At 46.5% G+C, this 53052-nt stretch overlaps 2 protein-coding genes across 2 annotated transcripts; both read left to right on the plus strand.

Moving 5' to 3' along the window:
• The first annotated feature begins 3045 nt into the window (after positions 1-3045).
• Positions 3046-31235, plus strand: grin2db (glutamate receptor, ionotropic, N-methyl D-aspartate 2D, b). The gene is made up of 15 exons (XM_085918679.1): positions 3046-3348; positions 3615-3821; positions 5420-5686; positions 8552-8880; positions 9524-9638; positions 14266-14471; positions 14858-15026; positions 15734-15887; positions 16135-16260; positions 17599-17828; positions 18174-18334; positions 19901-19970; positions 20070-20187; positions 25297-25532; positions 26036-31235. The coding sequence occupies exons 1-15, from the start codon at positions 3061-3063 to the stop codon at positions 29237-29239; spliced, it is 5880 nt and encodes a 1959-aa protein (XP_085774805.1). The 5' UTR covers positions 3046-3060; the 3' UTR covers positions 29240-31235.
• Positions 31236-40476: 9241 nt separating this feature from the next.
• Positions 40477-50641, plus strand: prkcg (protein kinase C, gamma). Its single transcript, XM_085917674.1, has 16 exons — positions 40477-40694; positions 41832-41863; positions 41980-42062; positions 42714-42825; positions 42971-43099; positions 43184-43340; positions 43622-43823; positions 44692-44883; positions 46604-46777; positions 47007-47098; positions 47462-47524; positions 47700-47838; positions 48885-48965; positions 49228-49335; positions 49416-49556; positions 50480-50641. Exons 1-16 carry the CDS (start codon positions 40477-40479, stop codon positions 50639-50641), a joined length of 2085 nt encoding a protein of 694 aa, XP_085773800.1.
• The last annotated feature ends 2411 nt before the right edge of the window (positions 50642-53052 follow it).

The following is a 53052-nucleotide window of genomic DNA, read 5'->3' on the forward strand; positions in this document are numbered from 1 at the left end:
TTGTATGCATGCTGCTGCTCAGATCACTCCCTGGCAGATCTTTGACATGACGTGGATCAAAGAGGGAAGAAAAGCAGCGGGTGGTTGGAAGGGGGGGTCAGTAAGTGTAAGTGAAGACATGGAGAGCAAAGAACACGGCTAGTGAAGCTCAACATGCTGCAGAGGGATGGAAGGGGAAGCGTGAAGCGGGGAGTTGGACACCAGTGTGTGTGGATCCCCTTGTGTCAATGCGAGCGAGCGTGTGTGCAGGACATAGAGCGAGTGGATCTATTGCGACACAGAACACACTCCAGTGGCTGCGATTGAAGTATGGGCCAATTAACACGAGGAGCATTGAGCTCCAGCTGCACTCTTCTCTTCTTTCCTAAGCTCACCAACAATTCCATCTCTCCCTCGCATATCTCGTGTCGTCGTCGTCGTCGTTTTGAGCGCCAAAGCTGTGGAGGAAGAAATTACTGTCGAGTTGAAGAAAAGACCAAAGGGAGAACATTGTGAGGCTTTACCTCAAACAAGAAAACGAGAAGCAATTTGTCACGGTCGTGCGACTCGTTCCGACAGGTTTGTGCGATACCACAAACTTGTTTTGAACGACATCTCTCGCCCGTTGAGACCACTTTGAAACATCTAATTAAAATAATGCTAAACCGGAAGGTCACGTTAACCGTCATTTGCCGAGAGGATGTTCGTTATCCTGTTTATGTTTCATAATAGGGAGGTGGAGGTGAAATGTGAACATTTGCATTGCAATAAAAGATTCATCAAGGCATCAAGTCTTTGATTTGACGTCGAAGTGAATGAAGTTCGGAGACCGGTAACAGAACCTGTTAAACCTGTAAGTCTTAATAACAGTCAATGTATGTATACATTATATGGAAAAAAATGTTCTGGGTAAAAAAAAAACCTTCAGTTGTTTTTTTTTTGTGGTGGAACTTGGGCCCCTTCTCCTAAATGTACTGCTGGTGATACATATTTTATTATTTTTTTGTTGGATTCCCGATTAAACATCCCACGAGAACCCGTTGCCAGAAGACATGGACTGCGCTGTCTTCACACTTCCAACAAGGCCGACGTGGGCGCACATCGGCGTCCCCCGAGAATGAAATACCGCGACGAGCCCCAACACTTAACGACCCGCGGCTTGCTACAGTCGCCAATATATCTCCTTCAAATTATACGACGTACCATATTTCTGCTGCTGTTCTTCCCGCCGTTGCTGCTACATCCTCCAGCGTACAAAAAAAAAAAACCCTACAAATGTCTGTTTTTTTTTTCTCTTTCCTTCGTTATCACATTTCCCCTATTCTCGTGTCTCCACACACCTCTATTTTTTTCTTACTCGCCTCACTCGCTTCTTTTTTCTGGGACTCCAGACACACACACACAGTCCCGTCACTCAAAATATGAGTTGTGTATTTATTTAGGCAGAACACGTAGACGCCGCTCTCGATAATCAATCGCCTTTTTTTCCATGCGTCTCACCTCACATTTGGTCCCATCGCCATGCCTCTTTTTTTTTTTTTGTTCTCTCCTCTCCTCAAGCGCATCCTTGCTCCAATACGGGGTCAGATGAGCCATATTTTACCCATTTTCTCATTTTGCGCTTCCCACCCGAAAGACCGACGAGGGTCAAGGAACCATCAGAGCACAGCGAGGAGAAAGGGTCGGAGTCAGATGAAGATGGAGGGAGAATCGTAGAGAGGATGAAGGCCCTGAAAATGGAGGCAGGATGAGGGAGGGAGACTGGCTTTTCGGGGGACGGCGGGAATCGGGAAAGTGGGAAGAAAATAGAGGCAGGGCAGTTGGCGTGGCGAGAAAATTGAAAAGGATGCGATGCGTTTTTGAACCCCGTTATCTCCCGGGTGGTGATTAGCACGCCGCTACCGTTTAGCGGCTCTGCGGGCAGTCGGTGGTCGCGCATTCGTCTTGTGTGCACATCCCAACGTGCGTGCTTGCAGCTGTGAGGGTGCCTCTGCTGATCTTAATTGTTGTTATCATTCATGCAGCACAATAACCACCTCCGCCTCCATCCTTGCCTCCGCCTGCCATTAGCGCGCTCGCCCTGCTTCCCTCGAAAGGCCCGATACTATTTTCCCTCCTCATATTGTTCCTTCGCAGCCTGCTACCGAAATAGCAACAATTTCAGCGTTTTGCCTTTCTTCACTTTTCCTTCCCCGATATGCGGTCGGTATTCCTCGTCACGTTTGCTACGGTGGCGCGTTGTGAATTTGGTAGCTTGACTTTCAATAGAAATAAATCCGATTTATTCTGCCCTTTAATAGGGCAGCTATCAAATTACAATTGTGGACATCCTATGAAAAGGTAGCACACAACTATGCCGTGTGCATAATCTGGAGCAGTTCAGAATGTACAGTGACTCAACCGAATCGAATCGTAATCCCACCGAATCGAATCAAACCACTCAACAATTGAATCGTCCTTGAATCGTATCGAGATAAACGTTTGGAATCGTCTTATTGGAGTGACGCTGCAGCCGTTTTGTTGGTTTGAAATGTTTTCAAAGTCTTCTGTTAGTGTTTGAATGTTGTTGTGAGTAATTGTTGTAGTAATATGAGTAAGCTACTTTAATTTTTCCTCATTTCTCCTGAATGTCGTTAGCTGTTGTTTGTAAATGCTTTTAGGTGTCGTGTCTTTGCTTGAGTTGCCTTTCTTTATTAATTCAAGAATATAAATGAGTACGATTTCATAGAACAAATACTAGAATGCAGAGTGTGAATGTAGGTCGCTGCTGCTACGAATGTTTTGGAAAACTGGTCCTGACCGCTCACCGCTGCCTTGCTGGCATTTTGGTCAATCTCACCTCTGTGCAATCTCTGATCACTTCCCCTCTCCTCCTGTCTGTTTTTCTCCCGCCAACCTTCTTCTCGTCTAATTATTTTACTCTATTGATCTCGTTTAATGTCCTCTCTGGTGGATATTGGAGGAAAAAGCATTTGGGACTAACTTAATCTCTCTTGTTTCTTCTTCTCCGCCGCCGACTCTCTCTTTCAGGCACCCTCTCTTTGTGCCGTACGTGTTTGCCTCCCCCCTCGGCGGGTTGCCATGGTGGCCATACCGACTCTCTCTCTCCTCCTGGTGCTGGCGGAGTGGAGAGGCCCGGCGGACGCCTCCCCGCATCTGCTGCTGCGGCCCAGCCCGCGGGAGCGCGAGGCGGGGGCAATGATGAACTTCAACATCGCCGTCATCCACGCCGGCGCCACCGTGCAAGCCGAGGCGGCCCTGGCCGGGCTGGCGGGACGGGCGCTGTACCCCGGCTTCGGCCGGGTGTACGGCTCCCTGGGGGAGAGCGTGGTCACCCAGTGGGGCTCCGCCAACGTCATCTGGCTACAGGTTGGAGAACGTCGCTCCGCTCATTCGGGATGACAATGAGCGGCCATTGTTGGCGACCATTCATTAACCCAGATGAATGGGAGCGCGGCACCGCGGCGCTTTTCAGAACGAGCCGCTCGGCTCTTTGACAAAAACCCCGTATTGTTCACCTCATGCATATTACACGCGCCCTCCATATCTGTAACACAAAGTCAAGGCGCACCGATGTCATCCGCTAACACTTTCTGTCTGTGTTCGCCCATCACTTCCTCCCCTTCTTCCTCAAGGTGAACGACAGCAGCCCTAAGACGGTGCTGTCCCAGCTGTGTGAGCTGCTGGCTGCGCGGCCCCTACAGGGTCTGGTCTATGAAGAGGAGAGACCCCCGCGCACGGCCTGGGGTCCGCTGGCCCCTATGCTGGAGTTTGTGTCGGCGCAAACGGGACTGCCCATAGTGGCTGTAGGAGGGGGAGCGGGGCTGGGGAGGATGCCACAGGTAGGAGAAGGGGGGGCGGGGATTGGGTTTGGGGTATGTGTGGGGGAAGGAGGAGAGTTGGGGGGGGTTCACTCGCAGTGCAGGCAAGTATAAACTGTGTCTGTTGTCAATTGAGGCGCCGTGGTTTGACAATCCAAATAACAACAGAAGGGGACAGCGGCTTACGTAACCACGGCTACCGGGAATGTCACAATATTGCGTATGCGCTCGCTCGCTGAAGACGACAGTGTTTTGGGGCGAACGCTCGAAGCTGAAGGTCAGCCTCGCTGCAACTCGCCAGCGTTTGGTCTGTAAATGGCACCAACTGGGCCGTCTGCGATGTTCCGGGTGGGAGGAAGGCATCGAGCGGACGTGACTGGATGTGTGCGCAGAAAATCTTCGCGCTGATGGGTCACTTGCTTCTCACCAATCACAAGTACCAAAGAGTGAGAGAAAGGCCCATGGCAAGTCGTTTGAGCACGTCTTCGATATTCTGGTCTTTGTCTTCACCGGATTGGACAGAGTGACATCGTAAAGTTCCTCTTGGTGCCGTCACTCTGAAGTGGACGACGTACGCCCGCTCCAGATTGGCAGCCAGCTGGTTGTTTTTCGCTTGTCTTTTTTTTTCTGGTTTAAAGTCGCATGTGATCGGTCAAGATGTATGGTGGCATCTGTGTTTGGGTGCCAAGCAGAAGGGAGAAGGAAGTAGGAGGTTTAAGACGAGCAGCACACAAACTGGAACGAGGGAGTAACAAATACATCGAGAGCTGTGCTACATAACACTGAGTGTCAAATAATAATAATCGAAGATAATCGGCATTTAGACATGTACTTCAGGGAGAGGGGGCAAGATAGAAAAAAATAAATAAACGTGCTATTGTGTCCAATGTAATAGAGTTGTGAGAAAAACAATTTCATTTTAGGCGTTTCATAGTTTTTTTTAAATAACTTGACGATTAATCAGTAATGTGTCATTTTTTTCTGCCAAAAATTGTCACCTGCCTCAAAAACTCCATATCAGCCAAGCGCTAGTGGTTTGTTTATATTTTACAGTGTATTTTTAGTAGGAGTGTATATAAACGTTAAAACCAATATAATTTGGTCCTTAATTAAATGACGCTACCCAAAAATCGAGAGCCAAAATTCCCATTGATGTCGTTCATGAGCCTTAAGCCGGATATCAAGGAGATCTCGTAAATGCTCAAACGACTTTCCTTTGTGGCCTGCATGTGCGCTTTGCCAGTGAATTAAATTGCAGCACTTTTGATGAACTTCCTTGAAAGCTGCACTGTAGACTAAAACCCCCACCCCCCTTGCCGCCGACATACTTTTTTTAGAAACACTCCCATCTGGACTTCACGGGCATGTGCGCGACAATCCAAGATGTTTTAGCCCTGCAGCTGCACCGGCTCCATTAAAACTTCAAGCCTTGCGACGCCTCGGCGTTGTGCATAAATAAACCCCTTCAGTCTCGAGACGAAACGCTTTCAAGTGATATCCCGGCGCATCGCGGTCGTGTTTTAGCCACAGTTTTACACCAGGCGAGAACTTTTTGCTTACTTTTGAAAGTTTTTTTTTTTTTTTTTAACCAAGTCTGCTGCTGTCTTCCTTCAAATCAGGAATCGGGTTCCATCTTTCTCCAGTTCAGCTCCTCCACGGCCCTCCAACTGGAGGTCATATTTGAGGTTTTGGAGGAATACGACTGGACCGCCTTCTCCGTGGTGTCCACGCGTCACCACGGTTACCAGGAGTTCCTGTCGGTGGTGGAGGGCCTGACGGACGGCTCGTTCATCGGCTGGGAGAAGAAGAGCGTGGTCGTCCTGAACGTGACCGACGACCCCGGCGGGGCGCGCACGCGCAGGCTGCTGAAGGAGAACGAGGCGCAGGTGAGACAGGGGGGAGCGAGGGGGGGGGAAATGGGGGAGGAAAGGGGAGGAAGTGCAGCGACTGTCACTGAAAGGGGGGGGGCCCCCTCAGTGGCAGGCGGCCTCCGGCTTTTTCCTTCCTTCTTGGTCTCTCCCTCGGTCCCTTGGCGTGGCGCTCTCTCTCTCTCTCTCCCCCCTCTCTCCTCTATCCCTCTGTTCTGCTCTCCCCTCATCATCCGACACATTCACAGTTCAACGGCGCAACAAAAGCCATAAGTCGTTCTGACGGATTTCTGGACGCTTTGCGGCACGAGGCGCTCGATCAAAAATTATAGTGTACACGCTGCTCAAGATTTAACACGCTGGCTGTTGCCTTGTCCCCGGTTAGAACGTGATTGGTGAGAAGGGGAGGAGTTGAAATTCAAACAATAATAGAGCTAGAATGGGATGTTTGAAAAGTAATGCAAAATTCAGTCGGAAAAACTTCAAGACAGTAATTGTAATCCTTGCCCTAAGAGATACAAGATTGTGATTTGCGATTGGGATGCCCGTACATAAAACTACAGAGGGATTTTCTTTTTCATCTGCATATCGCACAAGTTACTTAATTCCCTGATCTTTATCAGTTTTTTTTTTCTTATTATGCAGAAAGTTGGAGGTGTACTGTTTGACATTTGCAACACTTTTGATAATACCGGGATCTTCAAACTTTCTCTTTCTCCGAAAAGTAGAATGTGTGATAAAATGAGGGCCTGATTGATAAAGATGCCGAAAATATATCTTTAATCTATTTGAATCTATTCAATCTATTTTAATGTAATCTATTTGAATCTTATTTAATCTATAATAATTTCTATCTATTTGGAAAAAAATCGAATCGAATCGAATCTATTTAAATCTATTTTAATATAATCTATTTTTATTTTATTTACTGTATAATAATTTTAGTCTATTTTATCATAATCTAATCTATTTTAATCTAATCTAATCCATGGTAATGCCTGGCCAAGTACTAGAAATAGCGCATGTGCCATGCTACTCTTCTGGAATGCATACGTTGATGAAATTGAGCATCATGCATGTGAATGAAGGACCTTCTTTTATTTATTTATTTATCTCAGTGTCGCCTGCCCACCGCAAAGCGCATGTTCGTGGAAAACAGCCCAGTTCTAAACGTAATTCCGTGTTTAATGCTTCGTTTGATTTCCTAATCAATTCTCCGGAGATCATGTGCAGCTTAAACAGATGCGACATCATTCGACTTTTCAAAAGTATTTATACGGTCGAGATGATGGGCTCTTTGCTGAAAAGAAAAGTGCGGTGAAAAGTAATATCGGCAACACCATCTGGCTCAACTCTAACCTTGACCGGACAGACTCGCGCTTTTTGTCTCGGATCTCGTACGGCCGCCCAGACCGCCTTGTTCTTCTCTGAGCTACCATTTCTCAACTTGGGCCTCCATTCATCCTCCTTAAACTCCCTCTTTGACCTCACGCTACTCCTGCTTGAAATTACACCTGCACCTCTTCTACCTCCCCGTGTGCAGGAAACAAGATTGCATGCCTCCCTCCCACAGCCATTCTTTATTACTCCAGCCTGGTCCGCCGTCCCTCTGTGTCAGGGTCTCAATGTCATGGCTAATGTCCCGGCATGTGTGTGTTTGTGAAGGGCACGTGTTGGGTATTTCCAAGGCCGCACTTTGCTCGTGTCGGCGTTAATACAACACGCCGCCTGCCGACTTGCATCTTTGCGATGTCCTCCAGCTAATAACCGCTTGTGATCGTTTAGTGATGCCGTGTGAGTTTGCGTTACACGCTGGCCCCTCTCCGTTGCCGCCTCTTCCCGCCGCTTGCTTTTTATGCTAATGTCCATACCCCGGTCTCGGGATCAATTCTTACTTGAATGGCTCATGATTTATCTTTTGTTCCATTCCTCCCGCAGCTTCTGCCTCGTCGCTTTTTCCCTGGCTCCTCCGTTTTCCGTGTGTTTAGAACACAGCTTGTGCCCCTTCCCCTCCTCGTTCGGTCCCCCCTTCTGTATTTGAGCGTCGATTCCGCCGTCACTCTCATCCCCTGTTTAATTCGCCGGCGGTTAATTGGCATGCAGGCATGATTGTTTTGCCAAGCAAGCCATTACAGTTGATAATTCAATGAAGGCGCCGTTCTCAAAATGTGCTTTCAGTCTCTCTCTCTCTCTCTCTCTCTCTCTCTCTCTCTCTCTCTCTCTCTCTCTCTCTCTCTCCCCTTCGAACCCTTTACAGATCCCCTTTGGTCAATTTCCACCCTCCTACTGTCCAGCCCTCGAGCTCCTGTGCTCTTGCTGATTTTTTTTTTCCACCACTCTTGTCTTCTCATTAATGGCATTCTCAGCATCATCTCACTGTTTCTCTCTCCAGGCTGCAATTTGACCAAAGCGTGTCATTTTTTGTTCTTTTCTTTCCCCACAATCCTTCTCCCCGTTTTCATTGTCACAGGAATGAATCTCAGATGAGTTGATTCCATTCATTCGTTCGCTTTCTGAGTCGTTTATTTTTTTCAGACTACGAGGCTCACCTGGCGCAGGGTGGATTTTTGAGAAGTGCGTCCTATAGTCGGAAAAATATGACAATGCACCTGCTTGAGTCTTATCGCATCACTTTACCGCTGTCTCTCTTCCTGTTCTCACCTTTGTTATCTCTCAATACGGCCTTGCCTATCTAAGCTCCTCCCCCCCTCCCGTTCAGGTGCACCTCTGCTCTAGCTCTGTCTTTCTCCCTTACCTCTCCAACCCTGTCTCTCTCCATGTCTCCCCTGTCCCCTCCTTATCTCACTAGCTGGTATGTGTGTGTATGTGTGTGTGTCCGCCCTCCTCCCCGCTCCCTCCCCCCGCTTTCCGGCCATCCCGCAGGTCCGCCTGCTGTACTGTTCCCAGGAGGAGGCCGAGCTGGTCTTCCGAGCGGCCTGGGCGGCGGGTCAGGCCGGGGCCTCGCACATGTGGTTCGCCGTGGGCCCGGCGCTCTCAGGTTTAGGCATGGAGAGCCTGCCCAGGGCTCTGTTTGCCGTGCGGCCGCAGGGATGGAAGGACGAACCCCGCCGGAGGATCGCCCGAGGCGTGTCGGTGCTGACGCACGGCGCCGTGGCCATGCGCAAGGATTACGGGACCACGGGCGGACCCAATTTTGTCACCAACTGCGCAACGGATGCCAATCAGACCCAGAGAATGCGGGGCAGGATGAGGTGAGAGAATTTCAGAGCCGCCTCGCATCAGTTCATAACAGCCAAAATTAACCGGGCATCTGTAGCAAGCAGACCACGTCTCATGTTTATTAATGACCCTCGTTAATATATTCCTCATCGCCTCTGCAAAGAGACAGCGGCGCACTCTAACAGGTAGTCCAAGTGGCCACGCTTCTCATCTTCGTTCATTTTTAATGCCAATCATGGCAGCTCCTTATAGAAAGCACAAACATCGCATTGTATGGCTGGATGAGGCGGCAAAATGAGCCAAGATGTCATTTAGTATCTTATTTGCCGAGACATTTGAAATTAATTGCAAAGCAAGTATGGCTTTTAAATGGGAACGATTCATAGATTGCTCTCATTTGCTTATGAACTACGTCCAGTCACAGATGATGCTAGGGTTGTCGTTTTTTTATTTGCACCGCTGCCGTCCGGAACTACGGGCCGTCGCTCCACCGTGCCGCTCTTAACGCTAACAGACAATTAAAACGTCCGTCTGGCGGGATTATCTGACAAAAGAACTTATTAGTCGCTTCACGGTTCAAATCCTGCGTGTTATTATTTGAGCGTAGATGTCATGTCGTGTTTGCTTTTAGAATCTTACCATTTCTTCCTGTGTCCCGCTTCTTCGTCCGCACAGGTACTTCAGCAACATCACGCTGGGTGGCCGCGATTACTCCTTCGACGCTGACGGATACCTGGCCAACCCCTTCCTGGATGTCATTTCCTGGACACCTGGGACTGGATGGGAAGATGTAAGGACATGACATCAGTTTTATTAGATTGGTTTGTTTTATATTGCACTGGCACGAGAGGAACTCGCTAACTTGAGAGCTGACATTCCCCCGAGGCTCCTCTTGGCCGGTAGATGGGCGGCGAGCTTATCAGTGGCGTCATCTCCTCGCTTAGGAATTTGAATTAGACAGAACTGATTTGTAAACTGTGGCTAATAACGGGAAGATTTTTTTTCTTGGGTGTGTGAGGTAGCTATCTAGCTAGCTTGCTAGCTAACTGCAGTCTTTAGTAGCAATCGCAAACTTTTCCGTCTGTCCTCACTGTTTGGATATCAGTCTTTTCCGTACTTCATCGACTATTTACAAACATGTATGATGGCTTTCAAAACCAATATCTGGATTCACTTGATGGGGTCTTTAAGTCAGAAAGAAAGAGAGAGAGCAGCAGCAGCAGCTTTAATTGCAGTGAATTTGGCATCAGTGCGTTGTTGCTGCGAGGGCATGAAAGCAGGCTGAGGAGAATTTGTGCTGATGTTCTTGTGTGTTTATTTCCTCTCATGCGGGATGAACAAATCTGTGCACGCAGCGTTGGCATGTGGAGACATAAACCTGACAGTGAAAATCGTAAAGGTCGCAGGGGTTTACGTTCACGTAAAGTTCAATAGTCCTCTGAGTGCTCGAGGCGCTGGAGAGACGTCGGCTGCATCTTTGGACTTTGGTTTCTCCGAAGGTGCGCTCAGGCTGTCAGAAAAGTTGACTTTTTGATCATTTGGTACAACGAAACCTGAAACGGTAAGGCCCAATTTGTGGCAGGTCGACCTCATTTTGTTCGACTTTAATTTGGAAATTGATTTAGTCCATTCCAAGGTTAAACTGACACCATAAAACCTTGATTAAGTGAGCAGGCAATTTGAGAGAAACATTTTAATCTTCTTAACAGCCATACAGGCATAAAAAATAACCGCTGTAATATTAGTATGGTAAAGCCCTCTTTAAATTGTTAATTTGTTATCCTTGATGATCACATGAGAACGGAGGAATCATAAAAGTTGCACACGTGACTAAAAAAAACGTACTGTAGAAAATATTTCAGCTGCCCGCGATAACATGAATATCAGCTTGCTGCAGCCATCACTCTTTGATTTTTCTCTGAGTGACATGCGTGCACTCGCAGCCGACGACGAGGCGCTCTAAAACTGCCACGGCGGCGAACCATCTGAAAGGGAAGATGCAAGTTCAGTATCGCAGATAACCACTGAAGGCACTGTTTCAAAGTGGAGGAGAGGTTTTAGCCACGCCAGAAAAAAATCAGGACCTTTTTTTTGCACGACTGACCTTTGGACTATTGTCGTTTGAAGGCTTCACACATTTGACACACTCCGCTTGAATTGAAAAAAAAAATTTGCTCAGTAGCATTAGCTCCGGCCCAAAATAATTAAATGGCTGTCCTTAGGTGCTGACAAATCATTTATGCTCCAAATGTTGTCGTGTTCATCCTGTTGGTGGCGTGAGAATGATGACGGTCATCAGTAAGCCTCACATTGCGGCGCTTCACTTATGCGAGAGTCGTATTCCGGTGCGCAATGCACCTTTCTTTAAATCGATAAGAAAACAAATTGCGGCGCTGTAGTCATAAATATGACCAAGACGTATCTTTCCTCAAGGTTCATTTTGAAAGAAATAAAAGAATCAGTAGGGCAGTTGATTGTTCTCATCTGTTGGCTGTCTTCCATTTCAAATGAAATTTAAATGGCTGTGCGTCTTCGCCGACCTTCTACATGGCTGCCGTTTCTTTTACAAAAGCCGCGTCATGTTTCCGCTTCCAGTGTGAAGGCCGTTTTTTTTTTTTTTTTTTTTTGTCAGCTCCTGTGTACAAAATCAAAAATGTCGTCACTATCACGAGATGAGCCAAAGACTATCCAGTACAGTTTCCACGCACAAATAAACACATTGGAGGCTGCTCCCAACAGCCCCCAGAGTCCGGTCACCGCGTGCGGTCACCTGCTGACATCCCTGAAATCCCTTTCAATTAGATGCTCCTACGCAGGTCCTTCGACTCAAACCAAGGGTACCATACCCGCCCACGCATGCACAAATCCTCGACACACACACACACGCGTGTGCACGCAATCTGTATGCGCGCTCCCTCCCACTGCGCACAAACACACGGAAAAAAAAAAAAAAGCGGATAAGACCCCCGTATCTGCCGACTATGCACATCCACACTGCTGAATATTTAATGGCGGCTTTACAATGACTGCACCATTACCTACAAGCCCAGGAGCGTCTTGGCTCGGCCGACGAAGGGTTATCGTGCGTTGGCGAGGTTTCGTCAAGCTACGGAAAAAAAGCGCACAGATGCTCCGTGACTTTTACGCAACGTTAATGAACATTTACGCTCAGCACATCAAAAAGACAGAAGGTCTAGTACTTCACAGTAACAAAATAGCAAACTTGTGCTGGTTTTTAAGAAACCGCTAACAGCTGTTAGTGAAGGGTATTTAGACTTTAAGCCATTTTACAATGATACACACGGGTTGTTTCATTATTTATTCTTTTCCCGATCATATTTCCCCAAATAACAAGTCTCGAGCGCATAGATTTCCGTGCAGGCTGGGACTTGATTCAACGCCTGTTGCGCGACTGTGGATGAGGCGCGCGAGCTGTCAGTGTAGCGGGCTCCTCTTCCTCTCGCTGTCAATGTTTGACTTCGACAGTCTGCGCAAATCTGCCAGGCTCTGCTCAACCCACTCAAGCAACCACTGCAAACTCCGTCCCTGCGATATTCATGTATTCTTCTGTATGCGTCCCTCAGCCTACTGTACATAAGCAAATTTTGGGAGGAGGAGTGGATGTCGCCTTAGTCATGCTTGTCGCAACGCGTAAAGGTGACTTTTATCATCAGGTGAATGCGCCCCGATTGTCAAGACTGGATGCGCTTGTGCAACGCGTTATACGAGACAATAAAAAAAAGGCAAAGAAAAATGCAGATTTCACACGTTTTCAAACCAACTGAGCAAAAGGAAAACAAGGGCATCGATGAATCTTAACGCCAGCTCTGTGGCGGATATGCATTGAGAGCAGACCGCCGCCCGCAGGCATAAAAAGGCATCCATCAAACCGAGGCAAATTGACAAGGATGGAGATTTTTTTTTTTTTCCTGCCGCTGAGCCACGCTCATTTCTTTTGCGCAGCGGTCGAGCGGAACCGAATACATTTACACTGGCTGTAAAAGTACAGATTCTCTAGCTGATTATGGCTGGCAATCAGCCCGAGCCAACACTCAAATACAGTCCGACTTAAGGCCAAAGTTATTCAAGAGCCGTTTAGCAAACGCAATAGGCTGTTTAAAAAAAAAAAGAAAGATTCAAATTCTTTGAGCAAAACTGAACATTTTACATCACACGCAGTTATTCCCGCTGGAAGCACAAACCCATATTAGAGCCCGAGTGGAACTGGACTGATTTGACGGGATGATTTTATTTTGCTAGTTCTTCACATTTATTGGGTTTTACACTGCTCAAAAGTATCGGGCTTGGTGTTTAGTTAGTGAATTAATGTAATTTAGTGTGATATGTAAAATGTAGTAATTCTCTAAGAGACCGCTAGTGTTGCAACGGCTCCCTCTAGTGGTACGTGAAGGAATTGCTGCTGAAGTACAGTTCGGTTGTATTTAACTTAACTTTAAGATTACAGTTGTATTTAATCTTAAAAAAACTGTTTATGTTTAATTCATCTTTGTTGTGCAATAATTGGAGTATATTTGTATTTCACTCCCAATATTTAAACATTGTGAAGCTGTATGAAATTACTATTACATTTTCTTCACATCGATATCGCTAAAAAACACAAACTTCTCGAATCTTCATTTAAATGTTTCAAATGCGTAGCTGAGGCCAACATGCCATTGTGCCCAAGAACAAAGCAAGACATGAGTCAGAGCACGGCACGGCGGGTGCTTGCTAATGGCTCATACAGGCTTAACGCATGTTGTCCCCTGTAGCTCCTTTGCTCCAACTATGATTGAAGTGTTAGATTTTAATTGCGGCAGATCCATTTTTAATGATGCATGGGCTCGGGGCTTACACACTTTATCCAATTCTCACATATTGCAAAGCAATATGTTGCTGGTATGCCAGTCAACAACAACAACAAAAAAATCGAAGAGTCCAAAACGAAAGTTGTTTACTTGAGCATACATCAGCGAGTGTGTCCACCAGAAGGAATTTCTCGCGCCGTCATATATGCCACATTTTACTCTCATGTATCAATGGATGACATGCTGGACAAATGCGGATCACGAGCTCGCTGCTATCAATCCGCGTAGCCTTTGCTCGTGCATGAATTTGCCAGGTAATTGCTCCCGTCCGGCGTAACACAGCATAACAATTATAATTTAGAGCCTCGCGTTTGTACGTACGGCGAATGAGCCACAGTATAATGGAAACCACCGGCACTGCCATGCCTGCAGTAAATAGTACCTTTATGGGGATAATAACGTTCTTTTTTTTTATTGAGTCTGTCACAGAGATGGTCATTAATCTCGGTGGCCATTTTGTGGCTGTGCTAGTTCATTTTAGCGGCATGAAATGAACCACGACGGTTGACGTTGTGTCTCCGTTTCATTGCGCTTCTCTGTCTTCCCCAGGTAGGCTCGTGGGAGAACGGCGTCCTGAGATTGCGCTACCCGGCCTGGTCTCGCTACGGGCCTTTCCTCAAACCTCCGGATGACGCACAGCACCTGCACGTGGTCACGCTGGAGGAACGTCCGTTCGTCATTGTGGAGCTGGCCGACGCGGCGTCCGGAACTTGCATCCGAGACTCTGTGCCCTGCCGGCGGCCCCTCAATGTCAGGTTTGATGGCTTTTTTACGAAGCGATCCTTCGACAAACAAAAGCAGCCGATTGAGGAATTATACAATTGATTGTGTTCTGGGAACAATTTAATGTAGCTGTATTTGCAATCCCCTACGTGGCTGGAAAGCAAATTGCACTGTCTGGTTCCTGAGCCATCAAGATGCCCTCCAACATCAGTCACCTCCCCAAATGGTGGCCTTTTTTCCGCTTGACCGTAATCAATATCGAGCGTCTCTCCCGAAGAATGACTCGGAGGATTTTGGAACAGTTGCACGTGGCCACGATGACACGCTATAGTTCATCACGTCCCGAAGGCGTGACGTGCCTATCCGTCAATTCGCTCTCACTTTTAACTTCAAAATCTTTCCTTTGACTGGTTTACAGCGCTAATCACGAGGGAGCGGCTCCCGTCAAGCAATGCTGCAAGGGCTTCTGCATCGACATCCTCAAGAGACTGGCCAAGATCGTCGGGTTCACCTACGACCTTTACCTCGTGACCAACGGGAAGCACGGCAAGAAAATTGACGGCGTTTGGAACGGCATGATCGGAGAGGCGAGTATTTGCGCCTGCCGGCTTGTTTACTCGCACTTCCTGACGTCAGCTTTGGTAGGAGACTCAAGATGATTAGCCTAATGAGGCTACATTTAAATCTTGCTAGTGGTTTTAAAAACGTACAATTTCCCCTGAGTTTGATGTTTCTCCTCAAAGCCCACAGCATTTTTTTCTCCGGCTGACCTCTCGTCGTCGCAGCTTTAAGAACGTTCCTACCGTGCTCTTTCTGACTTGAACCCCGGCCACGGCTGTCCATCAAATTTATTTTCACACACAAAAGGGCAGAGCAAATGTTGTCTCAGACTGACGTGTGCCTTTTGATCAGATGTTCCAAAGCCTGCCATTCTTTGATCAGGTAATCCAGACTTGGCAAAGTTGAGGGGGAGGGCGCCCGACGTTCCGCTTGCCTTCATTTTTCAACTGATTTGCTCTGAAGATTGGATGTGCCATGTCTAATGTAGATTAGCACTTCACTTGTACAATCAGCTGACTTTCAGGGTTTCTTTTTTCCTAAACGGCGGCTGAGAGGAGACAGACTCATTCAGTATGCTAAAGAGATGCGGGGGAGACACATGTTCTGTATTTGTACCATATTGTGCACTGAATACATGAACATTTTACAGGTCTGCAAATGGTCAGTGTGGAATCCTAATTAAAGAAGATCAGATGAAGAATTTCTTTGTGGTTGGTTCCCATCCCACTTTTAGGTGGTGTACAAGCGAGCGGACATGGCCATTGGCTCTCTGACTATCAACGAGGAGAGGTCCGAGGTTGTGGATTTCTCCGTCCCTTTTGTGGAAACGGGAATCAGTGTCATGGTCTCCCGTAGTAACGGAACTGTATCACCATCTGCTTTCCTAGGTAAGAGCCCTATTTTATCTGAGCTATAGAAACGTGTTTATATTGTTGAGCTAGCGAAAAATGCTGACTCTAAATGCTCAAGTTCACACTGTCAAAGTATTTATGACCTTCTGGAGATTTTTTTTTAATCTCTTTTATTATTTTTTATTATTATTTTTCATTATTATTTTTATTATTATTTTTCTATTTATTTATTTATTTATTTATTTATTTATTTATTTACTGGAGTGTGTGTTTGCCCCCAAAGAGCCGTACAGCCCAGCAGTGTGGGTGATGATGTTCGTCATGTGCCTGACCGTTGTGGCTGTGACTGTCTTCATCTTTGAGTTCTTCAGTCCCGTGGGCTACAACCGCAGTCTCCAAAATGGCAAGAGTGAGTGATGAGTCCGTTTGCTCTGTTTTTCCCTGCCTGATAGATGGATGAGTGTGAAGGCACTCCGTCACTGTCGCCACACAGATCAAACGGACAAATAGTGAGCACACGACTGGGTTGGGGTTTGGAGCTACTACTGAAGCTAACCTCGGGAAAATTCTCATTAATAATGGAACCATTTTTTGTTTTGTTTTCCCACAATGAAATGGATGAGAAGGCTCAACTCCTTAACTGGTACTCCTAAAGGTGCTACAATACCTTTGAGGTTCCATGACTGTGACGTCAAAGTTGTGATATTCACTGGCGGCGCTAGGATTTTCTTTTCTTGGGGGGGCAAGGATATCTCAGGGGCCCATAAAACATTTTTTTATAGACTTTTCCAAACCCAGGGATGAGTTGAAATGTAGGGAAAAATTAATATATAAAAAAAAAACTTCAGAAAATACAAAAAATGTAATTATCAAGCGTCTCCTAGCGCACGCGTGTATTCTGAGCTAACTTTCTCTCATTGCCAAAAAGATGCCAGAAGCGAATAAATACAGCTGTTATATTTCCGCGCCACAGGAGCTGATGTAAGTTGACAACTTTTAAGAAGGATACGAAAAAAAAAAGGCACCTGCTTAGTATTTAAAAATTTATTTCCCTCAGTGGCTCCATGTGCCATTGTTGCTGATTTCCTTTTCCACCTTCACTTTTTGAGTGAGCTGTCACAGAGAGTTACGTTTTATAGTCGGTGGCGGCGGCGGCGGCGTGCTTCCTTGATGCTCCTGCACAGCGGGCGCTCAGCATCTTGGCGCACGAGGAAATATGAGCGGTGTCATTTCGGAGCATGGGTAGCGTGTCGAGGGTGATTGTTGCAAAGCACGCTTGACTTAAATGTAATATGCTGCCCCCTATTGAGCCGGAGTGCCAAACATAAATCACCCGATTGTACAAATCAACCACGAGCGGCGGGCAAAGAGGCGCTCGTCAAATTGCATCTGAGTTTGTCTAACATGGAAGAGGGCCATCTATTATTCAACGCTGCACTTTGTACTCCCGTGTGCTTTTTTAAAATGTCTCCGATGCGAGTCTTCTCACCGCACGATTGCTTGACTTTGGGTAGATTTAACGGAGTCATCCCGCTTCTTCCTCACAACAGCTTGAATACGACGCGCCGTGAGATTACGTTTATTGGTAACATCATGTCGCAGCTGTCCCCGCAAGTCACGCTCGGTGACTTACAGGATGAGCTTTGCTGTCAATATGCTCGCTCAATATTTTTTAAAAATACGGCCCAGACATTTTACACATCATTCGCTGAGATATTTTACAAGCATTTCTCTTTCTTTCCCTCAGAGGCCGGAGGCTCGACTTTCACCATCGGAAAATCTGTGTGGCTTTTATGGGCTATTGTCTTCAATAACTCGGTGCCGGTGGAGAACCCCAGAGGAACGACCAGCAAGATCATGGTGCTGATCTGGGCCTTTTTTGCTGTCATCTTCTTGGCCTCGTACACCGCCAACCTGGCGGCCTTCATGATCCAGGAGGAGTACATCGACACCGTGTCGGGGCTCTCGGACAAGAAGGTACTGACTTCGTTGCTTGAATGCCAATGATGCTAATGCTAACGTACTGGGGGAAAAAAAAAAAAAAAGCAAATTGAAGTCGTAAGGGAGTCCAATCCCATGAATCTAAACGTTGAAATTGATTACAACGGAGAGTGTGAAGAAAAGGATCAAATTGAACATCACGCTATTACCACACTTCTGGAATACTTAAAAAGCACTTGTGAGTCCGATAAAAATCCACAGCTTGACCTTTTTTTCCCCCCCTGCGCTCAACAACTTAGTCTGCGAAAGGGGGGGACAGAAATGGGTCAGACAGATTGGTGCACAGCCTGAGGTGTCTGATGGCCCTTTCGTCGCCTTCAGTTTCAGCATCCCGAGGAGCAGTACCCACCGCTGAAGTTTGGCACCGTGCCCAACGGCAGCACGGAAAAAAACATCCGCTCCAACTACCCAGACATGCACCAGTATATGGGCAAATACAACCAGAGAGGAGTGGAAGACGCCATTCTCAACCTCAAGACCGGGTTGGTTTCCTCCAACATTCCGCATCAGTTTGCTCCATCAAATTTTTTCGCCTCATAATCACATTTTTCCTCCAGAAAGATTAGCGCTCTTTATTTGTTACTTTGGGGACGCGTTGAAACACTTCTGGCTAGTAATTGTGTTCCTCGCACATATTAAAGATGGGGAATATATTTCAGTTGCCGTGGCGACCGACTTGACTCGCTCGCTTCCCCCCTACCGGATCCACAAAATTGCCTCGATTCTTAACCTAAAAGTCTTCACGTGTCCTTAATTACACGATGATGGTTTCCTCACATCAAAACATGGCAAAAGACACAAATGGGAATCCGTGTTATTATTGCTGCTAAGTTGAGTTTCTTTGATTAGTAGTAGATTTATGTCAGCAAATTTTAGTGTAGAGTATTACGGGCTAGTAAAGAATCCGAGCCCACCGACAATGAGCGGCAAAGACACCATGGGGATGCTCGTCTCTATTATGCCAGCGTGTTAAAACACACAAACAAGTTCAAACAGAAATAAAATCAAAGCAGATACTCAACTGGCTTGCTTAGATTTACAAAGAAATCCAAAGAGAAGGAAAATTAAATTGCCGGTGAATAATTAAGGAAGGTCCCTGATTAAAAACAAGAAAGAAACAAATGGGAGTAGACAAGAATGACAGGAAAATCAATCAAATCAATCATTCAAATCGTTTTGAAGTCAAATGTGAGCACACCCACAACGGTGCAGCCCCCCCTCACCAAATGACTACAACTCAAAAACTTGTCAGCCTGCCAGCGCAACGTTACGTTTTGACCACCATGACCAACATTAGCACAGCACCTACTCCCCCCCCCCCCCCCCCCCCCCCCGGGGCAGCCATATTTGTTTTGCGTAATCCCTGTTTATTTGATCCCAAAGCTGTCATGGTTCTTGGCGCCCGGAAGCCGCGTCAGCTCAGACATAACTCAACGTTGTGTGTGGCGCTTTAAATAATTGAAACTATTGCCGCTGCTGTTTTGTCTCTTGCTTCCATTCCAGCTTCTTCGCAACCGAATCTCGATCGTTCATCTCCCATCTTCACCTCCATTTTGGTCTTTTCTCTTTCTCACTGTGTGTATTTAAACTTCCTAATCCTCGGTGCTCTCGCCCGTGTCTTTCCCCCCCTGAAGTGTGTAAATCTTTTTCCTCCACTCTCTCTATTTCGCCTTCTTGTCAGCGGGCTCTTCACTTCGTATAAATCCTCTCTCCCCCCCTCTCTGCCTCCCACACATCCATTTCCCTCATTTCTGCGTCATTTTTATTCTTCTTGTTTTTGCTCTCAAACTGGTTTTTGCTTTTTCACCCATTTGACATGCGTGGACTGAACTTTTTAATCCGCTACTATCATTCTATTCCCTCACACTGCAAACTCCCTTCCCAATTAGTTAATTACTACCAATTTGTTGCCAAGATGTATGAAATAAATCGGAATATTTGACTGTGATTCCGCTCGGTAACCGTTTCATCCCTACTCGCCTCTGCCAATCCCCTCGTTCCTCGATTAAATGATGAATGCATTTTTTTTTTCTTTGATCCCTTCACAGAAAACTCGATGCTTTTATTTACGATGCTGCGGTATTGAACTACATGGCCAGGAAGGACGAAGGTTGTAAGGTACGAAGCCAGCACAGCGGACATAAATAGAGAGATGTTGACATATATACTCAGCTTGTCCTTTCTTTTTTTTTTTTGGGTCTCTCCCTCCAATCCAAGGTGATGACCATAGGCTCGGGGAAGGTTTTTGCCACCACAGGCTACGGTATCGCCCTGCACAAAAATTCACGCTGGAAACGTCCTCTTGACCTGGCTCTTCTGCAGCTGGTGGGAGATGGTGAGAATGACGGCGAGGAAATCATTTCCGTATTGTTCAGACTATAAGGCACACTTCAAATGCTTTCCATTTCCTTTCCACAGAGCGCCTTAGAATTATGTCGATTTGAAGTTTAGCTCATTTGATGGACTGATTTGTTTTCCCATTCATTGAGATTGTGCCTTATATTCCCAAAAGGTTGCTAGAGATAAAGGTAGGTCATAGGTGTCAAACTCAAGGCCCGGGGGTCAGATACGGCTCGCCACATCAATTTACGTGGCTCGCAAAGACATATTGTGCATCGATTTCGTGTGTCAATTCTAAAATTACAAATTGTCTTCACTTTTAAAAACATAGATAGATTGCTATGACCATTCAATTTTTTTTAAATCTTTGACTACGACGACAAAAATGAGTTTGACACGCGTGAGGTAGATGTGAGCACGCAGGAGGTTCGATGATGGACAGCATGTGGATGTTAGACGATGCTTGTAAGGTGTTTTGCTCAGGACAAGGGGAATAATGGTGTGTAGGAGAGTGGATGGTGGGAAGAGAGATGCCTAAAAGGTCTCTTGACTGTCAGGCAGTGAGTGGGAAACAAAACTGGGATTGGCACCAAGAGGAATATTGAAATGATTGCTTGAGTAACACTGTTCTTTGCTTTTGTGCTCTGAATCACAAAACGCTCTTTCCCCGCTCGGGAAGGTGCAAAAAAAAAAAAAGATCTGTCCGTGTCGAAAAGGCTCATCACGACTCAAGTGGTGATTTTACTCTTGTTGCAGATTAGCTGACGCTGTCATAGACGGACGGGGTGGGTGGGTGGGGGGCTGCAAGTGGGAAAGAAAATGATGAAAGTCTACGGACGTGGGTGACTCAAGATGGCAATAAGGATCAGATATTATAAGTCGGTTGATTGTCAAAACAGAAGCTCAGGAGATTTATAGAAAAATTGTGCCCAATTCGGAAACTATAAATATAGGTGACATTGGAGTGAAACGGGGAAGGGGCAAAAATTTGGAAACATTATTACAGTCCTCTTTGTCTGCTGCAAACTGTATTTGGGATTATGGAAGGCATCTTGTGCCCGCGATAGAGAAAATCAATTTTGCAATCAGCGCACAAATGCTGGATTGTCATTTTACATTGTCCGCCACACGCATTTCTTGTCACAATGCTCAGCTTTCCCAAATCAGCTTTGCTTATGGCGCCAAGGCAGACGAAGGCCTTTAGTTGTTTCTGGCATGCGGACACTTTAGCTGCTTATAGTGCCGCTTTGGTGCCAAGATCTATTAAATAAGGTTGGCCACTGCTGCCAAATAACTGGACCGGGAGAGGAGGAAAATAGAGAGCACAGAGTAGCTTGACATGCAGGAGATGCTCCTTCTCTCCGTTTTTTTTTTTTTGTTTTGTTTTAGTCGATTTTTTTTTTTTGTGTGTGTGTTTTGAGGCACAGAAAACTTAGCTTTAGAAAAGTTGAGCTTAGGCTGCTTGTAAAAAAAGGTCCAAAACTTGAAATTACAATACAAATGTGCTGGAGTGTCTCTTTATTTTAAATGTCTGATATTGTTTGAAGTATTTATATGTACTCGTAGATACAGTTTAGAAATGAGAAATAACCAAGCAACTGACTGGCTAAACCAAAATTTAAAAAGTCTGCACACCACCGCTTTTGCAATATGAAAAAAATAAGGCTACAATCTCAACATAAGTTAAAGGTCACGTTAATCGGGAAAATTTAGGAATAACTTGTCTTTGGACAGGGATGTGAAGACTTTTTATACCACCATATGTGTGGTCATATCGCAAAATTTTCATTGACTATGGAAAATAATCGTTTTTGACAATACGGCCACTTACTCGAGTAATCGACGAATATGCCGATTCCTCGTGTGGAATTTTCTTGCTATGTTTCAGTATGCACCTGCGCTTATCGACTCTCGGGGTGCTGTTGAATTAGACGAAGGCTTTATTGGAGTGGATTACTAAAGAAGCGGATTACCTTGGAGGAAAGGGACCCGACACCCTCAGCCGGGCTAAGACGTGTCACCGGGTTACATCATCACCGAAGTGTGCCGTATCATTTTCCACGCTGAGCTTTGTTTTGTCAAGCCAAAGAATGCTTTTGATCTTCCTATCGCTGCCTCCGGTGCGCGCCGTCTATTGATCTTGCTACATCTCGTTTCCCGATAGAAATGCCGACTCTGCACTCTTGTCAGCCCCCATTTCCATTTTTCAAAATATTCTATTTTATTTTTTTATTTTTTTCACTAAGTACTAAAACGCTGTGGAAAGTGAGTTTGGAGCTTTTTTTTGCTGGCTGGCTGTTTTTTCAGCGGGTTCCTATCAAGATATTTGACGTGTGATTATAGCACACAATGGTTTAGGTCACGCTTCGGAAGAGCTCGGCCTCTCCGGACATGTTTGGCAACATGCCGCATCTGGCTCGTACGCGGCAGCCGAGTGTGCGAGCGCACAAAAACAATTCTTTCTAAATAATTGGGTCCGTTCCCCAGCAGTTGGGCTTAAAATTGAGGCACTCTGCAATGTTTTCTTTATGAACTCTCGGCAGCTTACTTAGCCCAACCGTGCAGTAAACTGTACTCTCGGATATATCACGCTGTGGATTAAAATGACAATTCTTTATTGTTCCTTATAAAAATAAGAACAAAAAAAGTACTTTGATTGTGCAAAGCAGAACTCGAGCCTTGCCTCTCCCAAGGAGATCAGACAAGACCTGACACTTTGACCTTTTTGTCCTTTTGGTGGTGAGCAGGAAGGTGTTTACTTATGATAATGACTTTTCAGCTGGCACGCACTCGCACGTTACAAGAAAATTGATTTCGGGACACGGGTGCGAACAAGGGCGGCACCATGTTGTCAAAGAGCAAGCGGGTCTCAGGTCACGTGCAACCTTGTCTGTTTACCTTTGCTCCGGGTTTTTCGCATAAGCTAACGTCACCACTGAAAAGTTTTGCCATTTGTTTTACCATAAAATATAGGTGTCAAACTCAAGGCCCTGGGGCCAGATACGGCCCGCCGCATCAATTTATGTGGCCCGCAAAGACAAAACTTCACGTGTCAATACAAAATAAAAAATTGAGTTCACTTTTAAAAAATAGAGATATTGATAGCAACTTCTATTATCATTATTTTTTTCAATATTTGAACAGTCTCATATTCCAAAACTAGTTATCAGTTTGTTGTGTAGCCTGTGCTGTATACAATAAAAGGATTTGACAGTCATAATGGCTCTCTGAATGAAAACTAGTATGACTATGATTTGTTTGACACCCCCGCCTTAAAACAAAACACAAGTGACGCTTAAGGGAGTTTTATGTTTACATCTCAGATCGGATTAGACTGTGGTTTTGTCTATTTATGAGCTTGTTTACGGCTTATCAGCAAAATATGCTAAATCCAAATGATGATGCTAATCATTTGAATCAGGTGCATTAGAAGAGGGAAACATCTAAAAGGATAGCGGCCCTCATGGACTGTTGATTGACCCAAACCCAAATACTGTTATCATCCAGGTAGTGCACCCTCTCCTGAAGCAATGTGCCAGAGCCCATCTATGGAGAATGTCACGACAAGGTGATGCTTGTCAAAAAGCAATTTGACAGAGCATTCTTTCTTTTGGGACCCTTTGCACATCCCAGAAAGGGACACCAGATGTGTGAAAACTCTTCCATTTTTCGTAAGTCCATTTGTGGTTAGAGCCGGTTTTGTGCCTGACTTGACCTGCCGGCGACGACAGAGGTGAAGTGCGAATTTGACTCACCTGTCAGATTTGGCAGACCTGACATGGCTGCGACCAAAAGGCAGAGACAACTGCCATCGGAAAGGTCCAAAAGTGGCAACGAGGAAAGAGCCACGACGAAGATGCACAGCGATGCATCGCAGATGCGTTTTCTCCATTAGCGTTTAAGACGAGAAGTTCTGTTTTGGACCGTAAAGAACGTGTTTATGAGGCGAATCGGGCTGGCTGACTCGTTACCTGCCGTCGAGCCGCAGTGTGTCCATCTGTCGGTGCACTAATGATGTTCTACGGGAGCCGCCTTTCCCACGTCGCTCAGATGACCGAGCCCCGCGAACGAAGATAATGATGGCTCCATCGGAAAGCTTTTCACAGGCCGTCATGTTCAAAGCAGCAGCATGACTTGGCCGCTTGACTTGTGCAACAAACTGCAACCTTCAGCCATGTTGGTTTTTTTTTCCCGTCGCGACACCGCCATTAGCGCTACAGAAAGCTCTCATTACGAGCTATGTTGGTCAGAACGCCTCTTTGTTTCCGTCATGAATCATAGGCTTCGTTTTCTGGCGAGCCATCGCTATGGTTACGCCGCCAACCCCTGCCAGCCAATCATAGGTTGACGGGGCACTTTGCATTTGTTAGGTCGCTGAGCTCATTAATGAAAATTCTGTGTTTGAGGTAAAGCGGTCCCGCCTGATTGCTGGCAGGTTAACTGATGGGAATCTCACATTCCTCTGAGCTTCATACCTTGATGGCAAATGCTGACCGTCCCGGCGCCACAATTAAATGATTATGATCTTCTCCTTCTGCCAGTCGCTGTCGGTCCCTATCAGCTCTTTCTTTGCGATCGCCCTCCTCCTTTTTTGCAGTCATCGCCTTCGGGATTGTGGAGTGTTGCTGTTGTTTGTCATTATGACACAATCTCAGCCTCTCGTCCTCCGTCTGTTTGTCTCGTTTCTCCCGACGTGCGAGTGGACCTTAATAAACATTCCCTCGGACTCTCTCATTCTATACTTGTTTTGCCGAGCCCCCCGCCCCCCCCCCCCCCTCCCCGGCCTCCCTTTCTCAGCCTATCCATTTATTCTTGCTTACTATGTTGAGATTAGGTTGTCGGTGTCATTTAACTTCCTGAGCCACTTTATTGTTTTGGAGTCTCTCTGAGTGACCTTCCTCTTTGTGTGTGTTTTTGTATTATTGACCCCTGACCTCTTGAAACCCACAGCGAATAAGGAAGTAAAAAAAACACAACACTACGGAAACAGCGCCTCAGTGTGAACCCTTTAGATCCGTCTCTGTCTATCTGAATTGATCTCAACCTCAACTATTTCTCCTTCTCATCTTTATCTTTCCCGTCCCCCACTTGTGCCCTTTTGCAGATGAAATTGAAATGCTGGAGCGCCTTTGGCTGTCAGGTATCTGCCATAATGACAAAATTGAGGTGATGAGCAGTAAGCTAGATATTGACAACATGGCTGGGGTCTTCTACATGCTTCTGGTGGCTATGGGCCTCAGCTTACTGGTGTTTGCCTGGGAGCACTTGGTCTACTGGAAGTTGCGCCATTGCATGGCCACCAGCTCAGGCAAACTGGATTTCCTTCTAGCCATCAGCAGGGTAAGTCTTTCAAACGTACGTTTTTCTTGTGACAGAGTTCGGCCTGTGAATCAAACTGATGAATTAGTTTCTGTATAATGATTGCTCAATGTCAGGACGTCAAATATAGAACAAAAATATTTCGGAATTATTCCGTGCGAGTGTGAGCCTTTGGAAGTGTGAGGTCTGGGGTCAATTCAATTCCCCTCCGTCACATGAAGGGATTAATTGAAATTCAATTCTGCTCACAGCCCGGATACCCCAGTCCTTTGACAGTGACCTTGCAGTCACACACCGTGTGCTCGCCATTATATCCTCAGAGATAATCTTTCCTCGCCAAAGTTGTGATTAAAACAGTTGATGTATTTACATGATCGATCATTAATCAACAACCAAACAGTTGCTTGCCTAATATCGATCTAGCGATCTATCTTCTGAAATATTCTTGGGAGTGTCTCTCACTCTGTTTTTTTTCCCCACTAAAATCTTGTGACAATCTCCTATTTTTGTTCTCTTCTCCTCAGGGCATGTATAGCTGCTGTAGCTTTGAAGATGAAACCGCACCAGGGGGTGCTAAATCATTGACTTCTCATCACCATACAGCGATGGTTCCTGTCCCATCTCAAGCGCACGTTATTTCGACTTCAATGACCAGCCCGGCTATTGTCATAGCCCAGCAGCAGCAGCAGCAGCAGCAAACGCCGCAGCAGCAAGCGCAGTCGGTGTACAAGACACCTCTACCCGGCTCTCCTCCCACCGTGGTGCGTTCAGGAACAGCAGTGGGTCCTTCCAGCACCCCCATTGCCGGCGCACCCCTCCCTTGCTCCACCTTCCTGCCCCGGCCGGATCGCAGACTGGCTGTGGTGGATCGCTGGAGACTGCCCAAATCTGTGACAGCCGCCAACCCTCGGGCTGTAAGGGGGGGCATTCCTGACATGGGACCCTTTGCTCAAAAAGTCCCGACAAACTGGGGCTCGTCTGCTGGAGGAGCTGGGGGACTTGATGCTTACAAGAGATACTATGGTCCCATTGACCCTGAGGGACTGGGGCCCTGCATGGAGCAGCAGGCAGGGTCCCAGACCCCCAAGACTCTGCCAAGGGGCCACCCCCAGCCCCCTCCAGCCAGTGTGGCCTTCTACTCAGAGAAGGGCATGGACCACGGGGTAGGGAAGAGGGCGGTAGGTGGTGGCAGCGGAGGTCAGGGGAAAGTGGCTGTTAAACCTCTCGGAACCCCGAGACTGCCTCCCAAGAGTCAAGCCCCTCTGCCTCCTACACCCCCACTGCCACAGCCCTCCCCCCCTCTCCCCTCATCCTTTTGGAGAAGGCGAAGGCCCAAGAAGCCCAAAGAACCCGGAGGGCCGCTGTATGAGAACATTCTGCCGCTGGGGCGGAGGGTAGAGGCACGAGATGGAGTGAGGGAGGGAGGAGGAAGGAGGGCACGCCCCCTTTCTCCCCCACTCTCACTTCCTGTGCCAGTACCCCTCAGCCCCTCCTACACCCCTCCCTCGCCTTCAGCGTCCTTGCACTATACGTCCACGTCATCTTCGTCCACGACGTCGTCCACGTCCACATCCTCGTCTGCCTCCTCGTCTCGTTCCAGCTCCCCCACATACTCTTACAGCTCCTCCAGGAGCACCCGGGACAGAGCCCGAGGCCTCGACGAAGAGGAGGGCGACGACGACGAGGAGCTGACGGAAGAGTCGAGCCTTCTCCTCGGAAGGGGGCGAGAGAGGGAACGCTCGGTCGTTCGGCCCCGCTCGTCCAGCCACGGGCGCCCGCCTCCGCCCGTACCCCCCAGGAAACCACGCGCATCCTGGGGCGACAGAGAACGCGAACGAGAGAGAGGGGGCAGCCAACTGTCTCAACTTCAAGAGTGGTGGGCGAGCTGGAGTGAGAGAGAAAAGAGCGGAGCCGGGGCAGATGCTGAGAGGCAAAAACGGGAGAAGAAGAGAAGAAAAGAGAAAGAGAAGAAGAAAAAGAAAAAGAGCAAAAAGAGAAAGAAGAGGGAAGAAAGGGAAAGGGAACGTGAGCGAGAAAGGAAAAGGCGGAAAGTGAAAAAGAAGAAGAAAAAGGCACTCAAGACCAAGAAAAGGAAGAAATCTACTGGCGGGAAAAGATCAGAGCCAGAAGACGGCGATGTAGAGCCAGAGAGGGAAGCAGAGGCGGAAGGAGAGAGGGAAGCGGGAATACAGGACTACTCTTCCTTCTCTGCCCAGTATCGGAATACCTTCGGGGAGAAGCGGCGGGATTCGTGGGAAGTAGAGCGGGAGAGAGCGGGAAGGGATGCAGGAGAGGAGGCCAATGACAGGGAAGGGGAGGACAGTGGGAGAAGTAGAGAAAGGCCATCCAAATCATCCCATCCTCATTCCAGACGTCGCACCCCCAGTAAGCGCTACCCTAACTTGAACAAACTCCCAGCCTCGGTCAAATTTTGGGTGAACGGAAGGGGGGATGACTCAAATACTCCCCCCACGTCCCTGCACCCCTTCTTCCCGTCCGGGAAGCGACGAAGAAGTGGAGGTATCGATAGGGATGAGGGCGCTAGGGGAGGCGAGAGGCGTCCCTTATTGATGCCTTATGAAAAAGAGAAGTCGCAGACCAGAGAGGGGCTTTCCCTGCAAGAGTGGGACTCTGACGATGATGACGATGATGATGACGATGAGGAAGAGGAGGATAGGGAAAGAGTTAGGGAAAGGGCAGGCGAGAGGGGGCGGAGGGCCGGTAGGGGAGCGTTGTCTGAAACGGAGAGGGATAGGTTGGACAGAAGGGCGGAGGACAGTTACTCGGATGAAGGCTCATCGGGCGAGTTTGGACGTTTTGAAAGGTACTGGGAGGGAGGCGGGGGCAACAGCTCCGGGGTAGGGGGCATAGGCGGCGGAGGGTGGTTCTTTGGCACGTACCCCTCCAGAGAGAGGGGAGGCAGCATCAATAGTCGGGATGATTCGTTGCTTGGAACGCGAGCAGAGGGATGGATTGGCACTGATTTTTGGAGCTCGGGCGCAGGTGTAGGTTGGGAATCGGGGGGAGGGAGCGGGGGACTGGGCTCGCAGTGGCCACCGCCACCTTCGGCGTTCCCTCCGCCGAGGAGATACTGGTCTATGGACAAGATCCCGATTAAGGGTGAGAAAAAGTGGAAGTCTGGAGGTAGGAAAAGTAAGAGGCAAGCGAGGAACAGAGGTGAGGAAACTCGAAGGGCCACCATGTGTTCCTGTAGCCTTTACCCGCATCCGCATCCATACCCTCATCCGCACAGTCGCTCACACGCCTCTCATTCCAAAAGGTCACCCGCCTCACTGTCGCATAGCCAGGAAGAGCTTCTCCCCCATTGTCACAGTTTCAGCGGGGGCTCGCGACCCAAACCCCTTCCCTCAAAATCAGATCCCGGTCAGGCTAAATCAGGCAGCCAATCGAACCTCAGCACACAGCCTAGCGAGCTGGCACCTCAACCTCCGCCGTCACCACCTCAGCAGCCATCTCTGTCTCCCACTAGCCTCCCGATGCCTATCCCGCCTCCGCCCTCCTCATCTTCGGTCCCGCCTCCGGCCGGGGTGGGGATGGCCGGCCCGAGCCAGATTCAGGCTTCGGCCAGTGCCAAACTCCAGTACCAGAGACTCCGTTCTGTGCCACAGCCACGAAGGTTCTACTCACCTCACCTGCCACTTAAAGCCAAGAGTCTGTGCTCGCGTCGAGGGTCAGCTCACTTCTCCAGCCTGGAGAGCGAGGTATGACAGGGGGAGACGAGAGAGGGAGACGAAGCAGCGAGAGCCTCTATCCTAGAGCGCCGTGGTGCCGCAGTAGCCGGATCCGGAGACGTGGCCTCCTTGGTAACCATCGCTAATGGGCTGGCGGCCTTCACAGCGGGAACAAACGTGGACGGCGGTCCCGCCGCCGCCACCGCCATTGCTCTGCATGAGAGCGACGCCGCCGCCACCCGCTCCCTTGTACGCGTTTTCGTAAGGGCAACGGTGAGACGCCACACCAGGTTAAGCTACACCCTCTCGGATGGACCCCACGACCACCGGAGTGAAGTCGAGGCCGCGTCGGCGGGGAGAACAGCTCCAGAACTACTCCTTCGCTCCGAGTTGAGCTTTGTGATGTCATCCGTTCTCCTGCCCTCACCGGGTCACCGCTACGGATAAGTCCAAGTCTCCAACCCGTGAGTAATGATGTCATATTTGTACACACGCGCAAAACGTCTCCCTCCCTCTGGCTGAGCTCAATTTGGTGGGTTCGAGGGGTCACTCGCCCTCCCTTGTGGCGTTTTTCAACACAAATGCCGGACTGCTTCTCAAAGGTGAAGAGATGGGCCCCTCTCGTTTGTAAATCAGTTGAAAAGCAATCCTCTCCCCTCTCTCGTGAGCCCGACCGTCACCTTTCACGGGGCAGTGAGGACAATGCGACTTATGCACTCTTTGACCTTGCAACACCATCAGACCCATCTAGCTCTACCCCTCCCCTCCCCCCTCCTCTCTGTGATGTCACATTTGATTAGAAACCAGTGGGGTCGACCGTACAGGATCCATTCCTCCTTGTCGGAATTGTGGCTCCAACCAGAACTGAGAGTATTTGAACAAAAAAAAAAAATATTTAAAAGGGAAAGAAGAACAAAAAAAAAAAAGACATGTAGCATCGTCTTTATTTTCTTGACACTGTCTTTGATCTCCAACCTTGTTTTATGTTCTGAATATATTCCTCTCACTTGGTTCATATTTTGAGAAAGATGAGGCTGGATGTGGCTCGTGTTGGACGTGGGAAAGATTCAATTGTGCCAAATATCCCCACAATTGCTTTTAGGTGCTTTTTACATGACATGATTTATTGTCACGGTGAACGTGCTCTGTTATTGTCCCACAGCACACACCATCCTATAATCGGATCAAGGGGATGATTGGTGCAGTATTTGTAATTGGCACTAGATGGCTGCATAATATTCAAGTAAGCTTTGGAGACAATTGTGGAATTATTTGAATTTACATAATAGACGGCGCGCCGCTTATTCTTTTTACCAAAGTGGCCATTGGCAAGATGAAGAACGGAAAAGTGCTTTAAAACATAATTAAAAAAAAAAAAAAGCAGCAACTCTGTTATCCAGCCAGCTTTTGGAGATTGTTTACATGAAGCACAAGTATTTTTCAGGCATATGCGCAACAGGTCGTTATTTGCCGGCACGTTTAGAAGAATCACCTGTTTTTAAGGAGTGCAATTTATTATGACAAAGGATCTAATTAGAACGCTGTTTTTTAATTTAGTTATTTATTTAGTTATTTATTTAGTCTTTTGGGGTTCAGCAGCACTTCTTGGGAAATTAGGCTGAAAGATGTTCTGCGAACGGTTTGTGGCACGCATTCAGTGGGTAAATAACTCGAATGATGTAAAACGGTCTGATTGAGCAATATTCCAACCTTCGATGTGACTGACGGGGGGATGCCACAGCTGAAGCTTTTTCATCGTATTTCAAACGAAGCATTTTTTATCAGGCGGGCTCAGACATTGCAAATGCGTGATTTACTTTGGATGGGTCCGCTCCAATTCAGTTGGGTGTGATTTTGAACGAAGCCGGCTTCGATCGAGCGGAAATGTTTCTGTGTAAGCGGTGCCAGTTGTTGCCGGGGCATTGCAGTTGACAGATTCCATTTGCCCCCTACCGAATCTCTCACACTAAGACCAGCCACAGCCCAGCTCTTCTTCTACTGTAGTTGAATGTAGCGTTGTCACGATGTAGCAAAAAGGACATTTACTTTTAGACTTTGTAGCTTTTTGGATGCTGTCGATAATGACTGGGGAAAGGGGGGGGGGGCGGGGGGTGACTTGCGGTATGAAGGACTGTGTGTGTTATATTTGTGCATGTTGTCACAGATCAAAGGCTTAGTCGACCTTCTCAATCCTCCCTTGCAAAAAAAATATCTTTTTTGCTTTTTTTTTCTACAACTGCGTGGGGGAATTTCAAGACAAAAAAATGTCAATCTGTCACCATAACAGAAAAGCTCCTTTTGCTATTCTCACTCAAGCCCCGCCCCCCCCCCCCCTCGAATCAATGCATGTTGAACTGAGAATTAAATCTCCAAGATTTGTGTCGTTGGATTCGGAGCAAAAAGGAAGGCGCCTTTTCCATGTGCTACTGAGTCTGCTTTCCACTTTCTCCAAAGCGACGTGTAATCGCGGCAACACTTTGGCTGTGTTCAAACAACCGACAGGGCTTCAGCCTGCAATGAATGACATCGAGCGGTATTGATTTCAAATGAGGCGCTAATTCTAAAGTCTGTGACTGCATGAACAGAAGTGTCTCTTCAAATATTTTGCTCCTTTTTGAAAAGATTTTTTTTCTTTCAAGTCGAGGAGAAGGGAAAAAAATATATATATGAAAATATACTGTTTTTGAGAATGTACCATGTTATACTGTGATTTAACTGAGATATTTTATTGTATTCAGATCATTTGAATTCTATTATTTAACAAGAAATATATATGTACAAATAAATATATACATATATATATATACAGACACAGGTATGTATATTAGTTAAGTTTGGTATATTTGGAGGAAGTGTTAGATGAACTAGTTTTAAATGTTTTAGCTTTGTAGCAAAACTAGAACCTGAAATCATTTTTGAATTTTGATTCCTCCTATATGACTGTGAAGACTTTAGTGCCTGTGACAAAAAAGACAAGTAAAAGTCTCAACTCGCTTTTCATCTGTATCTACCACAGCTAATTGCTCTGTCACTCCTCTCGTACTACCTAGAATTACTTTCCGATGCCCCCCCTGCCTCCCTCCCTCCCACATCACTATGTTCCTTGGCACAGTCTGCGGTCTCTTTTGCTAGCTCGCCTCCTGTTTTATTTGCAAGCCATGGACATTCTTCGCTCGTTTGAGTTCCGGCAGAAAGCAATTTCTTTAATTCCACGAGCGACTTGCCTTTGTTTTCTGAGCGTCACTCCATCTCTCACTTAGCAAAAACAGAGACCAGTAGATACTGTGTTCTTGCTCCTTTTGACTGATCGTTGACCGATGATCAATTCGTCGCTCTTACGGGAAAAACCTTTGAACATTGTTCCCACGAATGATGTGACTCGAGTGTGTGTATCCGACGACCACGCCACTGTAGCAAGTCTGGGCTGTTAACCACACCACCAGCGAGCGAAGGAGGCCGCAGTTGCTATGGCGTTGCCATGGCATTTTCATGGCGTTGCCATGGTGTCCTCTGCACCGCCACCACCTGGTGCCTGCTGGGTAATATAGCATCAAGTCCTTTAACGCCGCCCCCCCCCAAGCGCTGATCAAAGATCCCGCTCGACTCAGTCCCGGAAAAAAAAAATAGTAAAAGCTAGCTAGCTGGCGCGAATTTGTCTGCCGCGGCGGGTCTGATCTGGACTGGACCGGTGGCGATGATAAATGTTTCTATTACCCTTATCTTGTAATCCTTCCATCTTTAGTGTGTTGCATATCATGGATAGCACGCGAGTGTGTGTCTAACCCGATGTTGCATGTGCTCCAATGTGTTGCGAAGGCCTTCGGCAGCTTGCTTCTGCTTTCGTTTGCTGTGTGAAAGCGTTTGCTTTGCCCCGGCATGCATATTTAACGGCCGATGCAGCTCGCGCTCAGCCAATACCGTCCAAAGCCTCGCCTCCGGTGCTCTGATCAGGCCTTTCATAATTTAGGAGGCGATAAACCTGCACCCCGGTCGGCTGAGACAATGTCTTTGACGACTTGCCCGGGAGATTTTTTTTTTTTGTCTCCGGAGGATGAACGACATCTGTTCTGCTTGTTTGTTGTGCTGTCTGTCGCTCTTGTTTGCGCTCGGCCCGGCTCGGCGCCATCAGTCACTTTCCGTTTCGGCACGTCCTCTTTAATTTGGATTCCTTGACTTGACTCGCTCCTCTTTTGATTTAGCCTGTCGTTCTAATTTATCAGATTCACCGTCCAGTCCGGCCTCGGCTATCTTTCGGCCCGCGACCTGGGAAGCGATACGAGTGGTGCTCCGGAATTCAAACAGGGTCCTCATTGGCTGAATCGGCCGTGAATTATATCAAGGAAATCATCGGAGTGCCACTGGTACTACTCGGCAGGTCCAGGGTGTTGGGCCATCTCCCCCAGTTTCTCTTTACCCACAGAAACCAGCGTGTGTGAGTGTGTGTATGCGTTTTCAGCAATGTACAAAGTTCTGCTCTGGTAACCTCTCGAACACCGAAGGCCTACTTACGGGTTGCTAAGGCAGGTTTCTAGTCGAGTGATGATGTTGCTCGGAGCCCAGACTGCTCTGGTCTGTGCCCTAATTCAAATGTGTTGGTTTATTTGACATTGTCTTTCCGGGGTGGGGCTGGAGGGTCAGTGCTGCACTTACTTCTTGAGAATTGCTTCATAAAATATGATTCTCTTTCATTCTTCCCTGTGGTGCTGTGTTTCCTTTCACTGGTGCGTCAAGAATGCAATTGGAAGTGGTCGAGTTCTCGTGTGGGTGTGTGTGTGTGTGTGTGTGTGTGTGTGTGTGTGTGTGTGTGTGTGTGTGTGTGTGTGTGTGTGTGTGTGTGTGTGTGTGTGTGTGTGTGTGTGTGTGTGTGTTGTCTTCCACTTGGTGAGGACCAGTTTTTCCACCAACACCAAGAGCCCCTTCCCCCAAGTCTATTTTTGTGTGAATTTGGTAGACGAGGTAGACCCCGGCGCATCTTATAATTTAATGAAAAATGTTTAGACTGGCTAAAACAAGGTCTATTTTGCGGCGCCAGTGGTCCAACACAGTTTTAGTGGATTTGATCGAAGCTTTGATTTGATACGATTTGACCCCCAAAAACTTCCACTCTCAAACATTCTGCCTGAAATTCTTCATCCAACTTTGGCCCTTTGATCATCTCCCTCAACATAACTACACACACCATCTTCTGCTTTTTCAACTTCATAAACCGAGACAACCAACTGTGAAACAACACCTCAAAAAGCACCCGACACCTGAACCCTAACAGATTTGACGGGCCAGGCAATTGTGCGATGCTCTGCCCACCGCCCCCAATCTGGCGCTTCTGTGATCTGCTAATTACACATGTTTTGTCACGATGATGGCCTAATGGCTAATTGCATTGTGATGCCTCTGACGGTACACCCACTAATGACTTCACGCTCTAATAAGATTGAGTTACAGACATTTAGATCACAGTCTTGCCAAACATTGATAAGAGGTCAGTACGCTGTGATGGCTAATATCAATCCCTGCAAAGTGAAAATAAATCTCTTCTAAAATTGTGTTGCAAACCTGCCAAACTTTAAGAATTAAAAAAAACAAGTGAAGTGTGTAAAACGAGACTGGGAGAAATCAAGCTCTCGAACGCTGTGAAAGTTTTTGTCGATTATTCTTGAACCGAGCCCCCCTCAACTGTCGACTGTCAATCAAATAAGACGACGACCTGGAAAAATGGATCGCTGATCCTCGTGATTACAGGTTTCACCTGTGGAAATGCAACCAGTTAAAAGCCTTCTGCGGCTGGGATGCAACCCACTAGGCGGTCGGGGGGCTTTTCCAGGCTGCAACTCTTAAGTCCCGACACTCACTGTCTGTCTGTCTGTCTGTCTGTCTGTCTATCTATCTATCTATCTATCTATCTATCTATCTATCTATCTATCTATCTATCTATCTATCTATCTATCTATCCATCCATCCATCCATCCATCCATCCATCCATACACCCAACCCACCCACCCAATTCCATTCATCCATCCACCCACCTACCTACCTACCTACCTACCTACCTACCTACCTACCTACCTACCTACCTACCTACCTACCTACCTACCTACCTACCTACCTACCTATCTATCTATCTATCTATCTACCCCGCTCTTTCACCTGCAAGCATTCATGGCCGAGGCAACGAGGCACTCTAAATTGGCTGATAGAAGAATTTGCCATTTGCTATTGATATATTCAAGACCGTTTGAATGGTTTGATCATAATAATAATAATAATAATTCAAAAAAAGATTATTGATGGGCCGGTAGAGCCAGTTTAATTTTTGGAATACCAAAGGTAATTTACTGAAATCACATGCAAATGTATTAACCAAAGTGGCAGTCACGTAGCATTTTAAATTGTCTAAACGCTTACAAAATGGACTTCTTGAGGCGATTGAAACGGATTTGTCAGTCACGCACACACATACAATGCATCCATCAGGGGAAAAAACAGCGCCACTCTGACTTTCATCATGCGTGCACTGCCGCAGGGTTCTACAACTCACCGGCTTGATCTTTCAGGTCGGGGGGGGGGGGGTGGAAAAAAAAAACACCCAAGCATCCTTTCATCAGCCGTTATTTTTTCTCCCCCTGTTGCATACGCGATGTCTCGCTTCCTCAAACATGTGCAAATGAGCAAACTGGCCCAACCCGCTGTTGCTATGGCCATTAAAGGTAAGTCACATGAAAACTGTCTATTCATACATTTGTAACAGTAATGGCAGTGCAATTAATGCAAATGCATGTGAATGAATTACCTTGACAATTAATCTAGCTCCAGTATATAGCAAATGCTTGAATTTCATTAGCTTGTTATATCCTAAACATTTTTCCAAAATCCAGTGAAATTAATGCAAAGTGAAAATTGATGTACACCTCAACAGTTCCCGTGTTCAACATCAGCCAAGGACACATCAATGATTCATGATACATGTTTGCCTTCGCATATGTGTGAGAAGTAATGCCGAGTCATCTAAATTCCAATCTAAATGTCTTTTACGCAGCCATCGAGCCGGCCCGCCCTCCTCCTGACCAACCAAGCAAGACCCGGTAGGTGAAAATCATTACATTTGAGCGACTCTGATGAAGGTTAAGGTTAGCGTGAGGGTTACAATTAGCAGCTGGTAAGCGCCCCTCTCCAGAAAATTAATGAAATTCAATGGAACGTGTTGACAGGAAGTCAATTTATGTGTGTGTGTGTGCCCCTAAAGTGGACTAATCCTCGAACACAAGAATGACGATTGAGATATCCTCCGTCTTTTGCTCGTTCCCCCGTCGCCTCGTTAGCCAATCGGCTTGTCTTGGGCAGAACCCGCCGGCCATCCAAGGTTCCCATGAGTGCATTGTGTCCACACCTCCTCTGCCTCCCTGCAGCACAGATAGCGCTTCTGTCATGCACATGTGAGGATCTGACGTCCGAATAGCATTCCGGACGGAGTGGCTTTTCAGCTCAGCCATTTTGTTTATGGCTTTTGGGTACGACCCAAAGCTCATTAAACACGGCGGGGACGTGTTCTGCCAAAATCAAGTATTAATTTATCTAAATAGTGTATGATAAAGAGTAAATCTGTTATGTAAATTGAGTTGAAGTGATTTTTCTGCCAAGACTGCTTGCTAATGCTCCTTCTGCGGCTGAGATTAGATTCTTAAATTTTTTAATTATGCTTTCGAAATGTCCTTTTAATCAAGCAAAAACACACCAAATGGCACCAAAGCACTACTTTTTTCTTTAGCAAGGCTCTGGCCCGCATAATAGAAGTCACAAAACACCAACTGGGCAAGTTTTTGCAGAAACACAGGTGATAGGTTACTACAAAAAAAAAAATTGTCACACCATTTTAAATCTTTGTTGAAATCGGTCGTGACAGAACCTCGTTGCCCAAGATCATAATGTTCTGTTTCCATTTGAAAATGCTGCCTCCAAATGTAATGGCAATTTGGAAGACTTTTTTTTGTTGGAGGAGTTTGATGAGCAACAATGGCGCAATTATGCAGCGAGTGCTTGTTCACACTTAGTTGCTCGTGTTGACGCTCGCCTCATCGCCTGCCAAACGTCTCCGCTGACCGTCACGCAATTTTCTTGCTGCTCTGCCAAAATGCACAGCAGACCCTTCTCCATTGGAGAACAAGCAAATGGAGGCACGGCCCAATCTTGGAGGTAGCGTAAAATCTCTATCGCGGTCAACTTTTAAAAAAAAAAAAAAAAAAAAAAAGTGCTACAAACATTTTTATACATTTTGGTAATCAGTGTCAAAAATATGTTTAGGGACACAGAATGCCATCTCGGATTAACTTTTTCGAGTGATGACTACAATTATTTGTAGGACTAATGCAGTGAAACTGTGTGCTGATGTTTTTGTTTTTATTATATTTCAGGGCTTGGAAGGAAATCCTGAGAGAATGTCCCAAAAAGGCAACGAAAACACACAGTTGTTGTATTTCCCGCTCATCAAAGCAGACTTCCGAGGTGTGTGAGCTTCTGTTTTTACTAACATGTAGTTTGGAGTGTGAGCTTTTTCACCCATCACACCTCATGTACACAATTACAAAAATCTTGCTAGCTTTCAAAATTGGCAAAAAAAGAAACATTTTTGTACCAATCATCCACTAAAATGGAAAGTACACATTTATAAATTATATTATATTATTTTATATATAATTGTATACATTATTTTAGATTTTATTTTATATATTTTAACAAACTACATAAATTGTTAAAATGGTTTAAAAGGGTTAAAAAAAAAAAAGCCCAAAAGGCTCAGTACTAGACTGGTAGAACACCGACCATTATTTTTTTCAGGGCACAAAGTTCCGATCAGCTGCTGCGTATGATTAATTTTGAAATGACATCATATCATCGTCACATGTTCACTCCGATGACGGCACATACAAACAGGCATTCGTGCACGCCGGTGCTTTCTTATCTGGCTCGCTGACACTATTTTTGCTCTCTAACAATCATGCTAATTATAATTGTTAATTAATTCTCTGCCCGTGTCCTCATCAGGAGACTAATAACCTACATTTTCATTAATTAGACCTTCGGCCCTTTGGCTCACACCCGCCGTCTCTCCGTCCCACTCCAATCCCGACCTTTGCCCCCCACGTGCAGGGCCCGGCTCCCCGCGCCTCACCCCCGTCCTCGGTTGGTTCAAGTTGAACCATATTTTTACAAGCAATGCTTAGATGAGCAAAAGTTGATCTGTGAAGAAACTTGAAGTGTTTTTTTTCTTCTTCTTTTTTAATGAACTGCAGCATTGCCGCAGATGTTTAACAGCCTCGCTTATTTCGCGGGCCTGTTGATCCTCCGCTCATCTGCTCCGAGCCCCACCGGCCGTCTTTTCTTGCCGCGCTTGAGTTATTTCTGTGAGTCTCCAGCAGTCCATCTTGATGCTCTTTTTCTTCCAATCTGCCCCCTCCACTCGACCCCCCCCCCCCTTCTCCTCCTCAGCTTTTCTTTTCTTTCCTCCGTCTGCCAATCCAAGAAGGCGTGTGAGGCAGTTGGCACTCATTTGGCACTGGATCATGAAGGATGGCAACAAAAAAAAAGGCAGCTTTTGCCTTATCCGTCCCCCTTTTTCCACCTCCCTCGGCCCCTCTTGAGAGAAGTAACCCAGATTTTCAAATGAATCGCTTGCTAGTCTCCTCAATCTCTCGCTCTTCTGTCCTCTCTCTCTTTCTTTCTCTCTCTTATCTTTCCGTCCTCCTCTTGGTAAAAACGGGACCAATCTTGGAAAGCGAGTAGCACCTCTCCTCTCCTTTTCTCGTCCTCCTCCTCACCCTGCCTGCGGGTTAACGGATATTTACAACTTCTATCTTTGGTACCGGGAACACTTGAATCGCAGTCTCTTGCTATCGTTTGGTCGAGAAAGCTTCCGTCTTTTTTAAATTTGCGCCGGCTCGTTTCCTTTTCACTTGTGGTATTTTTGGGTGTCCCCTGGTACTATTTTTTTTTTCCTCATCTCTGAGGTGACTGTACAGGTGAGGGCAAAGGAAGTGAAGAAAGATACCCATCGCTCAAGCCTTCCTCCAAAATACATTTTCAGGTATTTTCCTGATATATTTTGTGTCCTTGCATTATTGAACAGGCATTATAGTGGCTGTGCCGTTTGCGTCATCAATCCATCACTATGTGCTACAGGCTGAATGTTTTTCAAATCAATTGCTGTTGCTACATTTGTATTACTGTCATAATTCTTTTTTTTTTTTCGAAGTAGCTTCCTGTCCCTGGAGACTCTCAGTTGAAACCTCTTGTGCTAAATGGGACTAAGTGTTAATAAGGGCATGGGAGGCAGTGGGGGGGGGGGGGGGGGGGGGGCAGGCGCTAATATCGGAGCAGGTGGTGAGGGTGTTGTTGACATGGCAACAGAGGAGGTACAGTTGACATGGCGACTGGGGCGAGAGGTGGGGAGATGGAGATGTAAGGGATACCGAGAGAGTCAGAGAGAGCTGGCAGGCTGGACAGGCAGTATGTGGGACAGTTGTGTTAATTGTTTAGTGACTCAAAGTCTCTTAAGAGCGCTTTGCCACTGTGCATGAATTAACCTTGCTCTCTTTCATTATGTCCTCTCCTTTCCCTCCATGCCTGTCACTTTACTGCTAAAAGAGTTTGTTTCTCTGCCTAATTTGAAAAAAACTTGCATTTGAATACGCTAAAATGTGCATACAGCTTATTCTACTTTGCAAACACTGGCGGAGCTAGAGGGGGGGGCTTTCGGTGCACTGCCCCCCTGAAATATGCTTGGCTTTCTACCCATACCCATCCTGTGTCTCAATTCAACCTTCCCATCACACCACATTCATCACAACAGGTGTTAATCTGCTAGAATATGAATAGGCAATGTATTCATTGGTCTTTTGGATACATGGCGGAGGATAGCGAGAGGTCAAATTGGCCATCAAGTGCTTATAAAATAATGATTTCATGCTCGGGCAACAAAACTCAACTCTGTTCCACCTCTCCTAAATCTCACAAACAGCTCTCCGGTTGATGGGGTGCAGTTCTACACTGCAATGACTTGACCAATCTTTTACTTGCATGGACAAGCAGGAATTGAGTGTGATAACTTCAAGTGCCATGCAGATCATTAGATTGCGCAAAAATAATCTCCGGCGCTTGTTCTCGTCATGACCCGACACACACGAACGTCCTCTTGTCCCACATTCGAGGCCTCGCGTGCGGCTCGATGGCGTCCTCGCTGACGTCCGTCATCCATCCTCCCTCCCTCCCTCCCTCCAGGCGCCATGTCCACTCCCGCTTCCCCTTCCCCGTTGACACTGGCCTCCCCGACATCGGGGGACTCGCCGCTGCCCTCGCCCCTCTCGCCCCCACCTAGGGTGCCCGTGTTCCAGAGGAAGGGTGCCCTCAAGCACAAGAGGATTGTGGAAGTGAAAGATCACCAATTCACCGCCCGCTTCTTCAAGCAGCCCACCTTCTGTAGCCACTGCACCGACTTCATCTGGTACGTGCACAACACAACGCAAAACACACGGAGAAAGTATGCCGGTAGCTCATGAGCCGCCTCCTCAGGCAACCCACTGCCGCATCCGACTTTTTTTTTTTTTACTTTTCCTTTCCTTGAGGCATCCCACATCAGCTAGCACGCTGACCCCATGCGATCAGATAACCTCTACTTCTCGCTGGAGCCCACACGATAGAACACGTTCTGTTCAAAGCGAACTCACGGGATACTTCATTAGGTACACATGCGCAAGCTAATGATTCAATACGAGCGCATCCTTTACTGATACAGCAACATTTCTCAAAATGTCGACTCAAAAGTGTGTTAAGTGTGTGCGGTGCGACATATGGTGAGGCTGCAAGTTGGAGGACGCTTGGCGCATGTACCAGCAGCCTTTGGCTAGATTTCGGGACATTCCCCCAATGTTGGCAGCCATCTTGGCTGCACCATCGTACGCCTACCAGTGTTGCATTTCAGGTTCATTACAAAAAGAAAGCAAAACAATTTTGTCCAGGAGAACTTCCATACTTATAATTTGCTTAATGACATCAGCATTTTCCTGTCTTCTGATTGGTTGTTGCAAGCAACCAACTTAACCTAGCAAAACAAAACAGCATCACTGGTACGTGGGAATTATTTTATTCTTTTAATCATGTTTCTAATATAGACAAAGAGCACAGTCAGATTCCAGATCACATCTAAGTGAGCCAATGAGCGTTAATTGCTGCATGCTAGCCGGTTCTCTCGTGCTCTCTGCTGGTCAAAAGCAGAACGTCTCTCACCTGCCCCTTACTGTACATCACATCCACGCACGCACATTATCTGAACGACCCCCTTCGGCCTCTCCTCGCGTGTCTTATTTGTCGCCCCTTCCCCAAAAGTGCTCGATTCAGTGCAGGTCAGTGCTGAGTGGGGGTTTTGCTCAATCAATGGCTTTAATTATCCAATTAAAAGTAGAAACTGGAAAGGAGCCAAAGCCTTTGCTTTGTCTGAAAGAGAAGGCAAATGTTTTTGGTTTTATCACATTACTGCTGTTTTGCTCATCTGTATTTGTTCTTTTAATTAGTGGAGAAGATTGCGTTTGTACCCTAATTGTTAAACCGGCCTAATCTGTGCGCCTTTCTCACTCACTTGCAGGGGCATCGGCAAACAGGGATTCCAATGTCAAGGTACGCATGGGTCGGTCGATATGTCGCTATTTGTCTGCTCAGATGGTGTTGCTGACTTGAGCGTCTCTCCCTTGCTCTATCTCTCTTCCTCTCTCTCTTTGCTTTTTTTTTTTTAGTTTGCAGCTTTGTGGTGCACAAAAGATGTCACGAGTTTGTGACCTTCACCTGTCCCGGCTCAGTGACGGCCCCCAGACCAGATGTGAGACGCCCTCCGCTCATGGCGCACCGGTCATCATATTCGCACGCTTGCGTGACTCACTCCATAGCTGGCTGGTTGGCTCACTTGTAAATTCCCGACGCATCCGTGTCACGTCTGTCTACTGTCGGGAGGTGGGAAGACGAGAAAAGTCCTTCGTCATCTTCCCGTTGCCTTTTTTATTTTACTTTCAGGAATAATTTGTCTTCATGATATGTTTTTTGTTGGGCTGGCCTAATAAACGGCATCACAAATGGGGTCAAGGGGAGTGTGTGTGTGTGTGTATGTGTGTGTGTGTGTGTGTGTGTGTGTGTGTGTGTGTGTGTGTGTGTGTGTGTGGGCATGTGTGTGTTTGTGCGATAAGAGTGAAAAGTGCACACACAGCGAGATGGAGGATTTTCAACTATACACTAGAGCAGAGGAAGGTGAAAAGAATGAGGGCGCTGATGATGAGAGATAAAAATGAATCATCCCTCTTTGCACCGCATACACACACACATACACACACACACATTCTCAGATCTCATTTCCACGCCCACCCTTATGTCATCTGTCTTATTCATGAGCATTCCAATCCAAATGTAAACACAGGACATGTGACATTGCTGTCATGGAGGCAATCATATATATATTTTTTTTGTGGTTCCCTTCCAGGACCTGAGGAGTCGCCACACGTTCAAGGTCCACACGTACGCTAGCCCCACCTTCTGTGACCACTGTGGCTCGCTCCTCTACGGCCTCATACATCAGGGCATGAAATGTGCCTGTAGGTACAATTTCAGAAACATTACACCAGCAGCGCCACAACTTTGACCTGTTTTTTGTCTGTCTAAGATTTAGGTTTTTGTTGCCTGTTGAAATCGTTGTGTTGACTTGAATGTACCCGCTGATTAGTCCGTCCATCTTTACAGGTTGTGACATGAACGTCCATCGACGGTGTGAGACCAGCGTCCCCAGTCTTTGCGGCCAGGATCACACAGAGAAGCGGGGCCGAATCCACTTGACGGTTCGAGGCGAGAAGGAAGATGTCTTTGTCACAGGTGAGAAGTCGCCGGAGGGAAACAAAAACACAAAATGACTCTGGCAGTGTTTTCTTTCTTCGGCCGCTGTTATTTGTTCTGCAGTGCGGGAGGCTCGTAACTTGATGCCCATGGATCCAAATGGCCTGTCAGACCCGTACGTTAAACTCAAATTGATTCCCGACCCCAAGAGCCACAGCAAGCAGAAGACCAAGACCATTCGCTCCACACTCAATCCAGTCTGGAATGAGAGTTTTACTTTGTGAGTCCACACCAAATAGACGTTTTGAATGAGTAAACTTTTTTGTTGAATTAATACTTTTTTTTTTAGATAAAAAAAAATATTTGTTTAATTATATGTATTTTATTCTATTTGTAATTTTATGATAAGGGGTACACTAATTTGATCTGGAAATAAAGATTAAATCATTTTTATGTTTAAAGGTAATAATTATGTGAAATGACCTTTACATTATCAAAAATAGTCCTCTGTGTGACACATCAGGAGCTCATTTGATTAAAAATGTATTTGCACATGTGCAGTTCCGTGCGCGGCCACCAGTGGGACCGGCGTCTGTCAGTGGAGGTGTGGGACTGGGACCGCACGTCCCGCAACGATTTCATGGGCGCACTGTCCTTCGGGGTGAGCGAGATATTCCGGCGTCCCATCAGTGGCTGGTTCAAGCTGCTGGACCAAGATGAGGGAGAGTATTACAACATCCCCGTGCCGGACCCTGACCTGCAGGTAAAAAAAAAAAAAGGATAAACATTGAGTGCCTCTTGGCTAAAAAGATAACTAATGCATCTATATTCATTGAGCAGACAGTGAGGATGCTGCCACTTATCGTTTTAATGCGCTGCCGCTTAATTCTCAGACTTGGCTCGGCCTTTATCTCATTACAAATATTTACTCCCGATAAAAACAAGCTGCTCTGACTCACGCAGTCGGAATTTTCTATTGCCACTTTGAGTTTATCTTAGCAAATAAAAACAAAAATGCCAAGCACAAGCTAATGAGATTCAATACAAGAAAATCAATTTTCCCCAAATCTGCTTTTATAAAGATAATGATGCTCCTTTTTGATTGATGACGCTGTCAAAGAGGTAGTCGACACTGTGTTTTCTCTCGTTTTGGTAAAAAAACAAAAACAAATTTGAGGTAACAAAATACGATGATTTGTTGTGGTGCTATAGCCATTCAAGCGACACGCTTGAACACAAACGGTGGAGCAGCACGTGTAGACAAACAATATGACAGCATATTTCCTTTATCCCATGCAAAGACCGAGTAATATTAGTGCCGTTCTGATGAGTTGAGAAGAGTTGAGCTGTCGCAATCATCAGTGTCATTCTCTTATACTGCCATCAGGTGGTCAAGGCACACCAGAAACAGCAGTGTTGACTTATTTTTAATTCAAACCGTTTTTTTATAAAAAGCACAATATGCTATTTTCCTCATGAAATAAAAAACTTACTGAGGATTCCTGCTGTGGCTGTGCTTCACTCTCTCTCCAGCAGGGTGCAGCCTTGGTCCTCACTTAACACCCTGCTAGGTGAACTTGAGGTCAAAGTTTGTGTGTTTGAACCGAAAATAATCACACGTCCCTCGGCAGGAGCCCCAGCCGGACGGGGTCGCCCCGTCGCTGCCTCAGGTGGCAGCGGCCGCCCCGTCTGAACCCGTCACCCTGCCCCTGACCCCCGTGCCCTCCTGTCCTCCCGCCCACTTTCACGGGCCGGGCAAGGGCAGAGTGGGCATTCGCGACTTCAACTTCCTCATGGTGCTGGGCAAAGGCAGTTTTGGCAAGGTAAAGTTCTATCTTTGCATCTTTTTTTTGATGGATTGACCTTCATGTTTCAAACGGGAGCTTGTCGGCGCATGGCCCCGCCCCCGCAACAGTGGCCGATGATTAATTCAAGTGTGCGTCTTTTGTGACATGGGAAGTCGTGAGCTCATGCTGGCCGGCAAGCAGGCTCTCCTCCTGGAGGTGCCTGTGCTCTCCATTCTCACTTTTGACCCCCCACCCATCTTCACTCCCCTCCTGTAGATGAGCCGTGATGAAGAGATTGGCGTTTCGAGTACTTCTGCCTGGTCTACAGCTCCCCTGTGCGGTTTCATAACTGTCAGATGAGTCTTAACAGGGGACGGGAGAAATAGAGCTCAACTTACGTAAGATGGATGTTTCGGGGGGGGGGGGGCGGCAGAGAGACTTGAGGCTGCTAAAGGAAAGGAGGCACACACAGATAGGAAAGGAGAGGATTACTGGGAGGCGGGAAGTGACAAAATGGCCAAGAGGAAATGGGATCACAAGGAGGCAAGAGAGAGAGAAGCAGCACTATGTGGGGGATTTGCAACATTCTAATGGTGTGACCAATTGCATTTTCCAAGTGGAAGAAAAACTATTGCATAGCATTATTTAGACAAACGTAGTGCCTTGCTGCACTTAAAATAAAGAAAATAATCATGGCAATTGTTGCCAGGCATTTCAACATAGTTCATTAGCACCACTAACCCTAACCCTAGCCCCAAGATGGTACCAAAGCACTACTTTTTTATTGAGACAGTGCTTTGCTGCCATCTTATGGCATCTTAGAGCATTTCAAGATTCTTTAGTGAAGGATGGGTTTGACAAAAATGTGCCAATAGGTTGAGGAAGCCAGTATTGAATGGCAGAGATGAAGAGGATTTCTGTCAATGTGAGACAGGTCATCAATAGCCCTGTAAACACGCTCAGTGCATGCACACAGACGTCTTTGTTGTCCCGAGGGCCACTTCATTGTTCAGTAAATTACAATTGTATAGCCAGTAAACATTCACAAGCGAGTCAGCAATATCGCCAGGATTATTTGTCAGTCCGGGGCTCTTTGCCGGTTCTTTCTTTAAAATCCTTTACCATTGTCACAACATACATTAGCTTTAAGAGCAACCCTGAGCTGCAGTTTCCTTTTGCCCATTTTGATATTAATGTGCCTTGAAATATGGCGGCGAGCATTAATTAAATGTTATTTTTAGTCATTCCAGCATGACTGCGCACAGCAAGCGCTGACATGCGTCCGAATAGTGGCGGCACGTGCTTGATTTTTGTAGGAGGACCGCGATGCTCGCGGCGGGATGACACAGAGCACTTATGACACACTGACCACGCCACGGTGGGCACGTGGAAAAGCGCGGCAAGAATAAAAAGCCTTACGGTGGGGAGGAAATTTAGTCTGAGTCATATTCAAGTCAACTTGGAAAATATTCCACTTTTAGCCTTCTAGCCAAGTACTGTACTGTGTTGTTGTTGTGCTCTTTAAAACACACATTGGTTACAAAATTATGTACATAAACACAATCTGATAACATCTCATAACACACAGTTTGATTGACTTTTTTATTTTTTGAAAATTATTTGCTGTCAAGAATTTCACAATTCATACATAAGTGTGTGTGTGTGCGTAGAAAAAGGGAAATGAGCCAGATGGATGCTCGGCGACATGCAGCAGCACTTAATGAAATGTCAACTTTTCTTCTCCTCCTCCCTTCAGGTGCTGCTGGCTGAAGAGCGAGGCAGCGAACGTCTTTTTGCCGTCAAAGTCCTGAAGAAAGACGTCCTCTTTCAGGACGAGGACACGGAGAGCGCCCTGGTGGAACGGAGGGTCCTAGCGCTCCAGACACGTCCTCACTTTCTCACCTCGCTCTACTGCGCCTTCCAGACTGAGGTGTGCGTTTGTATTTAGTTTGAGCAATAATGATCTCAAATTTATTCATCCAGGTGGCCTAGTGAGTGATGTCACGAGCCAAAGTCACTTTGTCTGCGCGTGAGCGTCCCGGCGTGAGTCGTGGCCTACAGCAGCTCCTTGCCTTGTCCTGTTCAAAGGCGAACGAGGCTCTTGTTGCCCACCTGTTCGCTGAATTTTTTTAGTCGATGAAGTCGTCGTGTTTTCACAGGATCGCCTGTACTACGTGATGGAATACGTCAACGGAGGAGACCTGATGTTTCACATTCAGATCGTCGGGAAGTTCAAAGAGCCTCACGCCGCGTATGTGCGCTTATCTTTTGGTTCGACTTGGCGCCGCACACTTATCTGGCCGCTTTGTTCATTATTCCTGGCGACTCGACAAAGTCCTCCGCTGGAGGAACGGCTCCCTCCTCCCACTAATCTCGCCTTCTCATCTGCGTCATCCGATAATCTTTGATCAATCATCCAAAACTAATTCATGGCCTGTTGCTCAATTTTTGATTTGCCTTTCATCTCCTTGCTTGCGCCGCCTTTCATCACCCCGCCGCCTCTTGGTGTCATCCTTCCGCTTTTGATTTACTTTTATTTCCCGATACATGCAGTGAAGCACGCCCTCCCTCCCTCCCTCCCTCCCTCGCCCTCTCTTTCTCTCTCTGGCTGCAGGTTTTACGCAGCAGAGATTGCGGTGGGGCTCTTCTTCCTCCACAGCAAAGGGATCATCTACAGGTAAAAAGCTGATTTATGTCACGTTCGGGGGCCCGAGTGGTTCCTCCGCAGTGCAGCGAGCAAAGCCACACGGCTCTTGTCTTTCTTAGCAGAGGACTCTTTTCAAGCTGCTTTCCGGCATTAATCAAAATGAGTCATACGCCGTGTCCCCCCCACCCCTCCCGCCTTTGCGCAGGGATCTCAAGCTGGACAATGTGCTGCTGGACAGCCAGGGCCACATTAAGATTGCCGACTTTGGGATGTGCAGGGAGGGCATGTTTGAGGGGGACACCACGCACACCTTCTGTGGCACCCCGGACTACATCGCCCCTGAGGTAGGCCCGCACACATTGGAACTTCTATTAACAACAGTTGGGATGGAGAGTGAATAAAATGTCTTTAAACCCCTTGATTTAAAACAATAGTGCCATCTGGAGGAATGAAAAAATACAGCAGTTGGTTCATGAAGCCAATATGAAGCTTCATTTTCCCATCACTATAAATGGGCTAAATTTATACAATGCATTTCTCATGCCATCACCGCCAAAACGTTCCCTTTGTTGCAATTCCCCTCGGTAACCTCCCTTGTGACCTTTGTCAGCATTTTTTTTTTTTGTCAGCCATTAGCTGATTCAATTAGCACAGCCGGGAAGCTGCAAGACGCACGTTCACAAAAGCAGCGCTGTCCTTCACAGACCTTGCCTCACCTTCCTCATATTGCGCTTGACAAGTCTGACGGATGAGGTGTGAGAAAGGTGCGAAAACGATTGGGAAAATCTCAAACACAAATTAATCCAGTTTGCCTGCAAAAACTGAATAAAAAAAATAAAGTCTTTGTGATGAATCGTGTTTAGACTATGGAGGGTCGAGAGGGGGGGGGTGAAGGAGCACAGACATCCACAGCGGGGAGAGACAAAAGGGAGGACGTGACTGTTGTTATGCACGTCTTTGATAAACATACGGGGCCCCTGAGTATTGACTCTGTTATGTAAACACTCATTGATTGCACCGCGTTTGACATTTTAGATGCGATACAATAAACTCCCCGCAGGGGGCCGTGAACGTGTTTCCCTTGTGACACACACATATTCGGTAACACGTTCCCCCCCGGGTTACTCTTTCTCGACGTAACACTTTTCATCCCCGGAAGATTCACTTCTCTCACATCACTCCGGGGCCCGAGAGTCATCCCCGAATCCCCCGCCTAGGTGTTTTGAGTTGAATTCCAAATTCACACTCTCACAAGTCCAGGCACCTGACGACAGGACAGCATGTGACTCGTTTCATCGGCTGCTCAAGCTCCAAAAATCTTTATTTGACATTTTTCAGAGAAGAAAGAAAAAAGTGTGACGTGTGACCCATTTTTTTTTTCTTCTTGCAGATTGTGGCGTATCAGCCCTACAACAAAGCTGTGGACTGGTGGTCTTACGGAGTATTGCTTTACGAAATGTTAGCAGGACAGGTATCATACTGTTTTATATTTAGGGCCTTAAAGTTTTTGTAGATTCTATTATTATTTATTTTAATGTATTAATATTTATTAGTATTTATGAATTAATTTTATATGTATCTTCATCCTTAAAAAAATTCTTGAGGGCCTACACACAAACATACCAAACTTTGCACAAACCCAGCAAAAATTGTTTTATTTTGAAGTATTTTGCCCAAGAAATGGATCTGTAGCACCCCCTACAGAGATTTAATTTCACTCTTCCCCCCCCCAGCCGCCTTTTGACGGCATCGATGAGGAGGAGCTTTTCCAGTCCATCATGGAACAGTGCGTCTCCTACCCCAAGAGTCTTTCGCGAGAAGCTGTCGCCATCTGCAAGGGAGTACGTGCACCGAAAACAAATCGAGAAGAAAATCGTCCCACACTGACTTTAATTTCCCTCTTTTGTGTGCTTTCCTGAAGCTCCTCACAAAGCACCCCACCAAACGCTTGGGCGGCGGGGAGGACGCCGAACGCGAGATAAGGGAACATCCCTTCTTCCGCTGGATGGACTGGGACCGTCTGGAGAGGCTGGAGATCCCGCCTCCCTTCATCCCCAGATCAGTCAGTCCAACCCTGGCACCGATTCACCTCCTCTCTGCGTCACCTTTCTTTTTATTTTCATCGTTTCTCCTCACCAATGACCGATATCGAAAACCTAAATCCTAATATTGTCTTATTTTTTCCAAACCTTAAACTATAATGGGACTATTTTTTTTTTACCAATTTCACATTTGTGTTCACTGGCCCTTGATGACATCAGCATATTTTCTGTCCTCTGATAGGTTGGTCAGAGCAAAATTATTCAACTAACATCTGCGACATTATACAAACAAGAATACATTTTATGATCAGCATCTCTGTTAAGTAAAATGTATATGTTTTTAATATATATATGAAGTTATTGTCAGGTTTTTGATACATTTTATGATAATGTAATTAAAAGGCAAGATCGCCACGGTCTTCTCCAGCCCACTCGCACGTCAACAACTTTCCAAGGCTTTGATTGTCATTTTAGCCATTACAGACATGACCTTCCCACACCTCCCGTTCCCACCTGCTCCTTCCCGATGCAAATATCTGTCATCATTAGCTGGCTCGATCATGCTCAGAGGTTGAGGGGTCTGGCCCATTAGCTGAAAGAAAGAAAAGAAAGAATCATACTGCTCAGGAGCAGCACAGGAGATGCTTGCAGTCTACTCAGAAGACTTCTCAAAACTGACAAAAGATAATATGTAACGTTCTTATCAGTTGACCAGAAGTCGAAATGAGCTGTAACAAGTTTTAGCTCAGCTCAACCAATCAGAGGACAGAAAAATAGTGACATCACACTAATCAGCTCAATATAGACAAATCCGTAATTCAATTGATTAAAGAACATTGACGTCAGAATAGCTTGACATGGTGACATATGGAGGCTGAAATTTGATTGGCTGGAAAGAAAATATTTTCATCCACCACAAAATTTCTCTACTCACTTCCAACAGGGCGGCAAAAAAGGGGAAAACTTCGACAAGTTCTTCACGGCAGCCCCGTCGGTGCTTACTCCCTCGGACCCAGACGTGCTGGCGGCCGTCAACCAGGAAGACTTTCAGGGGTTCTCCTTCCTCAACCCTGAGTTTGCCCCCTCTCCCCTCACCGCGGTATAAGAACAACCGAAACGACAATAGTCTCATTTTTCTACCGCCGCCTTTGCGTGTCCATTCTAGAGCAGGACGTGTCTTTTTTTTTCTTTTTCTTTTAGAAATAATAGCAGTATGATGTCATCATTTTGCATGCAAACTATATAGAATATATATATTTTTTGACTCTATTGTCATAGAGGTTCCCATAATTATTTTGCGCTGTTTTGTGGACAACAGATTCATTGTGATAAAAATCCACAAATTAGAGAATCAGTTAGTGCGGGGGGGGGGGGGGGGTTCCATATCGCTGGCATCAGACAAAAAGAGAAGTGGTGTTTTAATTTGATTTTTATTTTGTGGTAATTTGATTTTTATGTTTTTTTATTGTATTTATTTAAGTATTTGTATTTTTTTGTTGTTGTTGATTTTATTTACAGTTTTTTACATTGTATGTATTTTTCAAATTATTTCATTTGACATTTTAGTTTTGGTTTCGGAATGTACAGGATGTAATTTGATGTATTTAATTATAGACAGACATTCGGTTGAAGCGCACTGAGTTGTCGCCCTCCAAAATTGACACACGCAGACAGGCTGACCCTACATGACCCGCTTAAAAGCCACGCTGACATTGGCTTTGAGCTTCAAAAACTGTCTTTGTCAATGTCACCCCTTACCGCCTCAAATCAGACCCTCTACTCTGAACTCCTGTCATTATTTTTACCTATCACCGTAAAAGGCCCAAATTTATTCTCGGGGCTATGTGTGCTCGTGCAGTTTTCCAGCGCGGGATGACGTCCCTGGCATCCTCATCGATTAGATGTAATTAAAACGGAAGCGGTTCAATATGGCGAGCAAATAATAGCGTCAACTGTCATTGGACGCTATCTGAGCCTGACCAGGTGGCTGGATGGAAAGTTGCTTGAGCATTTATTTGATATCCTTCATCGCCAACTCAAGGTGCTCGTTTGTTCTTTGTAAGAAAATTCAGCGCGCTAGCAAAACAATTTAACCTCATGGGTAATGTTTATTTTGTTTTTGTCATTCTTATCTGGGACATCTCGCTCCTTTCAGATTATTTCCCAGCGAGCCGAGCTTAAATGACCCCATAATTCAGATCTGATATATATATATTTTTTTTTAGATAGGGCAAACAATCCCAAAGGTTTAGCTCGTGACTGTGTGTATATAGTTTGTGTGTTGATTGTGATGGGGGGGTCGCAAATGGAACCATAAAGAAGAATAAAGAGCAGCCGTGAAGCTGCGGAGAAACAAAAAGCTTCTCGCCTTATCGCCTCTCTGTCATGACACTCCCGCTTTCACACATACGCACAAAAGTGCAACCTCAAGTGCATACACACACACACACACACACACACACACACACACACACACACACACACACACACAGAAGCTGCTGACCCTTCTATTTAGTGTAGTACTGTACTTGCCAAAGCAGCAAAAGCCTCTCTCGGGCATCTCACTCCCCCCCCGCCATTGTGCTGGCCCCGCCTCCCTTCCACAACGCTGATGGGACTAATACCCCCTTAGAGATTCTAACAAGTTGACCTTGACATTAAAATCTCATCAAGTTCTGCCGTGGCTTTGTGTGCTTCCCCGGCTCGTGTGATGCCCTGCGCTGTATCTGCCCTTCATCGCTCCCCCCTCCCCCACCTGTCCTTCTCATCTCTTTGCAAGCAGGTTTTTTTTTTTTGTCTCCTTGGCTTTTAATCATTCTGTCAAAAAGGTGTTGTTGTTTTTATATCTGTTGATAAGACTACAGGAGAGGCAACACGATGTGCAGTTGTGGGGAGCACATTTGTCCAGACGTCCTGGCTTTGAATCTTGGCTCAGGCTCCCAGTGTTGAGTTGATATGTGATATTCCAAAAACATGCCTGTTAGGCTCATTAAGGCAGAAACGACCATAAATACAAATTGGTAGATGCAACACACTCCTTTTGACTGTGTGCCAACGGTGATGCTAAGCTAATGAGCATTGCTTTCTATTTGCTTTAATGGGATGGTTGCCCCTGCTAAGATGGCTGACATGTAGCTGTGTGAGCCTGCTCTAGTCATTATTTCCTGTCCATTAAGTCCAAAATTCTTTATATTGGCATCCATTAAATCAAGATTCCATAGTCAACATGGAACAGGTCTAGCCAGAAGAGTAAAACCTAGCAAGTCTGCCTCATAGTCAAGACTTTAAGTTTGAATCTTGGCATGATTCAACCGGATCAAATTGTTCAGCTCTGCTCATGTTGATAAGTCGTCCGGAGAGCAAAATATATCGAGCATCACTGATACACGCTGAAGGCGTCGACATGCGCTGCAGCTGCAACTGCAGCGGGGCCTCGCTGCCCCAAGCCAGCCCCCCCCCCCCCCTTCCCATAAATGTAGCTCATCGCTCATTGTCATCTGTGACGCCACTTTCATC

Source organism: Syngnathus leptorhynchus, chromosome 8 (genome assembly GCF_054491065.1).
Source record: "Syngnathus leptorhynchus isolate UIUO chromosome 8, UIUO_Slep, whole genome shotgun sequence".
Lineage (NCBI taxonomy): Eukaryota > Metazoa > Chordata > Actinopteri > Syngnathiformes > Syngnathidae > Syngnathus > Syngnathus leptorhynchus.

Bases quoted from the DNA above. Each gene is read 5' to 3' on its own strand.
- grin2db (XM_085918679.1), top strand. From the start codon at position 3,061: ATGGTGGCCATACCGACTCTCTCTCTCCTCCTGGTGCTGGCGGAGTGG. The intron at 5,687-8,551 runs GTGAGACAGGGG...GCCATCCCGCAG, and splicing joins TGAAGGAGAACGAGGCGCAG to GTCCGCCTGCTGTACTGTTC. The intron at 19,971-20,069 runs GTACGAAGCCAG...CTCCAATCCAAG, and splicing joins GGAAGGACGAAGGTTGTAAG to GTGATGACCATAGGCTCGGG.
- prkcg (XM_085917674.1), top strand. From the start codon at position 40,477: ATGTCCACTCCCGCTTCCCCTTCCCCGTTGACACTGGCCTCCCCGACA. The intron at 42,826-42,970 runs GTAGGTACAATT...CCATCTTTACAG, and splicing joins TCAGGGCATGAAATGTGCCT to GTTGTGACATGAACGTCCAT. The intron at 47,099-47,461 runs GTATGTGCGCTT...CTCTGGCTGCAG, and splicing joins TTCAAAGAGCCTCACGCCGC to GTTTTACGCAGCAGAGATTG.